This window comes from Eulemur rufifrons, chromosome 30 (genome assembly GCF_041146395.1).
Source record: "Eulemur rufifrons isolate Redbay chromosome 30, OSU_ERuf_1, whole genome shotgun sequence".
In the NCBI taxonomy this organism is placed as follows: Eukaryota; Metazoa; Chordata; class Mammalia; order Primates; family Lemuridae; genus Eulemur; species Eulemur rufifrons.
This window is the reverse complement of record NC_091012.1, coordinates 89,312,513-89,384,601: the sequence shown is the minus strand read 5'-3', so window position 1 is coordinate 89,384,601 and position 72,089 is coordinate 89,312,513. Positions and strand designations below refer to the sequence as shown.

The 72,089-nt window shown below is 39.3% G+C and overlaps 1 protein-coding gene, 1 non-coding gene and 1 pseudogene across 2 annotated transcripts; 1 reads left to right on the top strand and 2 right to left on the bottom strand.

The window, feature by feature from the left end:
• Nucleotides 1–29,513: 29,513 nt before the first annotated feature.
• On the bottom strand, nucleotides 29,514–29,586 carry TRNAA-UGC (transfer RNA alanine (anticodon UGC)). Its single transcript has one exon. It is a non-coding gene; the product is annotated as a tRNA-Ala (tRNA).
• A 3,749-nt stretch (nucleotides 29,587–33,335) lies between these two features.
• LOC138378748 (polyadenylate-binding protein 1-like 2) lies at nucleotides 33,336–34,007 on the bottom strand. Its single transcript, XM_069464125.1, has one exon. It carries the CDS (start codon nucleotides 33,936–33,938, stop codon nucleotides 33,336–33,338), a length of 603 nt encoding a protein of 200 aa, XP_069320226.1. The 5' UTR covers nucleotides 33,939–34,007.
• Nucleotides 34,008–64,820: 30,813 nt separating this feature from the next.
• LOC138378541 (large ribosomal subunit protein uL23 pseudogene) lies at nucleotides 64,821–65,324 on the top strand (annotated as a pseudogene).
• Nucleotides 65,325–72,089: the final 6,765 nt, after the last annotated feature.

Genomic DNA, 72,089 nt, shown 5'->3' with positions numbered 1-72,089 from the left:
AGGGATTCAATGGGCTGCAGTTCAATCATCATGCCAGTAGGTGGCGTTTATGTGCCAGCTGCAGCAGGAGCTGATGGTGTGTGCTTGGTCTCAGTTTGCTCAGGCGGTGAGGTGGTCTGTGGAATGTCCAATGTGTCCCGTGCTCAGCCCTTGAGGGGGGACAAAGCTGGGCCTAGCTATACCGCCAAACTCCCCCTCATACATCCCAATGACAGGTGGAAGCACCATCCCTGACAAGGGTGGGTGAGGGGAGCTTGTGTTGAAATGTACCGTCGTGTCCATTGTGGTGGGGGCTGGGGGATGGAGGGAAGGGACTGAACCAGCTCCACAGCTGGGTAGGTAGACATGCTATCTGTCCCTAGCATCTCGCTGTCCTGGAGCTCATGACTTTTGGTTCAGGGAGACAAGGTTGTTTTCCTCCAGGCTGTAGTGTAGCTATGGGCCATGGAAAACACCTGTCCCACAGCCCTCCACCCAGATGGCTTCAGTGTCAAACCTCTCAGCCTGAAATAGGCAGCACTTCAGTTTGCTTGTACTCCAATGCAGGAAGCTACTGCTCCTTAAAGGAGGAAGACCTGACCCTCCATGCAAGCCTAGACATGGTGGGCAGGGTGTCAGTGAGGCTACAGCTGCTCCTAAATGCCCTGGAATGATCATCCTCTGATGCACCTGTTCCAGCTCCCCATGGGAACAGCTGCAGCTACGTCAACAGCAGTGGATGGGGGGAAATGAGGAGAAGTCCCACCTCCTGGTATGTTCCAGGACCTGGTCACTAAGTCAGAGCTGCTCTTCTCACTGCCAGAGCACAGGGTTATGCCCCCTTCTCCACTGGAGGGAGAACAGACACCCTCAGCTCACAAGCAAGGCACTTTCGAATGGAAGAGAGTGCATGCTCTGGTCTCCTTTGTGTCAACACCACCCCCCAAGCATACGGCACTCTCCTCTACCCTATGGGTACCCTTCCCTGAGTGTTAAAACTCTAGGAATCCCACAGTTCCACAGGGACATCCTGGCCTCCTGTGGCTGCTATAGTCAGAGTGGGTGCTTGGAAATGTTTGTGGGGCATTTATCAAAGCAGGGATCCAAAAGCTGAGATTCCCTGGGCATGGCAAAAATGCTGCCTCTCTGTGTAGGGAAGGAAATGAGATTCATCCTCCATGCAAACCCAGGTGCAGTGGGCACAGTGATAGTTGGGGTGCAGCCTACCGCCAAATCCCAGGACTATCCATCCTCCAGCACACCCACACCAAATCCCCATGGGAGAGGTCATGGCTACATCCTCAGCAGGGGGTGGTGATGAAAGGAGAATTTCCTGTCTCCACGTCCCTTTCCAGGCACTGGTGCCACTTGTCCTCTGGGGTGGAACCTGTCTCCTCCCCTACAGACCCTGCTCTACACTGGTATCTCCACTGGGAGGGGTGCAGACATATTTGTTTCACAAGTAGGGAACTCTGGTGCAAAGGAGGGCACATGCCCTGGTTTCCTTTGTTCCACAAGGCACTTTCGCTTGCTGCACTCTCCCTTCCCCTAGGGGCAGCCCACCCTGAGGGTTAAAACTCGAGGAATACTGCAGCTCCCCAGGTTACCAGTGGAATTTTGTGGTTGTCACAGTCAGAGAAGGTGCTGGGGAATGTTTGTGTGGGATCCACTGATATGCAGATAAAAGAGCTGAGACTCCTTGAACACAAGCAATGAGTGCATAAGCAGTATGGTGCCTGTCACCTTAGCTTGAGTCTATGGAGAGGGCAAATGGCCCTGTGTTGGCTGGCAGCCCATTGTTCTGCCTAAATCCCTGATTGCAGAAGTACTTGGGCTTGTGGGAACAGAGGGGCTCTCTGACAGATCAGGAAATGATAGTCTGCCACAAGAGTGAGGGGAGCAAAAAGAAACACCCCTAACTACACTTCCCACAGGACTCCAAATTTCTTAGGGATCAATCTCTGCCAAACTCTTGTTTCTTCTTATTTTGTGCCCCAACTTCTTTCCATGGGTTCTCTGGTAAGTTCTAGCACTTTTCCCATAGTATTCCTCTTGGGCCACACTTATTCACTTGTAACTTTGAATCTTCTTTCTGAGGAGAATTTGTGACCAATGTCTATAGTCAGCTATCTTAAAAAAATAGCATTAAAAAAAACTTAGCAAATTCCAAGATAACACAGAAAATCAATTGAGAAATTTATCAGAGAAATTTAACAAAGACATTTAAATAACAAGAAAAATTAAACAGATATTCTAGAACTGAGAAATACATTTGATAAACTGAAAAATGCAGTAGAGGCTCCAAATAGCAGAATGGATAAAAAAAAAAGAAAGAAAGAAAGAATCAGTGAGCTCAAAGACAGGCCATTGGGAAATATACAAAGAAGAAAAAAGAATAAAAAGGAAAAAAATACTACAAAATATAGACATTTACTTCAAAAGAGCAAATCTGAGAATTATTTGGTATTCAAGAGGAAGTTGGGAAAAAGCAAGGGGTAGAAATTTTATTCAAAGAAATAACAACTGAAAATTTTCCAAAATTTAAGATAGAAACATTCAGGTACAGGAAAGTCAGAGAAAACCACACAGATTCAATCCAAATAAGATTACCCCAAGGCCTATAATAATTAAATTCTCAAAGGTCAAGGACAAAGGATTCTAAAATCAGTAAAAGAGGCAAATAACATACAATGGTGCATCAATTTGTTTAAAAACAGACTTTTCAAAGAAAACCATGACAAACAAATGGCCAAAAACCATATGAAAAAATGTTCAACATCACTAACCATCAGAGAAATGCAAATTAAAACCACAATGAGATATCGTCTTACACCAATCAGAATGGCTGTTATTAAAAAGACAAAAAATATCAGATGTTGGCAAAGATGCAGAGAAAAGAGACCTCTTATACACTGTTAATGGGAATGTAAATTAGTATAATCTCTATTAAAAAATGGAGATTTCTCAAAGAACTAAAAATAGAACTGCCATACAATTCAGCAATCATATTTCTGGATATCTACCCACAGTAAAAGAAATCAATATATAAAAATATACCTATGCTTGTATGTTTATCACAGCACTATTCACAATAACAAAGCTATGGAATTAACCTAAGTGTCCATCAATGGAGGACTGGATAAAGAAAATTTGTGGTATTTATATGCAATGGAATACTATTCAGGTGTAAAAATAAAGAATGAAATCATGTCTTCTGCAGCAATATGGACAGACCTGGAGGTCATTATCTTAAGTGAAACAACCAGACACAGAAAGACAAATACTATACGTTCTCACTTATGAGTGAAAGCTAAATAATGTGTACACATGGAAGCAGAGTGTAGAGTGATGGACAACGGAAATTCAGAAGGATGGGAAGGGGGCAGGGCGTAGATGAAGGAAGGTTGCTTAGTGTCTTGCTTCAGTGATATATGCACTAAAGGCCCTGACTCCACCACAATGCAATATATCAATGTAGCAAAATTGCACTTGTACCTCATAAATATGTTAATATACAAATAAAAAAGAAAGGAATAAAAGATATGTGGTAAAATACTCAACATTTCTAATCATCAGAGAAATGCAAATCAAAAGGACAATGAGATATCATCATCTCACCTCAGCTAAAATGGCTTTTATCAAAATAACATGGAATAATTGATGCTGGCAAAGATGTGGAAAAAGGGGAACCCTTATACACTGTTGATGGGAATATAAATTAGTACAGCAACTATTGAAAACAGTATGGAGTTTCCTCAAAAAACTAAAAATAGGATTTCCATACCATATGATCCAGCAATCTCACTGCTGGGTATACATTCCAAACAGAGGAAATCAATATATTGAAGGGGTATCTGCACTCTCATGTCTATTGCAGAACTGTTCACAATAGCCAGTATGGAATCGCCTAAGTGTCCCTCAATGGATGAATAAAGAAAATGTAATATAAATACACAATGAAATATTATTCAGGAATAAAAAGTAAAATGAAATCCTGTCATTTGAAACAACATGGGTTGAACTAGAGGACATTATGCTAAATGAGATAAGACAGTTACAAATATCACATATTCTCACTCATATATAAGAGCTAAAAAAAAAAATGAACATCCTGAAGATAGGGAGAAGACTGGTGATTACTAGAGGCTAGGAAGGATGGAGGGAAGGAGGATGAAGAGTGGTTGATTAATGTGTATAAAAATACAATTAAATAGAAGGAAGAAGACTGTGTTTGACAGTTCAGTAGAGGAACTATAGTTACCAACAATCTATTTTAAAAATTTATTTAGGCCGGGCGCGGTGGCTCACGCCTGTAATCCTAGCACTCTGGGAGGCCGAGGTGGGCGGATCGTTTGAGCTCAGGAGTTCGAGACCAGCCTGAGCAAGAGCGAGACCCCACCTCTACTAAAAATAGAAAGAAATTATATGGACAGCTAAAAATATATATAGAAAAAATTAGCCGGGCATGGTGGCGCATGCCTGTAGTCCCAGCTACTCGGGAGGCTGAGACAGGAGGATCGCTTGAGCTCAGGAGTTTGAGGTTGCTGTGAGCTAGGCTGATGCCACGGCACTCACTCTAGCCTGGGCAACAGAGTGAGACTCTGTCTCAAAAAAAAAAAAAAAAAAAAAAAAAAAAAAAAAAAATTTATTTATTTATTTCAATAGATTTGGGGGTACAAATGGTTTTTATTACATGGATGAATTGTATAGTCGTGGAATCTGGGTTTTCAGTGTATGTGTCACCTGAATTGTGTACATTGTACCTGATAGGTAATTTTTTATCTCTCATCCTGCTCTCACCTATCCCCCTTCTTATTCTCCAGTGTTCATTGGACCACTGTGTATGACCATGCACACTCATTGTTTAGCTCCTACCTGTAAGTGAGAACACGGGGTATTTGTTTTTGCATTCCTGAGATATTTCACTTAGGATAATGGCCTCCATTTCCATCCAAGTTGCTATAAAAGACATTATTTCATTCTTTTATGTGGCTGAGCAGTATTCCATGGTGTGTGTGTGTGTGTGTGTGTGTGTGTGGTGTGTCTCACATTTTCTTTATCCATTCATCGGTTGATGGGCACATAGGTTGATTCCATATCTTTGCAATTGTGAATTCTGCTGCAATAAACATACAAGTACAGGCATCCTTTTTATATAATGACTTCTTTTTCTTTCAATAGATACCTAGTAGTGGGATTGCTGGATTGAATGGTGGATCTACTTTTAGTCCTTTGAGAAACTCCTTACTGTTTTCCATAGAGGTGGTACTAATTTACACACCCACCAACAATGCATAAGCATTCCCTTTTCACTGCATCCATGACAACATCTATTGTATTTTGACTTTTTAATAATGGCCATTCAGACAGTGGTAAGGTGGTATCCCTTTGTGGTTTTAATTTGCATTCCTTGATGATAGTGATATTGAACATTTTTTATATGTTTATCAGCAATTTGTACATCTTCTTTAGAAAAATGTGTATTCATGTCTTTTGCTCACTTTTTTACTATGTAATTTTTATTTATTTCAGGATATTATGGGGGTACATTTTGGTTACATGTTATGACTTTGCCACACCCAAACCATGATTTGAGGAGTGACTTTTCCCCCCTACAATGCTCACCGTGGCCATTAGTTGTGAGTTTACCCACCCCCAACCCCCTAATCCCTAAAGAATATTACTACCATGTGAGCACCATAGTGTTGATCAGTTAGTGCCAATTTGATGGCGAGTACATGTGGAGCGCTCACTTTTTAATGGGGTTGGTTGTTCTTTTTACTTATTGATTTGTTTGAGTTCCTTGTAGATTCTAGATATTAGTCCTTTGTCAGATAAATAGTTTGTGAATATATTCTCATATTCGGTATGTGTCTATTTACTCTGTTGATTATTTCTTTTGCTGTGCAGAAGCTTTTTAATTTAATTCTTATTTATTTATTTTTGGTTTTGTTTTATTTGCTTTTGGGGTCTTACTCATAAATTCTTTTCCTACGCCAATGTCTAGAAGAGTTTTTCCTAGGTACCATGCTGTTTTGGTTACCACAGCCATATAGTATGGTTTAAGTGGAGTAATGTGATGACTCTAGATTTCTTCTTTTTGCTAAGAATTACTTTGCCTATTTTGGGCTTTTTTTTTTATTCCACATGAAATTCAGGATTGTTTGTTATAATTCTGTGAAGAATGATTTTGGTATTTTGATGAGAATTGCATTGAATCTGTAAATCGCTTTGGGCAGTATGGATAATTTAACAATGTTGATTCTTCTAATTCATGAGCATGGGATATTTTTCCATTTGTTTGTGTCATCTATGATTTCTTTCATCAGTGTTTTGTAGTTCTCTTTGCAGAGCTCTTTCACCTCCTTGGTTAAGTATATTCCTAGGTATTTTTTATTGCAAGTATGGTAAATTGGATTGAGTTCTTGATTTGAGTCTCTGCTTAGCTGTTATTGGCATATAGAAATGCTACTTATTTGTGTACATGAATTTTGTAACCTGAGACCTTAGTGAATTTATTTATCAATTGAGGAGTCATTAGGGTTTTTCATATCATTGGCAAATAGGAATAGTTTGAACTCCTCTTTTCTGATTTGGATGCTTTTTACTTCTTTCTCTTACCTGATTGCTCTGGCTAGGACTTCCAGTACTGTGTTGAATGGAAGTGGTGACAATGGGTATCCTTGTCTTGTTCCAGTTGTTATTGGGACTGCTTTCAATTTTTCCCTATTCAATATGATGTCAGTTGTGGGTTTGACATATATGGCTTTTTTAAATTTTGATCTACATGACATCTATGCCTAGTTTATTGACGGTTTTATCATGAGAGGATACTGGATATTACTGAATGCTTTTTCTGCATGTATTGAGATGATCATATGGCTTTTGTTTTTAATTCCATTTATGTGGTGAATCACAATTATTGATTTGCTTATGTTGAACCATCTTTGCATCCCTGTGATGAAACCCCCTTGATCATGGTGAATTAGCTTTTTGATGTGCTGTTGAATTTGGTTTGTTAGTATTTTGCTGATGATTTTGAATCTATGTTCATCTGGAATATTTGTCTGTGGTTTTATTTTTTTGTTGTGTCCTTTCCTGGCTTTGGTATCAGGCTAATACTGGCTTCCTAGAATGGGTGAAGGAGGATCCTTCCTTCAGTAGTATAGGTATTAGTTCTTCTTTGTAGGTCTGGTAGAATTCAGCTGTGAATTCATCTGTTCTTGGGCTTCTTTTTGTTGGAAGATTTTTAATGCATCGACTGCCACAAACATGCACACACAAAAAGAAAAAAAAAAGAAAAAAAAGAAAGAAACCAGAAACTTTTCCTTGGGGCCACAGTGTTTTATTATGAAAATGGAGTAAAAATTTTGAGTATATAATTAAATAAAGGTAAAAATAAATAGAAAAATGAAATTTATTGACTTTTATTCATTTAATCCATGTTTTTAGAATTCAATTGTCAATATTAATTGTAATAATAAGAACATCAACAAGTACGTTTTATATATGCTTCACACAGCCCCAGGGTAAAAACTGGAGTGAATCAAATACAACTCTCACAGCAGTCAATGTGTTAAATTACTGATTCAATCTTTTTACTCATTACTTGTCTGTTCAGGATTTCTATTTCTTCCTGATTCAAGCATTGGAAGGTGCATGTTTCCAAAAATTTGTCCATTTCCTCTATATTTTCTAGTTTGTGTGCATAAAATTATTTATAGTAGTCTCAGGTGATCTTTTCTATTTCTGAGGTATCAATTATTATGTTTCCTTTTTCATTTATGATTGAGATTATTTGATTCTTCTCTCTTCCTTTATTGATTGATCTAGCTAGTGGTCTGTCAATTTTGTTTGCCTTTTCAAGGAACCAACTTTTCCTTTTATTGGTACTTTGTTTTGCTTTTTTGGCTTGAATTTCGTTAGGTTCTGCTCTGATCTTTGTTACTGTTTGTCTTCATTTAGCCTTGGGTTTTGTTTGTTCTTGTTTTTCTGATTTCTTGAGGTATGACATTAGGTTGTTAGTTTGTGATTTTTCAATCTTTTTGATGTAGGCATTCAGCACTATATAATTCTCCTTTAGCACTGCTTTTACTGTATCCCAGAGATTTTGGTAGCTTGTTTCACCATTGTTATTCAATTTAATAATTTATTTCCATCTTGATTTCATTGTTGACCCAAGATCATTCAGCAGCAGGTTTTTAAAAATTTCTCTTTATTTGTGTAGTTTGAGAGTTCCTCTTATAATTGATTTCTAGTTTAATTCTACTGTGGTCTGAGAAGATACATGGCCTAACATATGATCCATATTGGAAAATGTTCCATATGCTACTGAGATGAATGTATATTCTTCAGTTTTGGGGTAAAATGTCCTCTAAATGTCTGTTAAGTACATTTGTTCTAGAGTCCAGTTAATTTCAGTGTTTCTTAGTTGGTTTTCTGCCTTGATTATCTGTCTAGTTCTTTGAATGGAGTACCAAGTCCCCCACTAATATTATGTTATTGTTTATTTCCTTTCTTAGATCTAGGAATATTTCTTTTATGAATTTGGGAGCTCTGGTGTTAGTTGCATATATATTTAGGATTATCGTACCTTCTTGTTGCATTGATCAATTTATTATTATACATGACCATCTTTGTCTTTTTTTACCATTCTTGATTTAAAATATGTTTGATCAGATATAAGACTAGCTACTCCTGCTCACTTTTGGTTTCCATTTGTGTAGAATTTTTTTTCTACCGCTTTACTGTGAGTCCATAAGGATCTTTATGAGTCAATTTGGTTTCTTGGAGATAGCAGGTATTTGGGTTGTGTTTTTTTCATACATCCTGCCAATCTAAATCTTTTAAGTGGGACATTTACACTGTTTACATTCAATGTTAATATTGATATATCAGATACTGTTGCAGTAATCATGTTTATTTTTACCTAGTTGCTTTGTATTCTCCTTTGTGTAACTATTTTATAAAAGTTGTGAGTTTTTGCTTTCTACTGCTTTTATACTGATGAATATCTACTGTTCTTTTCAATGTTTAGAGCACTTTTGAGCATTTCTTGCAGGGCTGTTCTAGTGGTAACAAATTCCCTTAGTGTTTGCTTGTCTGGGAAAGACTTTATTTCTTCTTCATTTATGAAATTTAGTTTCATAGGATACAAAATTCTTGGCTGCAAGTTATTATGTTTAAGACTAAAGATAGGATCCTAATCCCTTCTGGATTGTAGGGTTTCTGCTGAGAAAACTGCCGGTACTCTGATGGATTTTCCTTTGTAGTTACTTGATGCTTTCCTTTCACAGCTTGTAGGAGTTCCTCCTTCGTGTTGACTTTGGTAAGTCTGATGACTATGTGCCTTGATTACATCCTTTTTGCAGTGATTTTCCCAGGAGTTCATTGAGCTTCTTGTATTTGGATGACTAAATCTCTAGCAAGACCAAGGAAGTTTTCCCTGATTATTCCCTCAAATATATTTTCCAAGCTTTTTCTTTTTCTTCTTCTCCCTCAGGGATACCTATGATTCTTATATTTTGGCATTGTATATGATCTTATATTTCTCAGATACTTTATTCATTTATCATTATTCTTTTTTATTTATTTTTGACTGACTGGGTTAATTTGAAAGATCTATCTTCAGTCTTCCAGCTCTGAAATTCTTTCTTCTTCTGAGTCTAGTTCTATTCTTGAAACTTTCCACTGTGCTTTGTATTTCCCTAAATAAATTTATCATTTCCAGAAGTTTTGTTTGCTATTTAAAAAATATATGTTAGTCTTTGGTAAATTTTTCATTAATTTTCTGATTTTTTTTGTTTCTTTGAGTTGATTTTATATTTTCTCTTAGATCTCATTGAGCTTCCTAACAATCCATATTCTTTGAGTTCTTTATCTGTCATTCAGTATTTTCATTTTGGTTGGGATCCATTACTAGAGAGCTGGTGTGTGATCCTTTGGTGGAGATTTTTACATTGTTTTTTCATACTAAGTTTTTCCACTGATTCATTCTCATCTGTAGAGGGTGCGTCACTTCTAGTTTTTGAATTTTCTTTTGTTTAAATGGGACTTTTTTCTTTCTCTTGAGGTTGTGACTGTAGCATATGTTGGGTAAGGATCTTTGGCTTTGCTTGTGTGTTCTTTCAGTGGGGCCTACGTTTTGAATGAATATTTTGGTTATAGATAGCATTAGTGTGGTGGCTTTCTCAATTGCTAGTTATTTGTAGGCTGTAATGGTGGCGTACTATGCATGTGGTGTGGTTTCTTGCCTCCTCTCCAGAAGGGGAGATGAGGTCTCTGAAATCATTCTTTCCCTAGATCTGTGGACTTCTAACAATATGAATTACACTGGAATGTCCAGTTTAATCCCCAGGTCAAAAGGTGGTGCTTGTCTACTTGAATCAGCCAAGCCCTGTACAACTGAAGTAGTAAAGGCTGTAATGGGCTATACAAGTTGACCTCTCTGCCAATTTATGATTCTTGCACAAGAGAACCAGCTGTGGTGGTGTTTGTGGGACCTATAACAGCTCTAGTCAACCAGGAGAAGCACTCAGACATCCTAGGCAATGGATGGGAGTACCCCTGGAACTCCAAAGGGATCCCTTCTTGTGTTCCATCACCACCACGGCAGATGGAGTCATGAAGCTAGGTGGAGCTGGGTTAGGCAAGCCCAAGTTCAGGCTCCCCAGAGGTGGGTGTAAGCATTATCTGAATAGGACTCAGCAGTTAGCTCTCAAGCTGCTTGGGAAAGCCACCAGGGAGGGGCACTACACCAAAGAACTTGCTTGTGGGAGAGGGGCAGTCCAGAATTCACAGTTCAGCTGGTGGGAATGTGTTTCACTCTTTTCCCATTCCCCTTGTCTGGCTGATCTCCCTCAAGCATCTGGGCACTGGCAGCAGCTCAAACCAGCCAGGACCACAGCCTGGCAGTAATGGTGCCACAGATTGCCAGTCTCCCCACCCAGGGCCCAGCCTAAGACCAAAAGCATAGCTTTCTCAGCCATTCCTGTTGGGGCAGTGGTGCTCCATGCATGTCATGCAGCATGGACCCACTCCACGCTCTCCTTTCAGTTCTGCCCATGGGGTCACCCTCTACACTTGAGATCAGTTCATAAATCTCTCCTCCATGCTCCTGAATGATGTAGTTGAGCCCTGAAAATACAGGATCAGGCCCACAGAATTGTCCTTAGGTCCTTTGAGTTTAAGCTCTAACAGGGAAATGAAGGCTGGTCCTAGGCTGCCTGTGAAACATACAAATAGGCTAACAGCTGTTCTGTTGCAGATCACCTGTGAAGTGGGCAGGGTACGCCCCACTCAGTGGGAGCAGTGAGCACATGGTCTGAACACACCTCAGTTCCACAGTGATGCACAGCTGCAGCAGCAAAACTTGATCTTGCAGTGTGGGAGATCGCCTAGTTCCCTTCTCTGTCCCCAGCATCAATGGGGCAGAAGCATCCCCAGATCAGGGCTTAGAATACTGGGAAAATATCTCTCCAGTTGGCTGCAGGTGCATATGTCCAGGATTTGGAAGCCCGTTGAGCTTCATGTGAGCCTAAGCAGTGCTTCTGTGTGATCTCCTGGCAGGTTTTCAAGCCACTCTGTAGGCCTATGGTGGTTGAGGAGTTCACCTATAGCCAAAACTGCAAAGGTCCAAGGTGGAAGTATAGAGCCCCAAAGGTCTACTGCTTACCCCTTCCTTGGGTCCAGGTCTAGGTATTGCCCAAATTTCTCAAGGGCCCCACACAGACACAGTCTGACTTCTACCTTCACTCTAAATGACTCCCCATTGCCTATATGCTATCTTCAAGTATTTTTCTTCAATTATCTATTTGAAATATGGTTATTTGATGAAAATCCTGATTTGTCTCCAAGGAAGAGACAAATGCCAGCTGCCTGTAGTCAGCCATCTTAAAAGTCCCCAATAATATATTGCATATTACAAAATAGCTAGAAGAGAAGAATTCAAATGTTCCTGGCATAAAGAAATGATAAACACTTAAGGTGACTGAAGTATCATTACATATTATATGCATATATCAAAATAATACACGTACCTTGAAAATGTGTACATCAATTATGTATAAATTTTAAAAGACATGTCTTTAATAGCCTGTTTGGTTAGTAGGCTGAAACTTGTCCCAAAGGTGGCCTACACTAAGGGAAATTGAAATGCCAGAACTGCCTTTGTATACTTTGTGTCCTTAAGCTTAGGAGAATTTGAATATTAGAGTGGATTGATCATGTAAGACTTGCTCACCTACTGTTGGACAGTCCAGATATGGAGTGTCCTTTTCACCATGACCATGAAAAATAAATTTGTGAAGGGAGTCCCAGCATCACTGAAGAGCTCTGTGGTCACTCTACCTTGCAAGTCACAAGTTACAATTGAAAGAGCTACCATAGAACTTGGGGATCCCTAAATGCAATGGTGATAAATGGGATATCGGCATGGCAGAGCCAAATGGCAGCACTTACTTGCTAAAGACAAAGTGGGCATGGTTAGTGTGATGGACAGTTGAGACAAAATAGTAATTTGAATATCATGACTCACAGAGACCTATGGCATTGGTTAGTTGATCTTAGTATTCATAGAAGAGTAATAGAGAAGCAGTCTACTAAATTTTTACTTGATTTATGTAAATTGAAAAATTCTAGGTCAATTAAACAGACATCTAACATGAACCACAAAAACAAGAGTCACAGCCCCTCAGTCAATTACAAGACTTGAAGAAGTTTTCAGACTCAAAACTTCTTGAATGAAGGAGAGGCTAAGCCCCTAAAGAACGGACCCTGATGCACTGCCAAAAATTTAAACTGCTAATATTTCTTCTAGCCTTCCCCAAAAGAAGGTATGACCTTTTACCAGGGTGACTGTGCATTGGAGAAGAAGAAATAATCAGATTTTCTGATTGTTACTAGACACTGACTTTGAACTGACACTAATTTCAGGAAATGCAAAACATCATTACGGTTCACCAGAGAGTGTAGGGGCTTATTATGGTCAGTTGATCAATGGAAATTTAGCTCAGATCCTTTCCACAGAGGATCGAGTGGGTCTCTAAACCCATCTTTGGTTTATTTATTTAGTTCTGCAATGCATAGTTAGAATAGAAACTAGCAGAATACCCACATTGGTCACCTTACCTGTGGAGTGAGGGCTACTATGATAAGGGCAATCATATGAAATCCAGCAGAACTTCTTCTATCTGGGAAAATAAATCAAAAATAATATCACATTTTTGGAGAGATTTTAGAGATTAGTGCCATTATCAAGGATTTGAAAAATATAGCAGTGGTGATTTCCACCACATCCCCATTCACTTTGGCTATTTGGCCTGTGCAGAATACAGATGGATCTTGGAGAATAATAGGGAATTATCATAAACTTAACCAAGTGGTGAGTCCAATTGTAGCAGATGTGGTTTTACTGCTTGAGTAAATTGACACATCCTCTGGCATATATGTGACAAATGAAGATTTTTTAAATCAATACCTGCTAGTAAAGATCACTAGAAGTACTTTCCCTTCACTTGATAAAGCCAGCAATACACCTTATTGTCCTACCTCAGGGTTATATCAACTTTCCAGCCTTATGTTATAATTTAGTCCCCAGAGATTTGGATAGTCTTTCTCTTCCAGAAAACTTCACATTGGTCCATTACATTGATGATATTATGCTGGTTGGATCTAGTAAACAAGAAGTAGAAACTACTGTACAGTAGTTCCCCCTCATCCACAGTTTTGCCTTCTAAGGTTTTAATTACCCATGGTCAACTGCAGTCTGAAAATATTAAATGGAAAATTCCAGAAATAAACAATTCATAAGCTTTAAATTACAAGCTGTGATCATCCAGCTACCTGGTGACAGCTTGAGTACATTGTGCTACTTTCATCATGGAAGGGGAAATGCTTTATTTATTTGTTACTGTAAATAGACACTCTGGATACAGACTTGCTTTCCCCACATGCAATGCTCTCTTAGAACTACTATCTATGGACATACGGAATGCATTGTCCAACAGCATGATATTGCACCTGGAATTGCATCTGATCAAGGAGCTCACTTCACAGCAAATAAAGTGAGGTAATGTGACCATATTAATGGAATTCACTGGTCTTACTGTGTTCCCTTTCATTCTGAAAAAGATGGCTTGATAGAATGATGAAATGACCACTTGAGGACTAAATTACAATGACAAGTAGATGGCAATACTTTGTAGTGTAGCATGATGTCCTCTGGAATGCTGCATGTGCCCTAAATCAGTATTCAATATATTGTTATATTTTTCTGATAGCCAAGATTTATGGATCCAGGAATTAAGAAATCAAAATGGGAGTGGCATCATTCACTATTTTTTTCCAGCCAGAAATCAGAGTTTATTTTTTTTTTCTTTCCACATATTATGAGGGTACAAATGTTTAGGTTACATATATTGCCCTTGCCCCACCCAAGTCAGAGCTTCAAGCATCTCCATCCCCTAGATGGTGTGCACTGCACCCATTAGGTGTGAATATACCCATCCCCTCCTCCCCCACACCTATCCGACACCCGATATATATTATTGCTATATGTGCACTTAAGTGTTGATCAGTTAAAACCAATTTGATGGTGAGTACATGTGGTGCTTGTTTTTCCATTCTTGGGATACTTGACTTAGTAGAATGAGTTCTAGCTCTGTCCAGGATAATACAAGAGGTGCTGTTTCACCACTGTTTTTTGTGGCTGAGTAGAACTCCATGGTATACATATACCCATTTTATTAATCCACTAATGTATTGATTGGCACTTGAGCTGTTTCTACATCTTTGCAATTGTGAATTGTGCTGCTATAAACACTCACTATTATTCTTAGTGATGTACTACCAAAACGTTTGCTTTCCATCCCTGTAACTCTGCTTTCTAAAGTTCTTAGTTCAACAAGGAGTAATGTGTATACCAGAAGATACATCCATTTCATTGAACTGGAATTTGAGACCACCATGTGACCACTTTCAGGTCTGAATTAAGGTATGAATCAACAGGCAAAGAAGGAGGTTATCATGTTGGCTCAGGTGATTGATCCTAATTATGCAGAGGAAATTATGTACTGCTCCACAATAGAAGTAAGGAAGAATATGTCTAAAATACAGGGGATCCCTTAGGGCTATTCTATCCTGTGATTAAAGTCAATACTGAACTACAACAACACAATTCAGGCAGGACTATTGCCCCATACCTTTCAGGAATAAAGGTTGCGGTCACCACACAAGGAAAAAGACCAAAATTACTAAGGGCCAAGAGGATGTAGAATGGATAGTGGAAGAAGGTGGTTACAAATACCAGTTGTGATCATGTAACCAGTTGCAGAAATGAAGACTGAAATAGTTATGAGTATTTCTTTACTAATTTATGAATATATTTATAGTTACATTAACCAAATGCTTTTTTTGCTACCATTTCTTATTCCTTTAACATGTAACATAAAATATATTAATAATAGTTAACTGTATATTACTGTAGTCAAGTAACAGGATATCAAAGAAGAAGACTGAACATCAACCAGGGACTTTGCAGCATCTTCTGGGGAATAGTTAGTATATTTTCATTTATGCACAGTATAGTTGTATCATGATAGGTGGCAGTATGACTTTGTTATTGTGTTTATGTGGAGATTGGATATGGTTGATGGAGATGTATATGGGTGGCAAGCTAAGAAGGGGTGGACTGTGATTGTCAGTTTAATATGCTATCTCAGCCAGGATACAATCCCAAATGTTCAAACAATAATATAGGTGTCGATGGCATGGTTTTCATAAATGTGATTAAAGTCCATAATCAGCTGATTTCAAGTAAAGGAGATTATTCTAGATAATGTGGATAATGAATTGAAAAGCCTTAACAGTGTTTGCTGAGACTTACTTGAGAAAGAATAAATTTCACTTGTTGATAGCAGCTTCAGCTCATGTCTAAGATTTATACCTTGCCTTTCCTCAGGACCTGTGCTACACGTATTTTAGTTTTTCCTAAGCATCCCCACAATTGAATATTTTCTTGCAATAAATTTCTCTAGATGGATGGATGGAGAGATAGATAGATAGATAGATAGATCCCTGATTGATAATGGATATCTTTGCATTTACCTTAAAATTTGTTGAGACTCTTTGATGTGTAGATGAATATTTTTCATCATATTTGAGAAATTTTTAATCCACCATTTCTTTAGATATTTTTTCTGCTTCATTCTCTCTCTCCATTCCTTCTGATATCCTCATTATACATTTGTTGGTGTGCTTAATGGTTTCCCACATTTATGTGAATCCCTGATAATTTCTCTTTTTTTCTCTGTGCTCTTTCTATTTCATAATCTCTATCAATCTGTCTTCAAGTTCACTAAACCTTTCTTCTGCCAGTTCAATTTTAGCGTTCAGTCTTTCCATTTGTTTCATTTTTATTATTTTTTATTTCTTTGTTAATATTTGATGTAACATTGAATTTAAACATGGTTTCCTTTAAAATTTGAACATATTATAATAGCTGCTTTCAAGTCTTCATTTGCAAAGTACAAAATCTAGTCACTCTCACAGGTAGTTTCTGTTGCCCATCTTTTTCCATGTGTATGGGTAACACTTCCCTGTTTCTTTACAAATCTTGTAAATTTTATTGAAAATTGGACCTTTTAGATAATATTAATATATTGTGACAAATCTAGATACTGATATCTCCCTTCTGGGGCTTCTTGTTGTGGTTATTTTCCTGTTTATTTCTTTAAAGAATCAGCTGAACTATTTTATTGAAGTCTGCTTCCATCAGAGTGTGAAGCCTCTTATGCTGCCAGGGTATGTGCATGGTTTTGCTGGCATAATAGTGGTTTTAACAGGGTTCATTTTGACTGTCCATTTCTCTCATCCCTCTATTAAGCTGTCTAACTTTGCTATTATCACAGCCCAATGCTAGGTACCACTAATTAATTACCAAGTGATTGCTTTATTATTCTCAAAAATGCCATCTTGCATAAATTGCTCTAGAATCCTGATCCAATTCTACTCATGTCCATTTTCAAGAGCACTTTTCTAAAGCCAGATTTACCTATTGGCTATTCTGACTAATGATTCTATGAACATGGGTGTACAAATATCTATTTGAGTCATTGATTTTGATTCATTTTTTAAAATTTATGTATTTTAAATTGACAGATAAAATTGTATGTATTGTGTAAAACATGATGCTTTGAAGTATATATATGCTATGGAATGATTAAATATAGCCAATAAAATATGCATTACCTCACATAGTTATCACTTTGTGGTGAGAACATTTAGCATCTGCATTCTCTTACCATTTTTAAGAATATATTATCATTAATTATAATCACCATGCCTTACAATAGATATCTTGAACACACTCCTCCTGTATAATTGTAATTTTGTTTCCTTTGACCAACATCTCCCTAATGCCACCTCGCAGACTCTGGTAACCACAATTATACTCTATATTCCTATGAGATCAAATTTTTTAGACTCCACATCTGAGTGAGATCATGTGGTATTTGCTTTTCTTTGCCTGGCTTATTTCATTTAAGAAAATGTCTTCCAGGTTCATCTATGTTGTCATAAATGACAGGATTTCCTTCTTTTTATGGCTGATTAGTATCCCATTGCGTATATGATTTCAATTGTCTTGTGTATATAACTAGAAGTCAAATTGTAGGATCATAAAGTAATTCTGTGTGTAATTTCTTAAGGGTCTGCCATACTATTTCCACAGTGAATGCACCACTTTACATTCTCACCAGCAATGTAGGAGGGTTCCAATTTCTCTACATTCTCATAAACATTAGTTATTTTCTATTTTTTTAATAATGACCAACTTAACGGGTATGAAATGGTATCTCTTTGTGGTTTTGATTTACATTACCCCAATAATTACTGATAATAAGCATCTTTTCATGTGTTTTTTTTTTCTATCTGCATATCTTCTTTGGAGAAATATCTATACAAGTTCTTTGCTCATTTTTTAGTGGTGTGTATTTTTATTATTTTTGAGGTATAGTTCTCTGTATATTCTGGATATTATGTATCAAATATATTATTGGCAAACATTTTCTTCTATTTTGTGAATTGCCTTTTCATTATATTAATATATTCTTTTAATATACAAAAGTTTTAAATTTTGATGTAGCCCAATTTATCTATTTTTTCTTTTGTTACCTATGCTTTTGGTGTCATATTCAAAAAATCATTGCTAAATCCAATGTCATGAAGATTTTATTCTAAGAGTTTCATAGTTTTAGCATTTATATTTAGTCTTTGATACATCTTGAGCCAATATTTGTATATGGTGTGAGGTAAGCATCCAAATTTATTCTCTTCTATGTAGATATCCAGTTCCCCAACGCCATTTGTTGAAAAGACTGTCCTTTCCCCAATGAATCATCTTGGAGCTCTTGTTGAAAGTCATTTGGCCATGTATGTGAGGGTTTATTTTGGGGTACTCTATTCTATTACATTGGTCTAAATGTCCCTTTAAGTCAGTACCACACTGTCTTGATTACTCTAGTGTTATAATCAGTTTTGCAATCAGAATTGTGAGACATCCAATTTTGTTCTTCTTTCTCAAGATTGTTTTGGCTATTTGGGGTCCCTTGAGATTCCATAAGAATTTTAGAATGGATTTTTCTATTTATACAAGTGTTGCCATTGGGATTTTTGATAAGGACTACATTGAACCTATAGATCTCTTTGGGTAGTATGGAAATTTTAACAGTACTAAGTTCTTCTAATCTATGAACACATGACGGCTGTCCATTTATTTGTGTCTTATTTAATTATATGTATATATTATATATATAATGTATATATGTTCTAATCTATATGTGTTCTAATCTATGAACACATCATGGCTGCCCATTTATTTGTGTCTTCTTTAATTATATATATATTTTATATATATACATATATCTGTATATATTTTAGAGATAGAGTCTTGCTATGTTGCCCAGGCTGGAGAGCAGTGGCTATTCACAGGCATGATTATAGCACACTGCAGCCTTGAACTCCTGGCCCCAAGCAATTCTCCTGCCTCAGCCTCCCGAGTAGCTGGGACTACAGGTGTGTGCCATCATGACTAGCTTCTTCAACTTTTCATGATTATTTTGTAGTTTTCAGAGTATAAGTTTTCCCCTCTTTTTTTAACATTATTTCTGAGTATTTTATTCTTTTGATACTGTTGTAAATGGAATTTTTTTTCTAGATTTCCTTTTTGGATGGTTCATTCTACATAGAAAGAAAAAAAATGATTTCTCTGTGTTAATTTCATATCCTTCAACTTTGTTGAATTTGCTTTTTCATTACTGACATTTGGTGGGGGGAAATCTTTAGGGTTTTCTACATAAAATATTGTGTCATCTGTGAAGAAATATTTCAGTTCTTCCCTTCCAATGTAGATGTTTTTTACTTCTCTTTGTTGCCTAATTAATCTGGCTAGAACTTCCAATACCACATCGAATAGAGGTGGCATAAGCAGGTATACTTGCCTTGCTCCTGATTATATGGGAAGAGCTTTCAAGATTTTACCATTGAGTATAATGTCTAGGGGTTCTCTGAAGAATTTACACATGGTTTTTTCTTTTGTATCACCCAACCAGGAACTCTCTCAGGGCAAAAAACTGGCTAAGTAAAGGGCATTTCTCAAAAATATTGAAACACAAATGAAAAGGCCATGTATACCTGGAGAAAATATTGTAAATGTGACAACCTAGAGACATACCAAAAGTCATGGAGGAAGAGTTGGCGAGAAAGTTATTTTGGGGAGTATGATCTTGGAAAAGCTCCCATGTATAAAGGAGAATCTAGAAATACACACACATGTCCGAACAGGATGCATGTTCAGAAAAACCTCAGAAAAGCCCAATCTTTCACCTTTGGCTAATCTTTAGGCTCAGTGAAGGTAAGAATTAAAGGCTAAGGTAAAGTTATAAATTGACTCACTAAGTCTGAAGAATTTTTTTTTTTTTTTAGCACAGAGCCAATCTGTAAGACCAAGAGAATATTTTTTCTTTCTTGTTTTTGAGGGAGGCAGAAATTTAAGAAAATCTCTACCAAACCATTATAAAACTGAAGAAACAGAGACTTTGGAGATCATACATGACAAAGAATACAGTCTGAGGGATGGGCACGCTTGTAGTTATGATTCAGGTGGGGCAAAGGCAGTATATATAACCTAAACATTTGTACCCTCATAATATTCTGAAAAAAATAAATAAAGTAAAATACATTGAAAAAAAAGTTACTAATTGAACATGCAACTGCAGTCCACACAAGCAAAAACAAACAAACAAACAAACAAACAAACAAAAAAACAACAACACTAGGAAGTGGAAAGAATTTGATTTCCAGAATCCACATTTTAATATTAAAAATATTGATTTGAAGAAAAAAATTTTCAGGCATATAAAGAAACAGGAAAGTATAACCAATTCTTAAGAAAAATAAATAAACAGAAATTGTTCATGAGGAAACACAAAAATTGGATTTACTAGAGGAAGAATTTGAATCAACTGCTTTAAATGTGGTCAAAGAACTAAAGAAAACCACGGAAAATAACTAAAAGAAACCACAAGAATAATATCTCAACAAATAGAGAATATCAATAAAGAGATAAAAATTATTTTTTAAAAGGGACCAAATAGAAATTCTAAAGATGAAAATTATAATAACTAAAATTAAAAGTGCTCTAGAGAAAGTCAGCAGTATAATTGAGCAGATAGAAATAAGGATAAGCAAAACTGAATGTAAGTCATTTAAAATTATCGAGCCTAAGAGGCAGAGAGGAAAAAAAGAAGAAAAATGAACAGAGAATAAGGGTCCTGTGGTAAACCAACAAGTGTACCAATGTATGCACAATAAGAGTCCAAGTTAGAGATGAGGCAAAGGGGCAGAAAAATATTTGAAGAAATAATGGCCCAAAACTTCCTAAATTTGATAAAAAGATATGAATCTATACATCCAAGTAGCTCAATGAACTACAACTAACATAAACACAAGGAGAGCAACACTGAGACATATTATAATCAAAGTGTTAAAATTAAAAGACAAAGAAAGAATCTTGAAAATCAGCAAGAAAGAAGAAACTCATCATGTAAACATTGATCAGTAAGATTAACAACCACCTTCTCATCAGAAACCATGGAGGTCATAAAGCAATGGGGTGAAAGTAAGATGGCAGAGTAGGAAACCTGAACTCTCATTTCCTCCATGAACACACTGATTCAACAGCAACACATGGATCAATTTCCTTTGTGGGAAATCCAGAAAGTAATTGAAAGGATCCCGCACCACATGGGAATGCAAATCCAGCCACATTGAAAGTGGTAGGAAAAGTAGAGACAGCCTCTTCCCATAAAACCCACCACTGGCACAGCACCATACAATTGGGAGGAAACCCCCAGCTCCCACATTCTCCATGAGGAGTGAAGGCCATGAACCACACATTTAGCATCCTAACTTTCTGGCTCCTAACCATATGACTGTCTCCTATTTCACCTATCTCAGAGAACTGATGGGGCTTAGCAAATGCTAGTCCCCTGGGAGCTACAGAGAACAAAGTATCAATGTGAACTAGTATGCAGAACTTGCCACAGGTGCTCTCCTCAGCTCAGTGCAGAGCAAGAAAGTGAGAAATCCCACTCCCAGATACACCTTGGAGAGTAAAAGAGTTGGACCATTCATCCAATGCACCAGCTTTTTCTGGGGGATGTTAAATGTACTGGCTTTTTACCTGTTTTGGAGTGCTAATGAGATTTTCATATTCTAGCTGCCTGGAAGCCAGTGAGAACAAATAGAATGATTTTTTTTCTAGTATGCAAATAGTCATCTCAATCCCTACCCCAGGCTCAGCACAAAGCAAATAGAAAAAAACCCCAATATCCCAGAGTCTCTCTGGGAAGAAAAGAGTTGGACAAATGTCCAATGATCTAATTTTTCTGGGAGCTGCCTGAGGAACTGGCTTGATTCTCAGTTGTCTTGGAAAACTAAAGGAATCCAGCATAATCTTGATGTCTGAGGGCTTCTAAGAACAAAAAAGTGTGTCAGAAGAACACAAAGCTTACAGAGATCTCCAATATCTCTGGCTGGGCTGATTAGTTAAGGTCTTCTTGAGGGTCTTCTGAGGGCAGTCAATAAAAACTGAGAGAGGTGGCTATTTTGTTGAATGTGCAGACACCAACCCAGGGAGTCAAGGAAAATGAGAATTAGGCAAAGTTGTTCCAAACAAAGCAACAAGATAAATCTTTGGAAACTGACTCTAGTGAAATGTAGATATATATTTATCTGACAGAAAATTTAAAATAAGTTTCATAAAGATGCTCAATAAAGTCATGAGAAAAATACAGGAACAAAGTGAGAATTTCAAGAAAGAGATAGAAAATATAAAAAATAGTACCAAACAGAAATCATGGAAATGAAGACTACAGTAATTGAACTGAAGAATTCAGAGTGATTCAAGAGAAGACTAGCTCAAGCAGAACAAAGGATCAGTGAACTCAAAGGTAGCTCACTGGAAATTATCTATTCAGAGAAGGAAAAAAAGAATAAAGAAATCTTAAAGATCTATGGGACACCATCAAGCTGACCAATATACACATTCCGGGAGTTCCAGAAGGAGAAGAGGGAAAGACCAGAAAGATTATTCATAGAAATAGTGGATAAAAACTGGCCAAATCTGGGGAAGGAAATGGACTTCCATTTTTACGAAGCACAAAGGACATCAAATAAGATGAATGCAAAAAAATCCACACATTATAATTAAATTGTCAGAAGTCAAAGACAAAGAGAGAATTTTGAAAGCAGAAAGATAACTGACTTGTCACTTATAAGGGAACTCCCGTATCCTCATAATTGGATTTTACATCAGAAAACTTGCAGGCTAGAAGGGTGTGGTATAATATATTCAAAGTGCTGAAAGAAAAATATGCCATTCAAGTATACTATACTAAGCAAAACTGTCATTAAAAAATGAGAGAAAGACTTTCCCAGATATGCAAAAGCTGAGAGTATTTTTAACCACTAGAGCTGCCTTATAAGAAATGCTAAAGTTCTTCAACTTGAAACAAAAGGACACTAAAGGGCAACAAAAACTCTTAAGAAAGTATAAAACTCATTGTTAAATGTAAATATACAGACAAATACAGAATATTCTGTTACTACAACAGAAGTAGTTAAAAAAATTAATTCTAATATAAAAGTTAATAGAAGTATTAAAAATAATTCTAACTAAAAACATGTCAATGAAAACACAATACAAATAGATGTAAACTGTGACATCAATAACATAAAGTTGGGATAGCGTAAGTGTAGAATTTCTCTGTTATTGAAGTTAAGTTGATATTAGCTTGAAATAGACTATTAAAACTATATTTTATGTAATTCCCATGGTAACCACAGAGAAAATACCTACAGAAGTTATACCAAAAAAAAAATCAAAGAATCTAAGCATATTAATACCAAAAAACTCACAATGAACACACAAAAAAAAAGATAGCAAGAGAAGCAAATATAAACAACAAACAAGACAGAGAACAATGGACAAAGTGGCAATAGTAAATCTTCCCCTATCAATAATTCTTTAAACGTAAAAGGACTAAACTCCCCAATTAAAAGACGTAAGTGGCTAGATGGATAAATAAACAAGATTCAACCACACACTGTCTACAAAAGACTCATTATACATGTAAGGACACACGTAGTCTGAAAGTAAAGGGATAGAAAAAGATATCCCCTGAAAATGGTGACCAAAAGAAAGCAGAGGTGGCTATGCTTAAATCAGACAAGATAAGCTTTAAGTCAAAAACTGTTACAAGAGACAAAGAAGGATGTTTTAAAATGATGGAAAGACCAATCAACCAAGAAGCTATAACAATTATAATTTATATGCACTCAACATTGGAGTACCTAAATATACAAAGCAAACATTCAAAGAACAGAAGGCAGAAATAGAAAAAATACAATAATAGTAGAAGACTTCAATACCCCACTTTCAATAAAGGATAGAACAACCAGGCAGAAAATCAACAAAGTAACGGTGGATTTGAACAACATCATAGGCCAAGTGGACCTAACAAAACATGTACAGAACATTGAACCCAACAATAGCACAAGTTGCATACTTCTCAAGCTTACATCAACCATTCTTCAGGGTAGATCATATATTATATTACAAAAAAGTCTTTTTTTTTTTTTGAGACAGAGTCTCGCTCTGTTGCCCAGGCTAGAGTGAGTGCCGTGGCGTCAGCCTAGCTCACAGCAACCTCAAACTCTTGGGCTTAAGCGATCCTACTGCCTCAGCCTCCCGGGTAGCTGGGACTACAGGCATGTGCCACCATGCCCGGCTAATTTTATATATTAGTTGGCCAGATAATTTCTTTCTATTTTTAGTAGAGACAGGGTCTCGCTTTTGCTCAGGTTGGTCTTGAACTCCTGACCCCGAGCGATCCACCCACCTCGGCCTCCCAGAGTGCTAGGATTACAGGCATGAGCCACTGTACACAGGCCATGAGCCTGGCCTACAAAAAAGTCTTAACAAAGTTTAGAAGATTAAAATCCTATCAAGTATCTTTTCTGATCACAATGGAGCAAAATTAGAAATCAATAGCAGAAGGAAAACTGGTAAATTCACAAATGCATAGAAATTAATCAATACATTCTGGAACAACAAATGGGCCAAAGAGGAAATCAAAAGAGAAATTAGAAAATATCTTCAGGCAAACATAAAGAAAAACACAACATTCCATAATTTATGAGATGCAGCAAAAACCAGTACCAAAGGCGAAATTTATAGCAATACCGCCTACATTTAAAAAGAAGAAAGATGTCAAATAAACAACCTAACTTTATACCCCAAGGAACTAGAAAAAGAAGAACAAACTAAACCCAATGTTAGTAAAAGGCAGGAAATGATACAGATTTGTGCAGAAATAAATAAAACAGAGATTAGAAAAATTAACAAAAATTAAGAGTTGGGTTTTAGGTAAGACAAACAAAATTGACAAACCTTTATCTACACTAAGAAAAAGATGACTGAAATAAATAAAATCATAAATGAAGGAGAAGATATTACAACTGATGCCACAGGAAAAAAAAGTATCACAAGAGAATAATATGAATAATTATATACTAACGAACTTGATATCCTAGAAGAAATGGATAAATTTCTAGAAACATAAACCTACCCAGACTGATTGATGAAAAGTTTGAACAGGTCTATAACTAGTAAAGAGATTGAGTCCATTATCAAAAACTTCCCAGCAAAGGAAAGCCTAGGGTCAGATGGCTTCATTGGTGAATTCTAACAAACATTTAAAGAAGTATTAGTACCAATACTTCTTAACCTCTTACACAAAATAAAAAAGGAAAGGAAACACTCTCAAATTCCTTTCACAATGCCAGCAAAACCCTGATTCTGAAACCAGACCAGGATACCATAAGAGAAGAAAACCACAGGCCAATATCCCTGATGAGCATAGATGCAAAAATCCTCAACAAAACACTAATAAAGAGCACATTAAACACATTATATTAAATAGCACATGAAATAAATCACATACCATGATCAAATGAAATTTATCTCCAGAAGGCAAGGATAGCATAACATACAAAAATCAATTAAGGTGATATACAACATTAACAGAATGAAGGCTAAAAATCATACAGACATCTCAATAGATGCAGAAAAATCATGTGATAAAGTTCAATGCCCTTTCATGATAAAAATGCTCAACAAACTACATAGATGGAAATTATCTCAATGTAATCAAGGCCATATATGACAAGCCCACAGATAAGATAATACTCAATGATGAAAAACTAAAATATTTTCCACTAATATCAGGAACAACACAAGGACGCCCACTAATGCCACTTCTATTTACCATTGTATTGGAAGCCTTTGCTAGGGCAATTATTCAAGAGACACAAAAGCATCCAAATCAGGAAGAGAGAAGTGAAATTGCCTGTGTTTGCAGAGTACGTGGTTTTATATATAGAACCACGTATATACACATGGTTCTCCAAAAGACTCCACAGAAACACTATAAAATTATAAGTAAATTCAGTAAAGTTGCAGGATACAAAAATCGGCATATAAAAACTAGTTGTGTTTTATACACTAATAATTAGCTATCTGAAAATGAAATTAGGAAAGCAATCCCATTTACAATGGCATCCACTGTGATAAAATAGTAATAAACTTAACTAAGGAAGTGAAATACTTCTAAACTGAAAATTATAAAACATTGATAGAAGATATTAAAGAAGACACAAACAAATGGAAAGACATCCTGTGTTCAAGGATTGGAAGATTTAATATTGTTAAAATGTCCATACTACCGATAATGATTGACAGATTCTATACTATCCCCATCAAAAGTTCAATGGCAGTTACCACAGAAATAGAAAAAATAGTCCTATATGGAATCACAAAAGACCATGAATAGCCAAATCTATCTTGAAAAAAAAAAGTGGATATGTAACACATCCTTGTTTCAAAAGGCATTACAAAGCTACAGTTGTACTGGCATAAAGACAAACATTAGACTAATGGAACAGAATAGACAGTCCAGAAATAAATCCATGGATATATGGTCAACTGACCCTTGACAACAGTGCCAAGAATACACAATGGAAAAAGGATAGTCTCTTCAACAAATGATGTTGGGAAAATTGGATATCTACATGCAAAGAATAAAATTGAATCTTTATGTTACACAAATATGCAAAAAATCAACTCAAAATGGATTAAAGACTTAAAAGTAAGACCTGGATCTGTAAAACTTCTAGAAGAAAACATAGGAGAAAATTTTCATAATATTGGTCTTGGCAAATATTTTATTGATGTGATGCTAAAAGCACAGGCAACAAAAGCAAAAATAAAGAAACAGGACTACATCAAACTCAAAAGGTTCTACATAGCAAGGGAAACAACATGGTAAAATGGCAAACTACAGAATTGCAAAGAATATTTGGTAACTACCAAAACTGACTTAAGATGAAAGAAAATAACAAAGAGGTTGAATCAGTAAATTCCAAACTCCCAAAAAAGACAATTCTATGACAATATACTTTCTGTGACAAATTCTACCAAACATTAAAAAGTAACAACAGTCATTCTCAAACTCTTTCAAAATAGAAGAGAATGTAACACTTTCCAAATCATTTCATGAAGCCAGCATTAACCTGACACCAAGCTAGACAGAAATGTCATGAAAAAAAAAAAAACTATAAACCAATATCCCCTGTGAATATAGATACAAAATCTTCAACAAAACATTAGTAAACCAAACCCAGCAGCATATTACAATGATTTTAAGTCATGACCAAGTGAAATTTAACCAAGGAATCCAAAGGTTGAGCCACCTTGGATTCCTAAGATATCACCTAACTCCAATGAGGATGACCTTTATCAAAAAGTCCCAAAACAACAAATTCTGGCATGGATGTAGAGAGACTGGAACACTCTTACTCTGCTGGTGGGACTGCAAATTAGTACAACCTCTGTGAAAAGTAATTTGGAGATATCTCAAAGAGCTAAAAAGAGAAATACCGTTTGATCCAGCAATCTCACTACTAGGCATCTACCCAAAGGAAAAAAAGACATTCTACAATGAAGACATCTGCACTTGAATGTTTCAGGCAGCATAATTCACAACTGCAAAGATGTGGAAACAACCCAAGTGCCCATCAATACATGAGTGGATTAATAAAATGTGGTATACGTATACCATGGAACACTACTCAAATACAAAAAAACAATGGTGAACTAGCACCTCTTATGTTATCCTGGATAGAGATTGAGCCCATCCTGCAAAGTGAGGTATTACAAGGATGGAAAAACATGCACCACATGTACTCGCCATCAAATTGGTACTAACTGACCAACACTAAGGTGTTCACATTGTAGTAATACTCATTGGGTGCCGATCAGGGATTGGGGTCGGGGGGTAAACCCACAACTAATGGAATTGGAATGCACTGTATGGGGGAGGGACACACTTGTAGCCCTGGCTTGGGCGTGGCAAATGCATTACATGTAACCAAAATGTTTGTACCCCCATGATATCCTGATTAAAAAAAATTGAACTCAACATGGATCAAAGATCTAAAAGAGTAAAACTACAAAACTACTGGAATAATAAAATGGGCAAAGGGCTTGAATAGACATTTCTCCAAAGAAGATATATAAATAGTTAACACAGGCACATGAAGAGATCTTCAACATCATTAGTCAATAGGAAATGCAAATCATAACCTCATTGAGGTATTACTTCACATCTACTGGGATGACTATAATTTTTTTTTTTTTTTGAGACAGAGTCTCACTTTGTTGCCCAGGCTAGAGTGAGTGCCGTGGTGTCAGCCTAGCTCACAGCAACCTCAAACTCCCGAGCTCAAGGGATCCTCCTGTCTCAGCCTCCCGAGTAGTTGGGACTACAGGCATGCACCACCATGCCCGGCTAATTTTTTCTATATATATTTTTAGCTGTCCATATAATTTCTTTCTATTTTTAGTAGAGATGGGGTCTCGCTCTTGCTCAGGCTGGTCTCGAACTCCTGAGCTCAAACGATCCGCCCACCTCAGCCTCCCAGAGTGCTAGGATCACAGGCGTGAGCCACCGCGCCTGGCCCTATAATTTTTTTTTAAAAGAGAAAGTAACAAATGTTGCCTGGGATGTGGAAAAATTGGAACCCTCATACACTGATAATGGGAATGTTAAATGGTGTGGTCACTGTGGAAAACAGTTTGGCCACTCCTCAAAAAGTAAAACATAGAATCACCATATGACCCAGCATTTCCATCTCTAGTTATATACCCAAAAATGAAAGCAGAGTCTCAACATATATTTGTACACTTGTGTTCATAGTAGCCCTGTTTGCAGTAGCCAAAAGACGGAAATCACATGAACAAATAAATGAAGAAACAAAATATGCTATATCTATACATTGGAATTCAGCCATAAAAAGGAACAAGTATTGATGCACGATACAACATGAATAAGACTTAAAAAAAAATCATGCTAAGTGAAAGAAACCAGACACAAAAGGCCACATGATTTCACTTATATTCAATATCAAAAAATATACAAATCCATAGAGACAGAAAGATTAGTGGTTGGTAGGGGCTATGAGCAGGCAGCAATGACTGACTGCTTCATGGGTACGGGGTTTCTTTTGGGTGAATGAAAATTCTTTGGAACTAGACAGATATGAAGATTGCACAACATTGTGAATGGACTAAATGCCACTGAATTATGCACTTGAAAATGGTTAATTTTATGTTATGTGACTTACACCTCTATAAAATTATATGTGTGTGTGTGTGCATGTGTGTGTGATGGTGGACATTAGGGTACGTGGAAGAATTATACTTTATCATTTATTAACTCTTCTAAAAATCTGTAAAATGATTTGTCATTTATTACTTTAATTCCAAATAATTGCCTGATCAGATATGAGATTTCCTCCTTCAATTACATTTAACTTAAAGAAATACAACCCCAGTGGCAAACATCATCGCCTCACCATGGTTCCACTAGGACTTGGACCCAGGACCTTCTGCATGCAAAGCAGATGTGATAACCACTACACCATGGAACCACCACAATTTTAACATATATATATATATATATATATATATTTTCCTGGTCCTGGAAAAATCCAGCCAAAATATTGAAAGCAGCATTAAGGATGGGGTTATAGACAGTTTTGATTTCCTTTCCTTGTAATCAGAAATTGCTGATATTTCATCATAAACCTTCATTACCTATTTAATTTAAAATGTATACAAATTAAAATCATATATACTATAAAAACAATGTGATACTCTAAATCTACTTGTAGGAATATTTGTTCAAGAAATAATACTGAATAAAAGCAATGATTTGTGCTTCAGAATATTCTTAGCAGTTTTGGTTTGAATAAGGAAACACCAGAAACAACAAACACCTAAATCCACCAAAATTAGAGGCAAGATTAAGATGAAACCTATCTAAATAGATCTGTGTCATAGACCAAAAGGTTAGTAATTGTTATATGTGAATAGGAGAATAATTAGTTATTTTTATTTTATTTGGCCTATTAATGCTATTTGATTTCTTTTTTAAAATAAACTTATTTGAATAACAAGCAAAACAAAATTTGTTTTAAATTACAAAACAAAAAATGAGGTATGGCTTTATAGTATTATATTGGCAAAAAATAAAGTTTATAATACCCAAGGAGGAACTTATGCAAGAAATGGGCATTATCTAAACTACTGGTGGAAACATAAAATGGTATATACAGGCTACTTGATAGTACAGTTAAAGAACATTAAAAGGCCTCTACTTTTCAATTCCACATTTAGTTATTTATCTTAAGTACATAATACTACAAGAATGCTGCTACAAAATTATTCATCACAGATTCAGATTTCTGGGGAAAATTTAGAAACTACTTTAAAGTCCAAAGTAAAGAAACACTTTTAAAAAATTCTGATCCATTTATACAATGGCAGCTAGTTGTGAAAGAATATTGAATAGCAAAAGATATTTTAGATATATTTGCAATAAACTGAACATAAAATTTTGACAGAATGCATTCAGTATGAAGGTATAGAATATACATTTAGTATATAATATATTCAGTATGATTCTATGTTTGTTTTAAAATTTACAAATAGGCAAAGCCCTTAAAGATATAAAATAATCTCTTTAAAGTGGCTGTTGTATAGATATAATATGCATATCTTTTTTAAGCAATGCAGTTGTAAAATGAAATGATTTTTAAAAACCCCACAAGCCCACCAATTTCTTATAACTTAAAAAAACTTAAGAAGATGAGTAGGGAAATATGCACTCCTGTACACTGTTGGTGGGAATAAACTTTATGGAAGAAGCATTTGGCAACAGACGGCAAAGTATATAAGGCAATTAAATATCCCTAGATGTCAGCAAACATTCAGCTACAAATGTGTTCCCCATAGAGATAATCTGGGGAAAAGTCAAAACCATTTAAAAATACATCTAAGGGCTAGGTTTAGAAATTATAGCTCATCCATAAAACAAAACATTAAGTAAAATCAAAATTATAGGAGAATATTTAATAATTTGGAAAGCTGATGAGACTTGTTATGATGAAAATATCCCACAGTGAAAAACATACATTCTATATTAAATTTTTGGAGAAATTATTTATATATATGCCTAAAATGTTTCAAAGGTTTTTTTTTTTTTTTGTCAAGTGGTAGAATTAGGAGTGATTTTGACTTTTTTCCTTAGCAATATTTTTAAATGTTTTTATTATGATAAAATACTGTTTGTATAAAGATAATTGCTAAGATAAATTTTAAAATATTTCTAATTACCCTGATAAAATATTAGAAGAGTGTAGAAATTATTGTAGTACCAAGTCCAGAAAATTGTCCAGATGTCCGGGTCCACTCACTGTATTTCTACACTTTATGAAAGTAAATTGGTACTATCTTCATGGGTGGTAACTTACTAAGGAACCAGATGGAAAAAAAGCTTTTAAACCTCTCATATCCTTTGACCCTTCAATTCAACTTCCTCCCACATCCCTTGACGCTTCAATTCTGCTTTTAAAAATGTTTGTTCAAGAAATAATTATGAATGTAAGCAAGATTTGTGCACTGTGATATTCATGGGAGCTTTGGTTTGGACAAGAAAAAAACTGAAAAACCCCAAATTTTTAACAATGAAGAAGTACTTAAAACAAATATATCCCTGTATCTATATCTAAATATGGATATATACACATACATATATGTAAAGATGTATATCTTCTATCAAGCTCATCCATACACTGGAACACTAAACAGCCATGGAAATTATTTTAGAAGAATATTTAATGACATGAAAGGAAGTTTGAGAATATCTATACATCTATGTCTATAATATATATTTATGTGTGAAAAAGCAGATATTGAAACAATATATACATTAATTTCACATATATATCACATGAAAAATACTGGGCAGATACAGATGAAAATGTTTCGGGAATGTATGGGTAATCATTAGGACTGATTACTGTTGACACTAATTTTCTTCTGTTAATTTGTTTCTGCCATGAAGCTGAATTATTCTTCTGACAACAGGGAAAAGGACAGGAAGTGGGCACAGGGTAAGGGGGTCATAAACAGTGTTTAATTCCAGCAAAACAACCAAGGACAGTGAAATACCATTTACAGCCCATCAAGCTGGCCAAGACACACACACACACACACACACACACACACACAGGCACACAATTATAGTGACCAGGAGATTGCGCAGGGGAAATGGGCATACTCTTTTCACTAGCTGCGCTGGCTGGCACGAGTGCAAATCGGTAAAATGCTTATGGAGAGGGCCTTTTGGCAACACACAGGAAAAGTCTTTACAATGTCTGTATGTGGATCCTGCAAGTCCACGGTTAAGGAGATCATCGGGATGCTAGCAAAGATTTGGCTTGACAAGGAAGGATTCACTCATCAGAGCACACGCAGTGTTGGTTTTAAACACAGGGAAAGAACTAGGCACCACCTGAATGTCCAACAATGCGGGAATGATTACAGAAATGTTAAGGTCCATGGATACACTGAGCACTGTGCAGGCACTGAAGATGACGTTTCATAAGCCCGTTGAATAACATGGAAAGAAGTTCAATGGGTTGATTTTTGTTTGGTTTTAGTTGCTGAAAAAGCAGGTTAAGAAACATCAAATACATGAACCATTCTATAACAGTGTGTTAAAAGGAAAGGTGGGGTGGGGGAGAGGAGGGGAGAGCAAGAGAGGGAGAGAAGAAAGCCTGGAAAACAGCACACCAAAAGGGTAAAAGCGGTTCTCTCTGGGTAGTAGGATCACGGGGATCAATTACTCTCTTGATTTTCCCTCATCTGATTTCCAGCTCCTTTCTGATGTTTCCACCATAAAATTTGTATCACCTGTGCAGTAAACAAAGAGAGAATGAAAATGCTTTTTTAAGCCAAACCACAGGGAGAAGAGGCAGCCTTTAACCCACAATGGCACAGATTAGTAAGATTATTCACAACACCCTTGGTGGGGGTGACAGGAGGAAGTGAAGGACAGGAAAAGAGGAGGGAGAGGGTAGAAAGTGGGGGAGGTGGAGGAAGCAGGGGACTAGGAGGAGAGAGAGGGTGAGAGGGAGCGGGGAGAGGTACAAGGAGAGGGAGAGGAGAAAGAGAAGAAGGAGCTAGAGAAGGGGGTGGAGAGACAGAGAGGAAGAGGGAGAGAGAGAGACCTGCACTCCCAATACAATACACTGCTGGTGGGTTGGGGGTGGGGTTGTAAACCGGGTGGGAGCCAAGGTTTGGCTCTGCTGGCTGGGTGGCTTCTGGGATGTCTTCATCGAAAGGTGGCCTCCTCATCGGTGTCTTCCTCGAAATCCTTGACGTCAGCACTGGTGGACTGCCTGGCCCAGGCTCCCCTTTCGGCCTCTCGTTCTTTATGCGACTTGAATCTCCCGACGAAAATTTTGCGGTAGTTGAGGAACATGCCATTCATCGCATCGATGGCTCGCTCCGCGGACTCCTGCTTCTGGAAGTGCACGAACCCATAGCCCTTGGGCCCCTTTTCATCGCAGGCCACTTTGCAGGAGAGGATGTTGCCAAACGCCGAGAAGATGTTGTACAGCGCCTTGTTGTCGATGGTCTTGCCCAGGTTCTTGATGAAGACGTTGCCCACCCCGCTTTTGCGGAGCGAGGGGTCCCTCTGGGACCACATGATGCGCACTGGCCTGCCCTTTATGACATCAAAGTTCAGGGTCTCCAGGGCCCGCTTGGCATCCACCGGTTGCTGATAGTTGACGTACGCATAGCCCAATGAGCGGCGGGTGATCTTGTCCCTGCAAATGCGGATGGAGAGGATGGGCCCGGCTGGACTGAACTTCTCATACAGCATTGCCTCGGTCACCTCAGGGTGCAGGTCGCCTACATACAGCGAGGCCATGGGAAAGTCTGGGTTCCCCTCAGAGCCCCCGCCGGTCTCCGCATCGGCATCCGCGGCGGCGACCGCGGCGGCCACGGCGAGGGCCACGGCCTCCTCATCCTCATCCGCATTTTCCTCCCCCAAGGGGGGGGCCGCAGCCTCCGCTCCGGTGGCGGCTTCGGCTGCGCTGGCCTCCGCCACTGCCACAGCCGCTGCCGCCCGGGCGGCCTCCGCCTCCCCCAGGGTGGCCTCTGCTGCTGCCTCCTCTACTGAGGCCTCGGCCTCCACCTCAGCCTCCACCTCTGCTTCCGCCTCCGCCACGGAGGCCTCCGCCACCGCCTCTGCCACGGTCGCCGCCGCAGCCTCCGCCGCCGCCGCCGCCGCCGCTGCCGCTGCCGCCACCGCCGCCGCCACTGTCGCCGCTGTCGCCACGGTCGCCGCTGCCGCCGGGCCGCTACCGCGACCTCCCTTCCCGCGAGCAAGGAGGATGGAGAGGCGGGGGAGGGCAGGAGGGCCCGGGGGTGCCGGAACCCGGGCCTGGGGCGCGAGCAGGAGCTGGCACAGGGGACCCGGAGCCAGCCGAGCTGGCGAGTCCAAATCACCTGGGATGGCGAGCACTGCCAAGAGCGCGCCGGTGCGAGTCGCCGCAGCCTGCAGCCTGCTGCTGTTGCCGCCGCCGCTCGGTCCTGGGCTAGCGTGCGGGGCGCAGGCGGGCGGGCGGGCGGCGTGTGGTGGGGGGCGGGGGGTGTTGGCGTCTGTGGTCCGGGCAGCTGGGAAGGCTTCTTTCTCTTTGGTTCCCCCTGTAGCTGCTGCGGGGCTGCGGGGCTGAGGGCGGGGGGAGGGTGTGGGAGGGAGCCGGAGGCTGGGGGCGGGGGCGGAGTGGGGGTGGAGGAGTGTGACTGCCCAGCGTCTCGAGTCGCCTGGATATTTGTGAAGAGGACGCCAGGGAAAGGGTTCCACGGTGGACGAAGGGGATAAGGGTTCGATTTGGAAGCCGGGGGCGGGGGGGGGGGTTGTATTTTATCCTCCCATCCTCATATGGAACGTTTAAATGATTAAATCAAGTACCTTGCAAAAGAGGGTGGAGTGGCTTTCAGGATACACTTGCCTGGCCTAAACAAAGCCAAGATAAATAGTTTTCTCACATCCAGGGTTCCTCTCCCCCGACCCCCGCCAAAAGAGCACACGCACTCCCCAACATCACCACCACCAAGGAAACAACTCCTATTCTGAGCCTCCCAAGCTCCCTTGTGCAGCCTGCTGATCCATTTTCTGAGAGATCGCTCCCCCTTTTCCAGCTCTTTCCCTCCTCTGCAACACTGGCAAAAGAGAGAATAAAAAACATGAACTCGTTCATGATGTCCTGCCACAAATATTGATGGAGCTGGTGCCAATCCCCAGGGATAAAGGGGTCTGGGAGACAGGAGGGCATAGACTGGTTTTGAGCTTGTCCTTGGGAGCAGACAATCTGGGCTGGAAACCCTGTCCCTGCTCCAGACTATGGGAAAACTATGGACCTGGGGTTCTGCACACCCCCAACTCCCATCCCCACCACAGCCTCAGGACATGCAGCCTGGAAGCGGGGGTGGGGGGGTGGTGGTCAAGAGCACCCTGTGGCTAGGACTGCCCTCAATGATAAGGTGAGGAAAACCAAACTGAGAGAGTGCTGGGGCTGGGAACAGGCCCTGGTCCAGGGCCAGGCACTTGTTTATTCTTGGCTCTCCCCTCAAGGTGCTGAGGTTTCTAACCTGGACCAAGAAATACACATCCAGGTTCGAAAGGAAAACCAAAACGAAACATGAAATTTCTCTCTAGAATGAGGTGCCTGGTCCCAGTTCACCAGTTAATATTTATGGAAGGCTTATCAAGTACTTGGCACTGGGAGGGCGGGGGCGGGGGCGTTGCTGGCTAAAAGAGAGGCAATGTGGCAAGTGAGCAGTGAGTGTTGATGTGTTGGAGGTGTGGGGCGGTGAGAAGAGGTGAGCAGTATGTGTGGTGGGAGCAGAGAGGCTACACAGGGCCAAATGCTGAGGGGATAGACAAGCGAGCAACCGTGTAACGGAGACTAGAGTCCCACTTCCTCCATAAAGGAGGACCAGACACTAACTCTTCCTAGTAGGAATCAAGTGAGGCTGCACCGAAGATGGAACCCCTGAGGTGTGCTTTAAAAGAGGAGGAGCAGTCCACCATGTTGAGGCAGGAGAGAAGGCATTCCAGGCAGAGGGATCAGTCTGTACCCAAGGCCCTTTGGCATGAGAAAACACACATGGTCACTTCCGATCATGCCTCATAATCTGGCGAGGACAGAGCTCATGGTCTCCAAGAGCACATGGTAGAAGATGGGGCTGGAAGGTGTGGGGCCCTGAGAGGCAAGCTAAGGTGGTTGGACTCTATACCCATGGTCAGGTGCACCACTCAGCATGTTCAAGGAGGGAAGCGGTATGATCAGAACTTTAGAAAGAGTAAAAATTAAACGTCAATATGCATATATAAGTGTGCATGCACATGTGCACACTGACAAAACCAAAGCAAGGTTGATAGAACAAAAAGAAGAAAGTCAGATGTGACCAGTTCCAAAAGAGTCGGAACGACTCTTCCCTCTGTCCCTCCTTTTGTTCCATAAATAGGGGTCTCACACTTACCATGAGCCAGTGGGGCCAGATATTTAAAATGACCAAACCACAGTGCCTTCCCTTAGGATGTCTTCATTCCACTAAGGCTCAGGCTGCCCACACAGAAAACAGAAATGCCAGCAGAAGGCTATAAGTGCTATGTGATTGGACTAGGGTGGTCGTGGAATTTCACCGGCCCAGCACATATTCTCTCCTCCCCCACGTCCACCTTCTCTGGGTAAATAAAGCTGTTTTCTGTGGTGTTAGTGTTGGCTGGATCTGGGCAGTCGCACATGATAGAACAACCCTGAACCTGAGGAAGTGACCGAGCCGCTGTAGGGTGCAAGACAGTGAGAGCTTTCCATTGCTGGCTGGAAAGCATCCCAAGATGGCTGAGAAGCAGACACACAGACTTGTACCTCGTCAGCTTGCGAAGTCCAGCTCTCTGCCCCTAGGCAGGGCTAGTGCCAGCAAAGGCAAGGGACAAAGACCTAGGAAAAGCCTGCTGTACAGCCCATGCCTGACCAAGGTGATCACTGTCACCAATGTTAGGAGCCATCTCCTGGGAGTCTAGGTTGTTTGCAGGCAAGGGGCAGATGAGCTGTGCCTCACCGTTCCAGGTGGTTGTCCAAGAGGGGCCCGAGAAGGCAGAGGCCAAGGGGGAAGCCCTGATTGCTGAGGAGTAGGGGATGTGGCAATGATGAGAAGAGCTTCTTGGCCCATTGTTAGGAGACTGAAATTACAAAGAAGACCAATCAGGGACCAAGTCGAGGACTAGGGCTCAACAAGATCTCTTTCTCCAGCTTTGGCTTCCAGCCCAAAGAGCCAACAGAAATCAGTGAAATAGCGGAAGAAAGAGGTTCAGAGAAGTCGTGCTATGGCCAGCAAATCCCCAAACCTCAAGATAATCCCTAGGATCCTGAACCTCCAGCAACGGGAATAGGACTACTAAAGTGACAAGGACCCAGCTGAAGACTACTCTCAAAGTCCTTTCTCGAGGGCCTCCATGGAGTCCTCACCTCCTTTTTTTACTTTGTGGTCAGTTTCTGCCACCCTCAGTTGAATGTGTTCTGACTGCTATACACTGTGACAGGGGCAAAAATAAAGAGCTCTGTGGAATGTCAGTGGTGGGGGGGGGATCCCTTTCTTGTAGGAAGAAATGCTATTGATTTCATTCCATCAATGATTCAACAAGTATTTATGGATTTGCGGGGGGCCATCTATATACCAAGTATTCTTCTCATCAGAGAGTCCCTGCACTCAGGGAGCTTATTTTCTAGTGGAGAGGCAGGCGATAGATCAGAAAATATAAAAACAGTTAAAAGTTGCTATGAATGCTCTCAGGGAAACAAACAAGATGATTTGGTACATATTGCCTAGAACCCTAGAGAAGTGGCAAAGCAGGAGATATGAAGTTCAAGGAAGACCTTTCTGAGGACAATGATAAGCTGCCAGTCCTGCAAGGCACTGGGGGAACAGCCAGCCCAGCAGAGGGAACTGCAATTCCCTTGGTCCTGTGGCAGAAAAGAAGGGTTCTGGAGGGACAGAAAGAATGCCAGTGTGGCTGGAGCCCAGCCAGTGTGAGAGGGGATAGAGGGAAGGAACAGAGGAAGGTGTGGTGGTGGGTGGAGCTATGACAAAAAGTTTGATCCTTATTCAGAGAGTGCTCTGGGGAACCAGAGAGAGGATTGAAGCAGGGGACTGCCATAATCTGATTTACATTCAATGGTTTCTGTCTGGCTCCTCTGTGTGGAAAATATTGCAAGTGTTAGGGTACAAAGGAAAGCAGGCAAGCCAGTTAGGAGGCTGTTGCAGTAGTCCAGTTGAGTGACTGCTGCGGCTTGGCCCACACTGGAAGCATGAATTTGGAGAATAGTGCATGGATTCACATAGTATTTTGGAAATAGAAGAGACTGCACTTGCTGATAGGTTAAAGGCAGTCAGTGAAAAAACTTACGGAATGAATGATTACTACAAGAGTGTTTTCTTGCACGACTTCATCATGGAGGTGTTATGTGTGGTCATAGGCAATATAGGGAGTGGGTGTGCTAGATTTAGAGAAGAGGGAAAGACAGTGGGATGGGTGTCAAGAGCTCCTATTTGCACACATCAAGTTTCTGAAGTCTATTTGTCATCCATAGTGGCTGGAGAAACAGAATTATCAAGACAACAGGATACAGATAGTGTTTATTAAAGCCATGAGACTGGGTAGGATCACCTAGAGAGAGTATGGCCAGGAGAAGAAGGTGCACGGCTACTCGCTGAGACACTCTGACATTTAGAAGTTGGGCTGAGGAGCACAAGCCTGAAAAAGAGATTCAGAAGGACTGAGCAGTGAACAGGCCTTCTCTCCAAGCTTCGCATGTCCAAACCTCCCTCCTCTCCAAGGCTTTGCATATCCATCCAGCCTCAAGGTCCTCACTCAGGTCCTGCTCTCAGTGTTCCTAGCTGTGCATGCATGGCAGTTGCTTTAGAATGGGACATCAATGACTTTATGTGCTAGGGTTTGGACTTCTCTTTCTGATCATTTCTCAGTGGAGCTTTGAAAAGAGAGAGGCTCAGAGACAGAGATCTTCAATGAGTGGGGTAGGCATGACTCCTCTATTTCATGTGGCCCACCTCCTTCTTCCTATCAGCAGGGAGAAACTGAAAGGAGTAGGGATGCAGTTCAGAGAGCAGGGGGAAAAGAGTGCAAAAGAATGGAAGAAGGAGGGGGATGGGGGCACCAACGGGGAGAGGGACAGATCAACTCTATACACAAAAGTGAATCAAAACACAGGAAACAGGGGTCTACTTAAAGAAGTCTCTTCCCATGACTTGCTTGTTGCCATAGGTGTGTGTGGGGGTGCCATGGAGAATGAAAGCACAACTGTATTTTGGAGTAGGGAAATTGTTTCTGTCAGTACACACTGGATCCCCCTAAATTCCTCCAAATAAAGATAATTATGGGATGCAGGCTGACAAAAAAATCAACTTTAGACTGTTATTTAGGGAAAATTGGAAAGTGTTTGGATGTGCCCCGGGCATTTAACAAATAATAACCATGATTATTAAGTTGTCTTGAATAAATACAACACATTTAGCAAACGGTCCTTCGGATCCTTATCAAGTGAAGAGTTAAGGAAGACATACACGTATGTGGAGCAAGGATGGAATGGGAATCAGTCCTGTAGAAATAAGAGCTCCAGGACATAAGGATATAAGTGCAGCATGTTTATAGCCGAATGGTTCCTATTGGGAAAACTAGAACCCCAAGCAAGTATACGCCAGTTGAGGGGTGACTGATACATTGCCAAGTAGCCATTCCGTAGATTACTGTGCAGCCATTAACAAGTTTGAGTTATATTTATGTAACAGAGGCAAAGGCCTGAAAAGGAGCAAAAAAATGTTTTATGAGCTGTCTTTTTAATCCCCCCTCCCCTTTTGGGAATTGAAACCTGCATTCCCGCCCAAGGCCAGTAAACAGAGGGGCAGAAAAATGTTCTTTGTTCTTTGTTTCCTTTTATCTTAGTACCACAGGAGATGGCTCAAGGGAATTGTCTGGTAGCCCAAAGCTGAACCCCCCCTTTTAAAAGCTGTGCATTTCTGCTTACCGATAGGATGATGGTACTTTAAGACAAGAGTCTGACATCCTTCTCATTTGCCAGCAAATTAATAAACTTCTCTTTCCTTTTCCTCAGACGGCTTTTCCTCCTTCATTCGTTTGGCCATGGGGACTAGTACCGAACTTTGGGTAACATTTATATGAGCTGATTTCCAAAATGTGCTATTATTAGGTGAGAAAAGCAGGTTACAGAAAAGGGAACAGTATGTGGTACCGTTATTGGAGCAGGGGAGAAGAAATGAGGTGGTGATCTCATACCTACTTGACTGTCTACTTGACATCTCCACCTGGATATCTCATAGGGATTCCATCCTTAAATGGCAAAAATGGAGATCCTGAGCTTCTTTCACCACCACCACCCACATTCCTCAACTTTGCACCACCCATAGTAGTCTTGCCCCAAGAAAAATGAACAACACCTCCGTCCATCCTGGTACCAAATTCAAATTAAAAGAAAGAGTCACCCTTATTTCTTACCTCTCTACATGTTTCTCTGGCCACCATACCATCCTTCAGCAATTTCTGTCACCTCTGCCTCCCAAACACCACCTGAACCTCTTAAACTCCACTGGAGTCCACCATTGTGTCTTGCATGTGTTCCCACCATAGCCTCCTAAGTGGTCACCTGCTTCCAACAAACTCCCTTCTCTATCCAGCAGCCAGACTGATCTTTCTGAAAGATGAATCATGCCTTTTGCCTGCCCTACTTAAGATCCCAGACAGGGGCTCCCCATTTCACTTCCACTAAAGTGCAAACTCCTCAACATGGCTTAAATATAATGAGCTGCATGGTGTGGCCCTTACCAACCTCGCCCTTCTCACCTCTCTAGATACTGGCCAATGTGGGGCTTCTTAGAATGCTTTGACTACTCCAAATTTCAAGCTCCAAGCTCCAAGCTCAAGCCTCCTGGGGCCTTCCATTTACCTAAAACCTTTCTCCATCCTTTTAAAATTGTGAACAAGTTTTTAAAGATACAAAACTCACAGTGAGTCACAGAACACATGCCCAGATACACATCCAACAATAACATTTTGTCCTAGTTTTGTTTCAGATGTTTAGACTTTTAGGGCAATAAAACAATACAAACTACAGCTACCACCCTCTTTGGAGCCCTCTCCATTCCATTCTCTTTCCTTCCTCCCCACAGAGAAGTACCTAGGTCAATTCTGCATGTGATTAAAGCCAGGAGACAAGCAAGACCTTGGTTTCCCTCTCTCTTATTTCTTTGCTCTCTGTGTGTCCCTTTTCCCTCACTGCTTAATTTACCTGAGGTTGAGAGTCTCTTTGGCCCTTTTGTCTTTGTCTCTCAGAAGCAGGCAGGGTCCATAAAAGGGATCATAATTGGTGATATTTGGACTCAGGATGATCATGAGGAATGAAGAAGCCTATGCTCCTAGGAGTTTTTGTAGATTCCTACATTCCTGGGCCTGGCTTGGGGCAAACAGAAGAAGATGGGCCTTGGAGTCAAATTGGCTCCTAAGCAGAATTCCAGGGCAAAACACTTAACCGCTCTGAGCCTCCCTCTGTGCTTGGAGTTTGAATTTCAGAAACTCTAACAATCTTAGGGATTTCCTTTATAACAAGTGGTTTTGCCCCAACCCTGCTTAGGAACCAAAAAAAAGGGCTATCTTGAGGGATGTTTTTTACATAGCATTCCAGATATTTTTCTCCTCTGAGAACCAATTCACCTTCCAACACATGCTTAAACTGTCAACTAATGCCCTTCTTTGTCATAATTGTGGGCAGTTTACAGAAGTGATCTTATAACAATGTACCTAGAGATATGCCCCAGGCCATGGCTTTACAATTGTGCTTACCTTCCTCAAGTGGCTTTAATTTTTTCTTTTCTTAGCTTTGGAGTCCTCATCTGTACAAAGCGATATGTATAAGTTTGACAAGTGATAACGTATGGTAAATGTTTTCACAGTGCCTGGCATGCGTTCAATGCCCAATACAAGAAACTCCTTTCATAATCTCATTTCCCTCTGTCCTGAGGATGTGCTTGTTCAGCTAATTTTTGAAGGCCCAGTGTCTTTTCTTTATGGTGCTCCAGGAAGCCTGGAATTTTCTCCCTAACCAGGAGCAAAGCATCAGTACAGATGAAGCGGACAGGGTTCCCTTGGGTTCCATCCCAGGTTATAGCTGGATTTTACTCCAGACAACTGCCTGATTCTCCAGCCTGAACTCCCTTAGCTTTGTGAACTAAAATAAAATTTTAAGGCTCACCCCCCCCCCAACCAATTGACTAAATGGACCCCCTCGTGGCCAAAAGGAATATCCTAAAACTAAATTGCCTGCCAGGAGGAAGGAGGTTAGACATATCTTATCATGTCCCCTCCCTTCTTGGGGACATCCTTTGTAACCCATTAACAGGCCTAAGGGTATGTGAGACAAACCTAGAGGTCCTCAATTTACACAACAAATATATGTCCGGTGGCTTATTTCTGATAAACAGCAACTATGTCAAAACATTCCAAGCCTTTAGACAAAGCTTCATGCCAATTACAAGCCAGAGAATCTTTAAACCCACCTATAACCTGTAAGTGCCCCCCCCCATTTCCAAATGGCCCACCTTTTCGGGCCAAACCAATGTATGCCTCCCACGTATTGATTTATGACTTTACCTGTAACCCCTGTCTCCCTGAAATGTATAAAACCAAACTGTAACCCAGCCACAGCAAGTCCACTTGCTCAAGGCCTCTTGGGCGTGGCTCTGGGTCATGATCCTCAAATCTGGCTCAGAATAAATTTCTTTAAAATTATTTTACAGAGTGTAGTTTCTTTTCCGTTGACAGCTTACACCCTCATTCATGTTTTCTGTGCTTCTCCCAACTATAAGACCTCAGTATGATCCATTTATTTATTTTCTGGAGGTCCAAGGATCTTGCAAATTAACACATTGAAAGCATGGCATTTTCTGTACTCACCCAGAAACCGCTCAGAAGGTTTGATAATACTATCTCAACAGAATGAGGTATTGAGTCAGGAGTGAATTTTCTGTCAACTGCTACTCATTGCTTTGAACAACATTTTCAGGGCCATTTTGGGGAAAATTGACTGTAAGGTAATACACTTTTTCAACTTCTTTGCTGCAGGCTACGGAATGCATTTTAATGCCTCCATGATGTCTCTGGATCAATATTACCAACACTCACCGTTGTGATGTGACAAATTCATGGATTACTCAAGTGTGAATAGGTGACCTTCATTGCTGAGCAATTTAGGTTTTCATTCTATTTAACAGATGTAAAATGAAAACCCCTTGGATATGGTAAAATCTTGCTAAAGTCATGGTGATTGACCTTGGGACTTCCTCCCATACACACCATCTTTTAAAAACTATACTATCCAGAAAAGAAAAGAAAAGAAAAAAAGAAAAGAAAAAGAAAAAGAATGTAACTTTTTTCTAAAAATGTTCCGCTCCTGGTACATATAATAGTGATGATCAGAAAGTACAAAGGAGTTTATGATAAAAAGCAAAGGTCCAAGGTCCCATTACTTCCTACTCCCCAGTTGTGCTTCCAGGGGTAGACCATTTTAATAATTTCTACTTGCCTTGTTGTGTCACTTGCCTCCTTACATCCAAATGAAATGCCTAATCCTCTATTTCAGTAGTTTCTAGGCCAAACATCATCAAGTGACCACATTCTACTAGAGAGGAGGCTTTAACTCACTCACACAGTCTTCAATTTGCCCTCTCTTTCTCTCAATTTTTATACCTTCTTCTAATGTTTAGTTTCTCTATTGGTGATGCTAGTAACTTTAAATGATATGCTTAACTCTCAGTTTCTTGCATACCCCTGAGTCAGTTTTCCTTGGTTTTCTATAAAGTGAGGATATTATCACCTCTCTCCTTCCCTTTTCTCAACCTCACCTCTCCTCCTCCTTTCTAGATCCTCTTTTCCAACCAGACTGATACTCATTTACATCCACTTCTGGAAACCTAATCAAATCCTTTGTGCTTTGAAAAACAACACAAGCCTTTTACCTTTTAATGAATCTCTAATAACATTGGCCACCGGGCTGCATTTTTTCACTGAGTGTAGGCTGGGTCACTACAAGGAGATTAATCTGGGTATCAAGTTTGAATCCTCTCTTTTTCTGTAGTCCATGAACTTCTGAAAGGTTGGCCACATTTGAGTTTGATTTATATTTGATTTATGCATCCAACACACACTCTATGTCTCACACACATGCAAGCACTTAAAATGGCACAAAGATAATTCATTATTAAACCTATTAATCCAAAAACAACCCACGAAATGTGTGTTGTTATAACCTCTATTTTGCACATGGGAAAGCTGTGGTACCAATCAGTTAAATAACCTCCCCAAGGTCTCTCACATATAATAAGTGGCAGAGTCTGGGTTGTAATTCAAAGCAAGGCAGTCTTGTTCCAGAGTTGCTCCTGGTGATCGCTATGTTATTCCACACTGAGCTTCCCTCTTTCGGTTTATCAGAATCTACAAATGTTACCAAATCTGTTGAAACAGATAGAAAAATACAGGGATGTGTAAAAAATGCTTAACAATCCCCTTACTATTGCAACCCCCTCCAATCTCAGGTACCTGAGGTTACAGAGAACACAATTATCTGTTTTATTTATACTTTCCTCAAGCCCATACAAATACAGGCATACCTTTTTTATTGCACCTCACTTCGTTGCACCTCGCAGATATTGCATTTTTCACAAATTGAAGGACTGTGGCAAGCCAGTGTCCAGCAAGTCTATCTGTTGGCGCCATTTTTCCAGCAGCACATGCTCACTTTGTGTCTCTGTGTCACATTTTGGTAATTCTCACATTATTTCAAACATTTTCACTGCTATTACACCTGCTATGGTGATGTGTGATCAGTGATCTTCGATGTTTCTATTGTAATTGTTTTGGGGCGCCACAAACTGTGGCCATATATGACAGCAAATTTAATTGATAAATGTGTGTGTTCTGACTGCCCCATGGATCAGCACTTTCCCCATCTCTCCCCCTCTACTTGGGCCTCCCTATTCCTTGAGACACAACAATATTGAAATTAGGCCTACTAGTAACCCTACAGTGGCCTCTAAGTGTTCAAATGAAAGGAAGAGTCCCATGCCTCTCACTTTAAATCAAAAGCCAGATATGATTAAGCTTAGTGGGGAAAGCATATCAAAATCCAAGAGAGGCAGAAAGCCAGGCGTCTTGTGCCAAACAGTTAGCCAAGTTATGAATGTAAAGGAAAGCTTCTGGAGGGAAATTAAAAATGATACTCTGGTGAACACATGAATGATAAGTGAAACAGCCTTTTTGCTAATATGGAGAAAGTTTTAGTGGTCTGGATAGAAGATCAAACCAGCCACAACATTCCCTTAAGGGAAAGCCTAGTCCAGAGAAAGGCCCTAACTCTCTTGAAGGTAGCCACACTAAATAACAGATTTTCATTGTAGACGAAGCAGCTTTACATTAAAAGAAGATGCCATCTAAGACTTTCATAGACAGAGAGGAGAAGTCAATCCCTGGCTTCAAAAGCTTCAAAGGACAAGCTGACTCTCTCATTAGGGGCATTCACTGGTGACTTTAAGTTGAAGCCAATACTCATTTACTATTCCAAAAATTTTAGGGCCCTGTCTTAGTCTGTTTTCTGTTGCTTTTATTGTAATACTTGAAACTGAGTCATTGATCAAGAAAAGGAATTTATTTCTTACAGTTAGGGATGCTGAGAAGTTCAAGGTCAAGAGGCCATGTCTGTTGAGGGCCTTCTCTCTGGGAGGGAGCCTGCAGAGGCCTGAGGCAGTGCAGGGCATCACATGGTGAGGAGGCTGAACATGCTAGCTCGAGTCTCTCTTCCTCCTCTAAACACACAAGTCCCACTCCCATAACAATCTATTAATGCACTAACCCATTAATCTATTAATCCATTAATCCATGAATGGATACATCCATTCATCAGGACAGACCCCTCATGACCCAATCACCTCAACGGGCCCCACCTCTCAATACAGCCAGGTTGGGGATTAACTTTCAGCATGAGTTTTGGAGAAGACAAACATTCGAACCATCGCAGGCCCTTAGGAATTTTGCTAAATCCACTCTGCCTGTGCTCTCTAAATGGAACAACAAAGACTGGATGACAGCACATCGGTTTACAGCATGGTTTACTGAATAATTAAAGCCCACTTTTGAGACCGCCTGCTCACACACAGACACAGAAAAAGATTCCTTTAAAAATATTTCAGCTCACTGACAATGCACCCAGTCATCCAAGAACTCTGATGGAGATATGAAGGGAGAGTAATGTTTTTCCAGGTCTGCTAACATGACATCCATTCTGCAGCCCATGCATCAACGAGTAATTTTGACATTCAAATTTTACTATTTAAGAAAGACATCTTGAAAGGCTACAGCTGTCATAGGTAGTAATTCCTCTGATGGATCTGGGCAAAGTTAATTGACAAAACCTTCTGGAAAGGTTTCTCCATTCTAGGTGCCATTAAGAACATTCATTTATTTTTGTTGTTGCTGTGATTACTTTTGGGGTCCTCTTCATAAATTCTTTGCCTAGGCTGCTGTCTATGAGAGTTTTTCCAACATTTTCTTCTAGAATTCTAATAGTTTCACAGCTTAGGTTTAAGTCTGTTATCCATCATGAGTTGATTTTTGTGAGAGGTGAGAGGTGTGGATCCTGTTTCAGCTTCTACATGTGGCTATCCAATTTTCCCAGCACCATTTATTGAAAAGGGATTCTTTTCCCCAGTGTGTGTTTTTGCCTGCTTTGCCAAAAATCAGATGGCAATATGAGGATGGTTTTTTTTATCTGGGTTCTCTGTTCTGTTCCATTGGTCTATGTCTCTGTCTGTCCTTGTGCCAGTACCATGCTGTTTTGGAAACAATCATTAGAGCAAATATACAACCTACAGAATGGGAGAAAATATTCACACGTTACACATCCGATAAAGGGCTGATAACTAGAATCTATATAGAACTCAGGAAAAAAATCAAACAACCCTATCAAAAAGTGGGCAAAGGGCATGAACAGAAACTTTTCAAAAGAAGACAGACTAATGACCAAAAAACAGATGAAAAAAACGCTCAACATCTCTAATCATCAGGGAAATGCAAATCAAAACCACAATGAGATATCACTTAACAGCAGTGAGAATGGATTTTTTCAAAAAGTCCCAAAACAACAAACGTTGGTGTGGATGTGGAGAGATAAGTACACTCATACACTGCTGGTGGGACTGCAAACTAGTACAACCTCCATGCTAAGTAGTATGTAGATACATCAAAGAACTCACAGGAGAATTGCCATTTGATCCAGCAATCCCACTACTGAGTATCTTCCCAAGGAAAAAAAGTACATTCTATAAAAAAAAAAGACACCTGCACTCGAATGTTTATAGCAGCACAACTCACAATTGCAAAGATGTGGAAACAGCTCAGGTGTCCATCAATTGATGAGTGGATTAATAAAATGTGGTACATGTATTCCATATGTTTTCTCCTAGAATTTTTTAAGCTTATATCTAGTTCTGTGACTCACTTTGAATTAATTTTTGCCTATAGTAAGAGGTTTTGAGCAATGCTCATTTTGTGGGGATATGAATATCCAATTGTTCCAGCACCATTGGTTGAAAACTCTCTCCTTTCTACAATGAATTGCCTTGTATCTGTGTCAAAAATTGGTTGTCCTTATGTGAGCAGTTTTATTTCTGTATTGTCTATTTTGTTCTGTGGTCCATTTGTCTGTGTTTATATCAACATCACACTTTTTTGATGATTCTTGCTTTACAATAAGTCTTGAAATAAGGTAGTCCTTACTCTCCAATTTTGTTCTTCTTTTTAAAGCTTACATTGGCCATTGTAGGTTCTTTGTAATTCCATATGAATTTTTTGTCATTTTCTACAAAAATCCCTTCTGGAATTTTGAATGGGATTGCATTGCACAATGTCCATCCACTTCAATCATCATGGGCATGTGTTCTGATTTTTATTGATATGTTTTCTTTCTAATTTGACCTTGAGCTCTCTCTTCCCAGGGTGTTCATAAGCCAAGGTAGCCACTCTCTAGGATACCCCTGACCTGGGAGATAGTTAGGTCCCAGGGTTTCAATCAGGTGAGACAGAATGAGCAAGTGAAACCTAAATGGACGAAACATAAGAAATTTGTTACTCTCAGTCCTAGAGAATTTAGGGGTGTCAATGGAAGGCCAACAGAAAGCTTGGGGGCAGTGGAGAGCTCAATGTGCAGGTGGACACTGAGAATAAGAGATCAAGAGAAAGAGAGATGAGAGAAAGAGAGAGAGGGAAGAGAGAGAGAGAGAGAGAGAGGATCTGTGGGATTATACCTTTATTAAGGCCCATGGGCGTTATTCCTTAGGCTTTCCCACACAGGTGTAGATTGGCTAGTTTAAACAAAATACTTGCAAAGATAAGAATTTCTTTGCACAACTCTGGCGTTGACCATCAGATAATGTGATTATCAGAAGTTGTGTGATGTGCTGGGTTTTGGTTCAGTTAAATTAAAAATAAGTGGGCTATAACATGGGAACACTCACAAATTATAGGGCTAACTCACAACCTTTAATAGTCAAGAGACTTTTATTTTATTTTACTCTTATTTCAGCATAATAATGGGGTACAAATGTTTAGGTTGCGTATATTGCCTTTGCCCCACCCAAGTCAGAGCTTCAAGCATGTCCATCTCCCAGACGGAGCACACTGCACCCATTAGGTGTGTATATGCCCATCCCTTCCCCCCCCCCATATGCCCAACACCTAATGAATGTTATTACCATCTGTTCACTCAAGTGTTGATCAGTTAATACCAATTTGATGGCAATTACACATGGTGCTTGTTTTTCCATTCTTGGGATACTTCACTTAGTAGAATGGGTTCCAGCTCTATCCAGGAAAATACAAGAGGTGCTATATTACCATTGTTTTTTGTGGCTCAGTAGAACTCCATGGTATACATATACCACATTTTATTAATCCACTCATATATTGATGAGCACTTGAGTTGTTTCCACATCTTTACAATTGTGAATTGTGCTGCTATAAACATTCCAGTGCAAATGTCTTTTTTATAGAATGTCTTTTGTTGTTTTGGGTAGATGCCCGGTAGTGGGATTTCTGGATCAAATGGTAGTTCTACTTGTAGCTCTTTGAGATATCTCCATATTACTTTCCACAGAGGTTGTACTAGTTTTCAGTCCCACCAGCAGAGCATGAGTGTTCCTATCTCTCCACACCCATGCCAACATTTATTGTTTTGGGACTTTTTGATAAAGGCCATTCTCACTGGAGATTAAGTGATATCTCATTGTGGTCTTGATTTGCACTTCCCTGATGATTAGAGATGTTGAGCATTTTTTCATGTGTTTTTTGGCCATTAGTCTATCTTCTTTTGAAAAGTTTCTGTTTATGTCCTTTGCCCACTTTTTGATAGGGTTGTTTGAAAGCCTTAAGAACAGGGTAGGTCAAACCAAAGGAAGAATCTCAGGGATTGAAGTTAAGAGACTTTTAAAGTTTTCCAAATGGCCTGGCATCATTGACTGCTCATGAAGAAGGCCCTGAGACTTAGGTCTTCACTTCCCAAGGCAACACTACTACCTAGGTAAGACCCCATTTCAGTGTTTCCAGGGCCACCTCCTACCACAATAGAGTCCTCACCAAAAGTTCTGGTATTGATGATTGTACAACTTGGTGTTACCCAACAATATAATTTTGGTTAGTACTCCTGGGAAGCTCCAGTTCTTCCATTACAAACTACATAGAGCATCTAATCTTCTCACCCAAACCCATCTCCATGGCGCCGGACCAATTACCCCATTCCCTGACACGAAATATGCCTCTGGCCCCCAGCAGCCACCTGAAGAAAGTCTCCCATGTTGCTCCATTGGTTCTCATATAATGTCTTTCCTGGCCCTGGTTGATTCTGGTTCCCAAATTACAGTGATCCTGGAAACCCCACTAAATTTAAGGGAGAACTCCGTATGTTCTTCAGGGTATTACCAGACATAAGACTGAAGCAACCAAGTCTGCCTTACAACAACCATCGCCACAGTAATTTGCCTAATTTTCCAGTGGTCATAACTCCCACTCCCATTGGATTTCCCATTGTTGGGTGGATGCTCTAACCTGCTGAGAGGTCCACTGGATTAAAATTAAAACCTAAGCCTTTATTGTTAACCACAGCAAATGGGACCCTGTTGTGCTGTCCAAATCCCTTAAAATTGTTGACATAGACCAATACAAGTTGAAATCAGGTTTTCATGGATTAGGTACCATCATACAAGATCTATTAAGTGAAAGGGTAATTATCACCACTTTTTCTTCATTTAATAGCCAAATTTTGCCTGCTCATAAGCCCAAAGAACGAATGTCCCTGACAGTGCATTAACCACAAATTTATTGCCACCATCGGATCCATTAATGCCCCTAACCTAAAACAATTGAAATGACCAAAGCCATCCAGTCGTCCACTGGTAGATACTATTATATCCACTGTTATAAATTTGGTTAATACATTCTATTTTCAGTGCCTATATTTTTATTTTTATTTTTTATTTCAGTAGATTTAGGGGATACAAGTTGGGTTTTTTAATGCCTGTGTTCTGTATTGGTAAAGTCTGGGCTTGCAGTGTGCCCATTATACAAAAAAATGTACATTGTACCCAATAGCTAATTTTTCATCCCTCACCCCCCTCCCATCCTCCTACCTTTTGGAGTCTCAAATGTCTATTATTCCACTTTGTATCATCATGCATACCCATAGCTTAGCTCCCACTTATAAGTGACAACATACAGTATTTGGATTTACATTTCTGAGTTACTTCAGCAGGACGATGGCCTCCAGATCCATCTAAGTTGCTTCAAACTACATTATTTCATTCCTATTTCTGATGGCCTTCAGCCTCAGTTCCCATTCACCATTGGAAGGACACAATACACCTTTATACAATTGCCCATGGGGTACCTCAATAGCCCAGCAATTGCATATAACCTCTGCTTGTAATACTTTAATCAGAACCAGTTTTTCCCAAACACCCAGGTTTCGCACTGTGTTGATGGAATCCTCCTGTGAAGAGATTCACTAGACACTCTCGTGCAAGACATACAAACATTCACCGTTGTACTTGCTGAGAATGGATGAGCTATTGCCCCTGAACTTAAGGTTCAGGGGCTGACTAGCTCAGTTGAATTTTTAGTCATCATCTAGACCACTGAGGGATGCTAAATTCTTGATGTAGTTAAAAAGCAACTTCTAATTTCATCATCCTCAATTACTTCCAAAAAGGCCCAACACTGAATAGGTCTCATTGGCTCCTGGGACAAAATATTCCCCTATTTACAAATACCACTACAACTATTTACGCAATCCCACAAATTAGTGTTTCTTAAAGTGTGGGATCACTCATAATGGCCACCACAAACTTCTGGTGCAAAAGGATGCCCATTTTGGCCCCACATTACACACCATTAAAGCAACAGCTACCGCTTGCATGCTGAGCCCTCCTGGAAACAGAGGCTTACACATTATCTGATTCTGTGAACCTCTGCATGGAGCTGCCCATTATACTCTGGCTCATGGAAGCAGCATCCCACAAGCTTGACATGGCAACTAAGGCCTTCTTGCTGAAATTGAAATGGTATATACAGGATAGAGCCAAACCTGCCCTCCTGAAATATCCCACCTGCAGGAGGAGGTGTCCTGAGTCCCTTCCCAGATGCCTTGGTGCTGGAGTTCACCTGTCTCTCAGACCCCTTGATCACCTGGGAATGGCCTTGTGATCAACTGAGTGAACATCAAAGAAAGTTCATATACTTTATAACATCAAGACCATCATTAAACATGATGGACCTTGCTGAAGGACGCTGCTTTTCATTCATTAACCAAGACATCTCTGACAAAGGATGGCACCTAAGGTCAGCACAATTGGCCAAAATTCAAGAACTCATATTAACTTTGGTGGATGCTCTGACCAACAATCAGCCCCAGTTACACATCCATGCATACTCCTGGGTCATTTACAATGGTCTAGTCATTTGGTCTGGCCAATGGCAACCACAAAAATTCCTCATTCAAGACTGCCTTTGTTGGAGTAAAATAACTTTGGAAATTCCTTGCATTTTAAATATAAAAATCAATATTAAGGTGATGGATATCTCTAGCAACACAAAGAGTAGACTACTGAGGCCTAATTTAGTGTCCAAGCTAAATTTTAGAGACTTTTAGAGATTTGCACAAATTTTAGAGACTGAAGCCAAACTTCCTCAGATGACATTCCAGATTTCATTCTCTTACATTTGATCCAATGGGCTCATTCATTAAACATCAGGTCATAGGGATCCTCTGCCCTTCAGACTGGGGCTGAATGCAAAGGGCTACCTCTCTCCTCTGTCATGGCCCACATGGTGACAAGCTAATGCACTCTATGCAGGAAGACTTGACATTGGCAACATAATCACTGTGGTGCCATCCCAAGGAGATCCTTCCACTATAGTTGCTGGCAAATAGATTTGATTGGGCCACTGTCCGTCTCTACTGGTGCCACTTATTATGCCTTGATGATGCTAAATACAAACACTGGCATCTTACTCACTCACTCCAGTAGAAAGACAATTGTGAAGCTACTATACAAAGCTTCACAAAAACACTACTCATTCCCTTTGGAGTTCCAGATATTATCGACAGTGTCTGGTACACTCATTTTATTTCTCAATATTCATGACACTGTGACCTTAAACAAGGCATTAAATGGAACTTTTACCTTCTCTGTTGGGCTTGTCTCAGCAAATCTTAATGAAATAAGAAAAATATATATATTGTCTTCTAATTGGTTCTCCTCCCATTGGCCATAATTATACTAAATTCACAGCCTTTGGGCACCCTACTCTATATCAAAATACACTGAAAACACCATAGTTGTCTTTTTTTGCCCTCTGTGGTGACACTTGGTTTATCAAGGTTTACTAAGGTCCCATTGAACTAGGCATTTCTCCTTATCTCTCCTCCCCTTTCATTCACCTTTTTAAAAAAATTTCAGCATATTATGGGGGTACAAAAGTTTAGGTTATGTATATTGCCCTTGCCCCCCCCCCTCGAATCGGAGCTTCAAGCATTTCCATCCTCTAGACGGTACGCATTGCACTCATTATCTATGTATACACCCATCCCCTTACCCTCCCCCCCACATCTGCCCGACACCCGATTAATGCTATTCCTAAATGTGCTCTTAGGTGATGATCAGTGAAACCAATTTGATGGTGAGTACATGTGGTGCTTATTTTTCCATTCTTGGGATACTTCACTTAGTAGAATGAGTTCCAGCTCTATCCAGGAGAACATAAGAGATTCTATATCACCATTATTTCTTATAGCTGAGTAATACTCCATGGTATACATATACCACATTTTATGAATCCACTCATGTATTGATTGGCACTTGGGCTGTTTCCACATCTTTGCAATTGTGAATTGTGCTGCTATAAACATTCGAGTGCAAATGTCTTTTTTATAGAATGTCTTTTGTTTTTTGGATAGATGCCCAATAATGGGATTGCTGGATCAAATGGTAGGTCTACTTGTATCTGTTTAAGGTATCTCCATATTGCTTTCCACAGAGGTTGCACTAGTTTGCAGTCTCACCAGCAGTGTCTGAGTGTCCCTGTTTCTCCGCATCCACGCCAACATGTATTGTTTTGGGACTTTTTGATAAAGGCCATTCTCATTGGAGTTAAGTGATATCTCATTGTGGTTTTGATTTGCATTTTCCTCATGATTACAGATGTTGAGCATTTTTTCATATATTTGTTGTCCATTCTTCTGTCTTCTTTTGAAAAATTTATATTCATGTCCTTTGCCCACATTTTGATAGGGTTGTTTGAGGTTTTTCTTGCTGGTTTTCCTGAGTTCTAAATAGATTCCAGTTTTCAGTCTTTTATCGGACGTGTAGCATGCGAAAATTTTTTCCCATTCTGTAGGTTGTCTGTTTGCTCTCGTGACTGTTTCTTTGGCTGTGCAGAAGCTTTCTAATTTAATCAGGTTCCATTCATTTATTTTTGTTGTTGCTGTGATTGCCTTTGGGGTCTTCTTCATAAATTCTTTGCCTAAGCCAATGTCTGTAAGAGTCTTTCCCACATTTTCTTCTAGAATTCTAATAGTTTTGCAGCTAAGGTTTAAGTCTGTTATCCACCGTGATTTGATTTTTGTGAGAGGTGAAAGCTGTGGGTCCTGTTTCAGTCTTCTACATGTGGCTATCCAATTTGCCCAACACCATTTATTGAATAAGGATTCTTGTCCCCAGAGTATGTTTTTGTCTGCTTTGTCAAAGATCAGGTGGAAATATGAGGATGGTTTTATATCTGGGTTCTCATTGTTTCATTGGTCTATGTCTCTGTTCTTGTGCCAGTACCATGCTGTTCTTCTTAAGTGGGCTTCATCCCAGATATACAGGGATGGTTCAATATATGCAAATGTATAAATGTAATTCACCATATGAATAGAAGCAAAAACAAAGACCGTATGATCCTCTCAATAGATGCAGAAAAAGCATTTGACAAAATTCAACACCCTTTTATGATAAGAACACTTAGTAAAATAGGCATAGATGGGGCCTACCTAAAAATGATACAAGCCATATATGACAACCCCACAGCCAGCATCATACTGAATGGGGAAAAATTGAAAGCATTCCCACTTAGAACTGGAACCAGACAATGTCGCCCACTTTCTCCACTTCTATTCAACATAGTGCTGGAAGTCCTTGTGAGAGGAATCAGGCAAGAGAGCAGAATTAATGGTGTCCAAATGGGAGCAGAAGAGATCAAACTCTCACTCTTTACTGATGATATAATATTATATCTAGAAAACCTCAAGTATTCAACCAAGAGACTCCTGGTATAGATAAATGAATTCAGTAAAGTCTCAGGACACAAAATGAATGCACACAATCAGAGGCAATATGCCAATAACAGTCAAACTGAGAACCAAATCAAAGACTCAATACCCTTCACAATAGCAACAAAGAAAATAAAGTACCTAAGAGTATATTTAACTAAGGAGGTGAAAGACCTCTCCAGGGAGAACTATGAAACACTGAAGAAGGTAATAGCAGAGCACGTAAACAGGTGGAAAACCATACCATGCTCGTGGGTCAGAAGAATCAACATTGTTAAAATGTCTATACTACCCAAAGTGATCTACAGATTCAATGCAATCCCTATTAAATTACCAACATCATTTTCAAAGATATGGAAAAAATAATTTTATGCTTCATATGGAACCAGAGAAGGCCCCATTTAGAAAAAGCAATTTTAGACAATAAGAACAAAATGGGAGGTAGTAATTTACCAGACTTCAAACTATACTACAAGCCTGTTGTTATTAATTCAGCTTGGTATTGGCACAAGAACAGGGACAAAGACCAGTGGAACAGAACAGAAAATCCAGATATAAAACCATCCTCATATAGCCATCTAATCTTTGACAAAGCAGACAAAAACATACACTGGGGAAAAGAATCCTTATTGAATAAATGGTTCCGGGAAAACTTGATAGCCACATGTAGAAGACTAAAACAGTACCCACAGCTTTCACCTCTCACAAAAATCAAATCACGGTAGATAACAGACTTAAACCTAAGGTGTGAAACTATTACAGGTCTAGAAGAAAATGTGGGAAAAACTCTCATAGACATTGGCCTAGGCAAAGAATTTATCGAGAAGACCCCAACGGCAATCACAGCAACAGCAAAAATAAATAAATGGGACTTGATCAAATTAAAAAGCTTCTGCACAGCCAAAGAAACAGTCACAAGAGCAAACAGACAGCCTACAGAATGGGAAAAATTTTCGCATGCTACACATTCGATAAAGGGCTGATAACTAGAAGCTATTTAGAACTCAGGAAAATCAAACAACCCTATCAAAAAGTGGGCAAAGGACATGAATAGAAGCTTTTCAAAAGAAGACAGAAGAATGGCCAATAACCATATGAAAAAATGCTCAACATAATCATCAGGGAAATGCACATCAAAACCACAATGAGATATCATTTGTCGCCAGTGAGAATGGCCTTTATCAAAAAGTCCCCAAACAATAAATGTTGGCGTGGATGTGGAGAGATAGTAACACTCATACACTGCTGGTAGGATGGTAAACTAGTGCAATCTCTGTAGAAAGCAATATGGAGATACCTTAGAGAGATACAAGTAGACCTACCATTTGATCCAGCAATCCCATTATTGGGCGTTTACCCCAAATAACAAAAGACATTCTATAAAAAAGACATCTGCACTCGAATGTTTATAGCAGCACAATTCACAATTGCAAAGATGTGGAAACAACCCAAGTGCCCATCAATACATGAGTGGATTAATAAAATGTGGTATATGTATACCATGGAGTACTACTTAGGTATAAGAAACAATGGTGATATAGCTCCTCTTGTATTTTCCTGGATAGAGCTGGAACCCATTCTACTAAGTGAAGTATCCCTAGAATAGAAAAATAAGCACCACAGGTACTGACCATGAAATTTGTTTCACTGATCAACACCTAAGAGCACATATAGGAATAACATTAATTTGGTGTTCGGTAGGTGGGGGGAAGGAGATTGGTGTATACATACATAATGAGTGCAATGCGCACTGTCTGGGGGATGACACGCACTTTGTATCCCCTGTTATCTATGGTAGTCCTTCAAAGCCCTCTTCCCCAAAGTAACTTCCTGCTCAGTCTCCATCTTCCCTCGCTTTTCAGTCCATGTGATGCTTGCCCAATCTGCTGTCTCTTTCCCTAGGCAACCAGAGGCTATATATATCTTCAAATGCTTTTCATAGATGCCATTCAGAAAGCTGTCTCAGCCCAATGAGGGAAAAATAAAGCTCATCTTCTGTGCCAGTACCTCTTCAAACTGCCAGATATGTTAAGATGCAAAGCCACAATTTGGGGGGATAAAAGATTGATATTTACCCCCCCTGAGACTAGCAAAGCACCCTAGAAATGTGGGTTGCCATACCCATGGTTGCCTCTCAGCCACCCATGGTAGGCAGGTGAGTAAATTTGCCGCAATACTTTCTTACCGAAATTCAACAATCTCTTTCTTCATTAAACAGTCCCCTGGTTGCTGTAAGATTTTTTATTAGATTCCATAGTCCCCAAAGGGTTGACAGTTTTTTCCAGCTTTAGTGGAGGGACCAATACTTGGAGCTCTGAACTCTATCATTTCTGTGACATCACTCCTGCATCATCATTTATAATCTACCTTCAGAAGTTGCATAGCATCACTTTCACTGTAGTCACAAGTTCACCTAGATTCAAGGGGAGTGAATGCAAGTCTTACCTCTCAATGGGAAGAGTGTCAGAGTCACACTGTAAAAGAGCCTGGGATATGGAAGACATTGTTGCAGCCTTCTTTAGAAAATACAATCTTCAAAAGTCTACATTTTGGCCAAAATATACATCTCTCTCATTTCCCAAATATACTTACCTCCGTTCCTCAAGCCTCCCGGGCCAAACAGTTATTCAAGATCTCATCATCTAAATGAGGTCTAGTTGAGAATGAGGCTCCTTAGTGTGGTTCTTCTATTGTTTTATAAGAGTTTTGAGCTTTAGTTTTTTGGGGGTTTTTTTTTTTTTTTGTGGTTTTACACTGGTGGGTATCCATTGTGCTGATTTGTGTATAATGCAGTTCTGAGTATATATAATGCAGTTCTACAGGGCAGGTCTGGTCATGACAACTTCCCTCAGTGTTTTCTTGTCTGCAAAAGACTTAATTTCTTCATCAGTTGTGAAAATTAGTTTTTCAGGATACAAAATTCTAGGCTAGCAGTTGTTCTGTTTAAGAAAATTGAAGATGGGGCCCCACTCTTTTCTTGCTTGTAGAGTTTCCACTGAGAAGTCTTCTGTTAGTCTGATGGGTTTTCCTTTGTATGTCAGTTGTTGCTTATGTCTAGCTGATTTTAGAATTTTCTTCTTCATTTTGACTTTGGCCAGGTTTATTACTATGTGTACTGGAGATGTCCTATTTGCTATGAATCTTCCTGGAGTTTGATGACCATCTTATATATGGATGTCTGTATCTCTGGTGATACTAGGGAAGTTTTCTTCAATAATTCCCTCAAGTAGATTTTCCATGCTTTTAGCTCCTTCGTCTTTTCCCTCAGGGATACCTATAATTCATATGTTAGTTTGCTTTGCATAGTCCCATGTCTCTCTGACTGATTGTTCAACATTTTTTGTTCTTTTCTCTGCCTCTTTAAATGACTGAGTTAGCTTGAGAAGCTTGTCTTCAAGATCTGAGATTATTTCTTCTCTTTGATTTAGTCTGTTGCTGATGCTTTCTGCTATGTTTTGAAATTCTCTCAATGACTCTTTCATTTCTTTGAGTTCTATTAATATTATATACTTCCTTATATTGTCTAGCTCTTTAGTGACTTTTTCATTAATTTCCTAAAATATTTCTTTGGCTTCTTTTTTTGATTTTCAACTTTCTCTTCAATTCCATTCATCTTATTTGCCATCCATATTCTGAATTCCATTTCTGTCATTTCAATAATTTCCTTGTAGTTTGGGTTTGCTACTGTGGCTCCATTGTGATCCCTTGGGGGTGTCAATCTGTTTTGATTTTTCATGTTGCCAGGTTTCTTTTCCTGGTTTCTTCTCATCTGAAACCTCTTTTCTCCACTCAGGGCTAATAGGTTTGCAGGGTACCTGTCCCTTTCTGGAAACTCTCCTGCTTAAATAGAAGAAAAGGAGGTCCCTAAATGGTGCTTTTTTTCTCTACTCTGGAATGTTGATGCAGCAGGGCAGGGACATGTGCACTAGAAGCCTGTAATGCAGATGTTCTTATTTCATCTGTTCACCTTCGATTTCCTCTGTTCAAGCCTGTGCTAGATACTGTTTGTGCTGGGTGTTGGGCTATTCAACCAGGATGCTCCGAGTTGGGAACTGGGCAAGACCCTCTTCACTGAAGCTGGTGTTGTTGGGATTGTTCTTCCTGGGGTCACCCTGCAAAAGTGGCAGTGGCAGCTGGGTGAAGCTATCCAAGCAGTGGCCATGAGTTCCCAAGCTGTGGGCGTTTGTTCAAACCAGGTCACAGTGTACTGGTGGCTTGAGGCTGGGGGGTCCCTGAGAGGGTGCTGGACTTTGGAGCAGTGCCTGCAGCAGTGGAGGAGGATCTGGGATGGGATCTTGGGGCCCAGATGCAGTGCTGCACTCTCAGGGTGGTGTCCCAGGCCCGGCAGAAACTTTGGAGACACAGGGGTGGAGCCTTGGGCTCCGGTGTGTGAACATCAGAGCCGAGACTAGGAAGGAGCTAGAAGCAGGGCTTCTGAGCAGGGCCTCAGAGCCAGGAGCAGGGACGTAGGGATGATGGGGCTGATCTGACCTGGAGGGTGGGCTAAGGGCTGAGCAGGTAGCAGGCAGTTGGGACCTGAAGGGTGGTGTGTTGTTCTGCAGGCTTGGGGACCAGATGCCAAGTCAATGAGCAGAGGTCAGTTCCAGCAGTCCAGGGACCATGGAGTTCTCTCTGCACCCCCCAGGACCCACCAAAGCAGTCACCCAAGGCCTCCCAGTTCGGAGCCAGTGTGCTCAGATCCTGTTGTGCCCTTGGGGAAGGGCACTTGGCTTCCAGGCATGGTGTACAGCTTAGAGGAGCCTCTCCTTGGTCCATTCCCTCCCCAGCCCAGTGGGGGCAATGTGAAGACAGCAGCCACAAAAGCTGAATCCCATGTTGGCCTGGCCCCATGCACCTGAGGGCTCAGGATGGCTCTGGCTATTGTCAAGTCCTCACCACACCTGTTGTCTGGTGCAGTGACTCTGCATAAACTCCAGGCAGATTCCCAATCTGTGGCAGCAGAGAAATCCCTCTCACAATTCAGGCACAGCGCCTGCAGGGTGAGCACCGTGCTGCAGGGTGAGCACCAGCGCTGTATCCTGCAAGGCAAATTCCAATAGCTATTATAGCCCCCAAGAATAATCCTATCTGTTTTGACACACTGCTTTCCAGGTCCACCGAGGTGGCAGCAGCACCCCAAGGGCCCTTCAGGAAGCCTCACCCCTTCAGCTATGTGGGGCAGCTTTGTCCTGTTGGCTCAGTGAAGTGCTGCCCACATGGCTCTCTGTGAGAGCCCTGCACATGTGGCTTTTCTGGGTGCTGGTCAAGCTCTTTGAAACCAAGGTGGAGGCAGACTGGTTTCTGGGCCTGTGGTGGAAGCAGCATCCCTAATAATCTCTGAATCTCCTTTGGTAGTCCTTCTTCCCTTTTCTTGAAGGATAATGCATGTTCACAGCTGAATAACTCTATGATCCCATTTTATAAAATCCAAGAAATCTAACAGCCTTCCTTCATTCCATCATACTTTCTCTTTCTCCTTTAGTTCAAGCTAGAAATGTCTTTGCTGGTATAATCCTATCTCTATTCCTGACTTCTGCTGAGATGTGTGATTAAGACACTAATTTTCACCCATCCTCTCTTTGTCAAATGGTTGTTCAGCCACACCCTATTGTTCTCTCCAGAACATGCTTTCTTATATTTTGCAATATGGATAGGCTGAGAATTTTCCAAATCTTCAAGGTCTGATACCTTTTAATTTAATAATTCTTTTTTCAATTCATCCATTTTCATATTTTATTATACTATAAGCAGTCAAGAGGAACCAAGCCACTCCATCAACACTTTGCTTAGAAATCACTTTAGCTAAATATCCAATTACATCCCTTATAACTTGTACTTTCTGCAAACACTAGAACGTAGTTCAGCCAAATTCTTTGCCACTTTATAATGAGGATTGTCTTTCCTCCAGTTTCTAATAAAATGCTCCTCATGTCTGTCTGAGACCTCACTGGAATTGCCCTTAATGTTCATATTTCCATCTTCTACTCATTACCCAGTTCTAAAGCTTTCTCCACATGTTTGGTATTTATTACAACAACACGCCACTTCTTGGAACCCAAATCTGTATTGGTCAGCTTGGGATGCCATAAGAAAATACCATATACTGAGTAGCTTAAACAATAAAAACTTATTTATTTTCTCACTTTTCTGGAAGCTGGAAGTCTGAGATCAGGAAGTCTGAGATCAGGATGATTGGGTTTTGGTAAGGGCTCTCTTTCTGTCTTTTGGATGGCTACCTTCTTGCTGTGTCATCACATAGAGGGGGAGAGACAGATCTTCCTTTCCTTATAAGGCCACAGTCATACAGGATTAGGGGCCCACCTTTTTGACATCATTTAACCTTAATTACTTCATAAAGGTTTTGTCTCCAATAGAGTCATATTAGAGGCTAGGACTTCGAAATATGAATTTTGAGGGAAACACAATTCATAATATTTTTAAATTTAAAAAATCCAGTCCCATAGCATGGAGGAATTTAGAAAATCACAAACATGTCTAGGCAAGATGACTAAGAAAAGTCCTGAGAAAACCAAAACCTTTTATACTAAGCTCAGAACAAGCCTAAATAAGTGGTAAAGGGGTGTCTAAGCACAGAGGCAATCTGCAAGGACTGGGAAACATGGTGGTTCTCTCTTTTTTGTTTTTAGGGGTTCTTTTTTGGTACTTTTGTTGGTTGGTTGGTTGTTAGTTTCAGCTCCTAGAATTCAAGGAAATGTCTATCAAAACATTAGCTGAACATGTGCTAAAGGAACAGATACTTTAGAGAGTACATACTACAAAGAATAGACTTTGAAATAATAAATTGTAAAAGTCTCAAAACACGTTAAATACTAAAACCTGGCCGGGCGCGGTGGCTCACGCCTGTAATCCTAGCACTCTGGGAGGCCGAGGCGGGTGGATCGCTCAAGGTCAGGAGTTCGAGACCAGCCTGAGCGAGACCCCGTCTCTACTAAAAATAGAAAGACATTATATGGACAACTAAAAATCTATATAGAAAAAATTAGCCAGGCATGGTGGCGCATGCCTGTAGTCCCAGCTACTCGGGAGGCTGAGGCAGTAGGATCGCTTAAGCCGAGCAGTCTGAGGTTGCTGTGAGCTAAGCTGACGCCACGGCACTCACTCTAGCCTGGGCAACAAAGTGAGACTCTGTCTCAACAAAAAAAAAAAAAAAAAAAAAAAAAAATACTAAAACCTTCAACAATTAATAGCAAACACTGGAAAAGGGAGGGGAATCTGACGTCCAGAGCTACTGTATTGTAATAATAAAATGTGCACTTTTTAACAACAACAACAACAAAAAAACACAAGACATACAAAGAAAGAGGAAAACATGTTTCACTCAAAAAAAAAAAAAAAAGGAAATTCACAGAAACCATCTCCAAGGAAGCCCAGAGCCATACTAGACAAATACTAGACAATACTTTAAAACAACTGCCTTTAATATGCTCAAAGAGCCAAGGGGAAACACAAAGAACTAAAGGAAAACAACACATGAATAAAGTGAGAATATCAACAAAGAGATAAAAATTATAAAAAGGAGCCAAAAAGAAATTTTGGAACTGAAAAGTACAATAACTAAAATGAAAATTTCATAGAGAGATTTAACACCAGATTTGAGCAGACAGAATAAAGAACCTGTGGACTTGCATAAAGGACAATTGAAATTATTGAGTCAGAGAAGGAGAAAGAAGAAAGAATGAAGAATAGTGAAAAGAGCCTAAGGGATTTGTGGGACACCATTAGGCTGACTAATTTATGAATTATGGAAGTACCAGAAGCAAAGAGAGAGTGAAAAGGGCAAAGAGTATTTGAAAAAAATAATCATCCAAAACTTCCCAAATTTGAGCAAAAACATGAGTCTTCATATCCAAGAAGCTCAATGATCTCTGAGTAGGGTAAACCCAAAGAAAACTGCATAGAAAATATTATAATTAAACTGATAAAAACCAAAGACAAAGACAGAACCTTAAGAACATCAAGAGAGAAGTGATTCATTATGTATAAGAAATCCTCATTGAAATTATCAATAGATTTCTCATCACAAACCTTGGAAGCCAGAAGACAGTGGGATGCTATATTTAAAATGCTGACAGAAAAAACAATGTCAATCAGGAATTTTGTCTTTCAAAATGAAGTAAATATTAAGACATTACTAGATAAACAAAAGCTAAGGGAAATCATTACCACTAGACATGCCATACAGAGATACTAATGGGAATCCTTCAGGTTGAAATGAAAGGATGCTAGAAAGCAACTCAAAACTGTATGAAGTTAAAAAGATCTCAAGTAAAAGTAAATACATGGTCAAATATAAAGGACAGTATTACTGTAATCTTGCTTTGTACCTTTACTTTTTCTTCTCTACAGAACTTAAAAGATAAATGCATAAAAGTAATTATAAATCTATGCTATTGGGAACATACATAAAGATGTAATTTGAGGCAATAGCATAACAGGGGGCACAGAGATATATAAATATAGAGATTTTGTATATAATTGAAGTTAAGGTGGCATCAATTCAAATTAGATAGTTATAACTCTGGGATGCTACCTGTAATCTTCATGGAAACCACAAGGAATCTGTATCTATAAAAATAAATATCTATATAATATAACAAAAAGAAATGAGAAGGAACTCAAAATATGTCACTACCAAAAAAAAAAGAAAGAAAGAAAGAACTAAACACAAAAAAGGCATTAAAGCATTAATAGAAATAATGAAGGACAAAAAAATCTATATAAGACATACAGAAAACAAATAGCAAAATGACAGAATTCCTTTCTTTTCAAGAATTACTTTAAATTCTCCAATCAAAAGACATTGATTGGCAGAAAGAATTAAAAAAACATGACTCACCTATATGCTGTCTAGGAGAGACTCATTTTATATCTGAAGACACAAATAGTTTGAACATGAAAGAATAGAAAAAAAGACATTTCATGCAAATAGTAACCAAAAGAGATCTGGGGTAGTTGTACTAATATCAGACAAAATAGACTTTAAGTCAAAAACTGTCACACAAGACAAAGAAGAACATTAGATGTTGATAAAAGAGTCAATTTGAAAAACAAATTATAAGCATATATGTACCAAGTATCAGAAAACCAAATGATACGAAGCAAATATTTATAGAATTGAGAGAAGAAATAGAGTTCTATAGATAATAGTTGGAGATTTCATTACACTGCTTTTGATAATAGATAGAAAATCCAGACTGATCAATAAGGAAACAGAGGACTTCCACAACATAAACCAATTAGACCTAACACACATATACAGAACACTTCACCCCATATAACAGGATACATATTTTTCTCAAGTGTACATGGAACAGTCTCCATGATGGACCATATGTTAGGACATAAAATAAGATTTAATAAGTTTAAGAAAACTGAAATACAAAGTATTTTTTCTGAACACAATAGAATGGAGCTAGAAATCAATAACAGAAAAACTACAAAAGTCACAAGTATGTGGAAATTAAACAACACATACTTAAACAGCAAATGGGTCAAAGAAAATCACAAGGAAAATTAGAAAATACCTTGACAACAATGAAAATGAAAACACAATGTACTATAACTTACAAGAGGCAGAGAAAGTAGTGCTAAACATGATATTCGTAGCTGTAACACATGCATTAGAAAATAATTCAAAACAATATCTTAATTTTACACCTTGAGGAACTAGAAAAAACAACTTAGTACAAATGCAGCAGGAGGGATGAAATAATAAATATCAGACTATAGATAAAATAGAGAATAGAAAAAAAATAAAGAAAATCAACAAGCTTTTTCATAAGATGGCACCAAAAGCGAAGAAGGAAGCTCCTGCCCCTCCCAAAGCCGAAGCCAAAGCAAAGGCTTTGAAGGCCAAGAAGGCAGTGGTAAAAGGCGTCCACAGCCACAAAAAAAAAGAAGATCCGTACATCATCCACCTTCCGGCGGCCAAAGACACTGAGGCTCTGGAGGCAGCCCAAATATCCTCGGAAGAGCGCCCCCAGGAGAAACAAGCTTGATCACTGCCATCATCAAGTTCCCCTTGACCACTGAGTCTGCCATGAAGAAGATGGAAGACAACAACACACTTGTGTTCATTGTGGATGTCAAAGCCAATAAGCACCAGATCAAACAGGCTGTGAACAAGCTCTATGACATTGACGTGGCCAAGGTCAACACCCTGATCAGGCCTGATGGAGAGAAGAAGGCATATGTTTGACTGGCTCCCGATTACGATGCTTTGGACATTGCCAACAAAATTGGGATCATCTAAACGGAGTCCAACTGGCCAATTCGCCAATTCTAAATATATTATCTTTTCACCTTAAAAAAAATTAACAAAACAAAACTTTTCTTTGAAAAGTTGAACAAAAGTGACAAACCTTTAGTTAGATTGACTAAGAAAAAAGAAAGGAGACTCAAATCACCAAAATCAGAAATGAAAATAAAGACAAATTTTACAGAAAGTATTATAACAAGTAACTATAAGCATTTGTATGCCAACAAATTGAATAACATAAATGAAATTCACATGTTCTTAGAAACACAGAATCTATTGAAACTGAATCATGAATAAATAGCAAAATGTGAATAGACCTTTAATTGGTAAAGAGAGTGAATCAAAAATCTCCCCCAGAAGAAAAGCCCAGGAACAGATGACTTCACTGCTGAATTCTACCAAACATTTAAAAAAGAATTAATGCCAATCTTTCTCAAACTTTTCCAAAAATTAAAGATTATGAAATACTTCCTGACTTATTCTGTAAGGCCTACATTACCCTGATACCAATACCGCATAAACACATTACAAGGAAAGAAAACTATAGACTAGTATTTCTTATGAATATTGATGCAAAAATCCTCAACAAACTGCTAGCAACCTATCTTCAGCAGCATAATAAAAGGATTATACATCACCACCAAGTGGGATTCATTCCTGGAATGCAAGAATGATTCAATATGTGAAAATCAATCAATGTAATACACCACATGAACAGAACAAAGAAAAATAAGATATGTGATCGTCTCAATTAACACAGCAAACACATTTAAAAAACATCCTTTCTTGATTAAAAAAAAAACACTCAATAAAGTAAAAATACAAGAAGATGCCCTCGGCATGATGCAAGCCATATATGAAAAACCCACAGGTAACATCATATTCAATGGTGAAGGACTAAAAGCTTTTCCCCTAAAATCAGTAACAAGACAAGAATGCATGCTTTTTCCACTTCTATTCAACATAGTATTGGATGTTATAGACAGAGATACTGAGAAAAAAATAAATAAATAAATAAAAGCCATCCAAATTAGAACAGAAGAACTACAATTATACTGTTGACTGAAGACATGATCCTAAATGCAGGAAATTCTAGACATTCCATAAAAGAATTGTTAGAGCTAATAAAGGAATTCAGCAGTGTTGCAGTATGCAAAATCAACACTCAAAAATCAGTTGTATTTGTTCACACTAAAAATGAATAATACCCAAAGGAAATTGAGAAACCAATTCCATTATTATAGCATCAAATGAATAAAAACCTTAGAAATAAACTTAACCAAGGAGGCAAAAACAAAAACAAAACAAAACCTATGAACACGGAAACCTCTAAAGCAATGGTGAAAGAAATTTTAAAAGACATAAATAAATGGAAAGACGTACTACATTCATAGATTGGAAGACTTAAAATTCTCAAGATTATAATACTACCCAAAGCAATGTACAGATTCAATGCAATCCTTATCAAAATCCCTATAACATTATTTTTTCAGAAATAGAAACATGTATCCTAAAATTTACATGGAATCTCAAAGGACCCTAAATAGCTAAAACAATCTTGAAAAAGAAGAAAAAAAAATTAGTTCTCTTTTCCTGATTTCAAAACAGTGTAGCACCAGCATAAAGCAGAATACACACTTATGGACTAGAAGAGAGAGCCCAGACATAAACCCTTGCATATATGGTCAATTAATTTTTAACAAGTGTGCCACGACCATCCAATGGGGTAAAGGGTAGTCTTTTCAACAAATCTGTGCTGAGAAAACTGGATATCTACATGCAAATAAATGAAGTTGGACCCTTCCTTATGCCATATACAAAAATTAATTCAAAATGGACTAAAGACTTAAATGTAAGTGATGAAACTATGAAACAATGAAAAGAAAACATAGGGGAAACTTTTTATGGCATTGAATTTTATGATGATTTCTTATATATGACACCAAAAGCATATGCAACAAATGAACAAATAGATAAATTAAACTTCATCAAAATTAAAAATTTGTGCATCATAGAACACTATCAAGAGAGTGAAACAATTCACAATGGGAGAAAACATTTGCAAATCAAATATCTCACAAGAGATTAATATCCTTAATATATAAAAAGGATTTTTACAACTGAACAAAAACCAAACAATTCAATTAAAACATGTACAAAGACTTTAACATACATTTCTCTAAAGAAGATATATAAATGACTAATAAGCACATGAAAAGATGCCAAGCATTAGTAGTCAATAGGGAAACAAAATATTAAAGCCATTATTAGACAACACTTCACACTCATTCGTATGGCTATTATAAAAAAAGTTTAGGTGAAGATGTGGAGAAACTTGAATTCTGGTGCATTGTTGGTGGAAATGTAATGTGGTGTAGTTACTGTGGAAAACATCTTGGTAGTTCCTCAAGGAGTTAAAAATAGAATTCCGTTTACAGGTACAGTTTGAGCATTCCTAATTCGAAAATCTGAAATCCAAAATTCAAAACTTTTTGAGCACTGAAATCATGCCACAAGTGGAAAATTCCACACATAAATACTTACCACAAACTTTGTTTCATGCACCAAATTATTAAAAATATCATGTAAAATTACCTTCAGACCATGTATAAGGTGTACGTGCAACATAAATGAATTTTGTATTTAGACTTGGGTCCCATCCTCAAAATATCTCATTATGTATATGAAAATATTCCAAAATCCAAAAATATCCCAAATCCAAAATATTTCTGGTCTTAAGCATTTCAGATAAGGGATACTCAATCTATATATATATATCCAAAAGAACTAATGCATGGACTCAGAAACAGATACTTTCACACCAATGTCCACAGAGCATTATTCACAATAGCTGAAAGGTGGAAACAACCCAAATGTTCATCAACAGATGAATGGATAAATAATATATGGGGTATATACATACATATACATATATACATACATATAATGGAATGTTATTCAGCCTTAAAAAGGAATGAAATTCTGACACATACTGCAAAATGGATGAATCTTAAAAACATTATGATAAATGAAATAAGTCAGACACACAAAAAAACCCAAATTATTGTATGATTCCACTTATACGAGTGACCTAGAATAGGCAAATTCATAGAGACAGAAGATATAATAGAGGTTTCCAGGAGCTGGGGTGGGGGAGGGAAAATGGGACTTATTATTTAATGGGTACAGAGTTTCTGTTTGGGATGATGAAAAAGTTCTGAATAGTGGTGATCGTTGTACAACATTGTGAATGTACTTAATACCACTGGTCTACACTTAAAAATTGCTTAAATGGTAAATTTTATGCAACATATGTTTTATCACAGCAAAAACAAAAACAAAAAACAATTCAATTATAAATTGTGTAAAAGACATGAGTAGACATTTTACTGTAGAGGAAATCTAGATAGAAAATAAACAGATGAAAATGTGATTACCATTATTAGCCATCAGGGAAATGCAAATTAGAACCACAATGAGACATCACTTCACACTTATAATGCCTAAATTTAAAAAATATTGATAACACCAATTGCTGCAAAGATGTAGATAAAATGAATCATTCATACAGTGCTGATAGGAATATAAATGGTACAGTCACTCTGGAGAATAGTTTGACATTTTCTTCTTAATCTAAAAATGTATCTACCATATTGTTCAGCAATTGCATTCTTGGGCAATTATCACAGAGAAATGAAAATGTATATGAATGCAAAACCATGTACATGAATTTTCATAGTAGTTTATTTGTAATAACCCAAAACTAGAAATAATGAAAATATCTTTCAATGGGTGAATTAAATAAAATGTTGTAAATCCATACAATGGAATATTACTCAGCAACGAAAAGGGATGAATTACTGGTAAACACAGCAACTTGGATGGACATCAAGTAAGTAATGTTAAGTGAAAAAAGCCAATCTCAAGGAGGGAAAAAATGGCAGAGTGGAGGTAACCTCCTGGATTTGTGCTCCCAGAGAGGAAGGCATAGATCTCAGCCTGCCACAATGCGAGTGGATCACTCGAGGTGTGAATCCAGGTAAGAATCAGCGTGAGACACAAAAAGCAAGAAAATGATAAGGTGAACGGGAGATAAGATCGCAAAAATCTGGAGAGTGCAGGACAAACAAGAAAGAGTGGAGCGTGGGATGGCTGTGCACGCCTCACCAGCGAGTGAGGTGGGTTCAGTCCCACAGGAGAGCATCTTGCTTCCCCACTGACCTCCACACCCACTCAGTCAGGGATCTGCCTGAAGTCGGAGCAGAATCACCGTGGTAGACATGGGGATCTGTAGAGAGGAGACATTAGCAGGAAGCATCTTGGACTCCCGAGCTCTGTGCCAGGACTGTGCTTGGTGGGGGAGGGACTGGTCTGGGCTACCACTGGAGGCAGTTAGGAGACAGTTGAACTGCCTCTACCACTCAGCCAGATGCTAATCTGGAAACCACTGAGGGCTATTAGGCCCGCTCAGCCCCTGGTTCTGGCACCTGTCAGCCCCTGAAAATTCACCCACAGTGCTGGCGATCTGTGGGTGGGCAGTCACCATTTTTGGGGTCCACAGCCTAGCTGCTGCAGTGCGATAGGGTGCCCGGTGGCTCTCTGGGCAGCTCTCTCCCCTAGTCCATGGACTCTCACTAGGAGGTCCGCCCATGTGTGAACTCTGAGTGCTTCCCCAGTCATGAGAGATTGGAGCATGGACCTTGTGGACACTGGGATGGGGCAGACCATTGCCAGTGGGATCTGCAGCAGCTGGGGCACTGGGCGAGCAAGGGCACAGCCCCCTCCCCCTAGCCAGTATCTTTCACACAGAAAGAGTAGAAACCACCTCTGGAGAGTTAGAGACAAGAAAAAGGCACTTTCTGGGTGTATCCAGTGTGAATCTTGGCTGCAGATCAAAAGGCAACAGCCCAGTGACTTAACTCGTCAAACCGGTTTTAGGCCAAACAATACCCTGGGGCTGGAGCCACTAGAAACTACCCCCCAATTGTGGCAGAAGAATCCTGAACAACACGTAAGTGGCTCCCCCTAGTGACAAAGGAAGCAACACACCTAGGCTGTTACACAGCCTAGGAAGAGAACACAAGGCATGCTGCTATCCAGACTGAAATAAGAGAACTAACCATTGACCCAGATGGGAAGAACTCAGTGAAAGAACTCTGAGAGTATAAAGAATCAAATTCAAATGATGCCCCCAAAGAGGAACACCAGCTCTCCACCAATGGACACAAACCATACTGAGAAGAGTAGAATGTCACAGGAAGAATTTCAAACATGGATTGCAAGAAAGCTGAATGATATGCAAGAAAAAATGGAACAACCCTATCAAAAAGTGGGGAAAGGACATGAATAGAAATTTTTCGAAAGAAGATATAAGAAAGGCTAACAAACTTAAGAAAAAATGCTCAACATCTCTAATCATCAGGGAAATGCAAATCAAAACCACAATGAGCTATCACTTAACTCCAGTGAGAATGGCCTTTATCAAAAAGTCCCAAAACAATACATGTTGGCGTGGATGTGGAGAGACAGGAACACTCATACACTGCTGGTGGAATTGCAAATTAGTGCAACCCCTGTGGAAAGCAATATGGAGATACCTTAAATAGATTCAAGTAGACCTACCATTCGATCCAGCAATCCCATTACTGGACATCTATCCAAAAGAACAAAAGACATTCTATGACAAAGATACCTGCACCCGAATGTTTATAGCAGCACAATTCACAATCGCAAAGATGTGGAAACAACCCAAGTGCCCATCCATACATGAGTGGATTAATAAAATGTGCTATATGTATACCATGGAGTACTACTCAGCTACAAGAAACAATGGTGATATAGCACCTCTTGCATTTTCCTGGATAGAGTTGGAACCCATTCTACTAAGTGAAGTATCCCAAGAATGGAAAAATAAGCACCACATGTACTCACCACCAAATTGGTTTCCTTGATCATCACCTAAGTACACATTTGGGAATAACACCAATTCGGTATCGGACAGAGGTGGGGAGTGGGGGGAGGGGATGGGTGTATACCTACATGATGAGTGCCATGTGCACTGTCTGGCGAATGGACTCGCTTGAATGTTCTGACTCAGGGGGATGGGGAATGGGGTGAGGGGATGGGGTATACCTACATGATGAGTGTGATGCGCACAGTCTGGGGAAAGGACACGCTTGAAGCTCTGATGCGGGGGGATGGGGGGGCATGGGCAATATACATAACCTGAACTTCTGTACCCCCATAATAAGCTGAAATAAAAAAAAGAAAGAAAAAATGGAGGCCGGGTGTGGTGGCTCACACCTGTAATCCTAGCACTCTGGGAAGCCGAGGTGGGTGGATTGCTCTAGCTCAGGAGTTCGAGACCAGCCTGAGCAAGAGCAAGACCCCATCTCTACTAAAAATAGAAAGAAATTATTTGGCCAACTAAAAATATATATAGAAAAAATTAGCCAGGCTTGGTGGCACATGCCTGTAGTCCCAGCTACTTGAGAGGCTGAGGCAGAAGGATTGCTTGAGCCCAGGAGTTTGAGGTTGCTGTGAGTGAGGCTGACACCACAGCACTCTAGCCCGGGCAACAGAGCAAGAGTCTGCCTCAAAAAAAAAAAAAGAAAGAAAGAAAGAAAGAAAGAAAAAATGCATAACCAATACAAAGAAACCACACAAAAAAAATTGAAGACTTGGAAGAAAAATTCACTAAAGAAATCGAAATATTGAAGAAAAATCAAACTGAACTCCTGGAAATGAAAAGTTTATTCAGGGAGCTACAAAACACAGTGGAAAGTCTCAAGAA

What these genes read in the sequence shown, in the direction of transcription:
- LOC138378748 (XM_069464125.1), bottom strand. Translation starts at nt 33,938, where the DNA reads ATGGCCTCGCTGTATGTAGGCGACCTGCACCCTGAGGTGACCGAGGCA.